The sequence below is a fragment of the Cornus florida genome, unplaced genomic scaffold, assembly GCF_030987335.1.
Source record: "Cornus florida cultivar Cherokee Brave unplaced genomic scaffold, ASM3098733v1 CherokeeBrave_3.0.0_Hap2_Chr02, whole genome shotgun sequence".
NCBI lineage: Eukaryota > Viridiplantae > Streptophyta > Magnoliopsida > Cornales > Cornaceae > Cornus > Cornus florida.
In genome coordinates, this window is record NW_026775572.1 from 35406487 (window position 1) to 35467434 (window position 60948).

The window sequence follows — 60948 nt, forward strand, 5'->3', positions numbered from 1 at the left end:
TGTTGCCGGAGATGAAGCAGAAAACGCGTAGTTATGAAAAGAGAAGGCTTTGGATTTAGAAAGAGAAGGCTCTTTGGAAAGGAGAAGGCTCTGGATTTAGAAAGAGAAGGCTCTAGATTTAGAAAGAGAAGGCTCCATGCCAAAGGAGAGGGCTCTTTGTTTTAAAAGAGAAGGCTCCATACCAAAGGAGAGGGCTCTTTGTTTTAAAAGAGAAGGCTCCAAGCACAAAGAGCCTGCTCCAAAGTTTAGGAGCAGGCTCTCTCTCAAATGTAGTTTTCTGAAAAAAAAAAATTACGAATAATTTTGAGAATGTGGAAGTTGTGAATTATTTGGATTGAGTCTGGGACTTCACAGAGTGATTAAAAAGTTAATCTTGAGTGTTAATAAGACCTTTAATTGATTAAAGTTTACTTCGAAGTCAACGGGACAAACGGTATAAAATTATTAAACTTTCTACGCTACTAACGGATATGAAGGACTAAATTGCTAAATCTTGTTTTAGAAATTTAACAGATTGTAGCAAGGACTCTAAATATGATATTATACTATATTAGAGCCGCATTAAATAAATTAATGTCTTTGTGCTCATGGATTTAACCGTAGGAAGTTTAACTAATTTTGCAGGCTATTAACGAATAAGCAGTTTCAAATTGGTCAGTTTTATTTTAAAATTTTAATGGACTATAGAATGATTTTTAAATCATGTTTTGTATGCATAATAGAGTCATTTAATTATCAGACTTGTTTTATGCTTACTTTGGATTATAATTACTGAGGTATTATATTTTAATCTGCAATTATATGGATTACGGTTTTGGAATTTTAAATTTTTGAGATATTAAAACTCTGTTCTGCAATTATGTGGATAGAAGGCTTTGGATTCTCTTTGCTAAACTGTTAAATAAGGTCTTAGCAATTTACAGGGATGTTAGTTTGGATTTTGGTTGATAAATTGCTTAAATTATGTTATATCAGCTATATGGATTATGTGAATTGTATTCGGTGTACTGTATGAGGTATTGCATCATTTACGTATCATTTGCATGGTATGCACCGGTATGGGACAATGGCATACGGAGGGAAGGGTTAGATCAAAATGCTAACTCCTACCCATTCATACATACAGAATGGATTAACTAAAACAGTTAAATCTTGCATGATTTCATGTCCTGTCAACTAAAACAGTTAAATGACATACTGGATGGTTGTTATATTTCTGTATTAGAAAGGATAGGGATGTAATTAAAACATTTAAATCCTAATTATATGTTGTGTCTTGAGCGACGAACAGTTGACCGGCACAGTATTACATTTGGATGGAATTTATATATATAATTATGGTACCGCGATTTGAGCTTGAGTCTCATAGTCGACGGTTAGGGAACAAATATGTAGTAGGATACGTAGCTGGCTATGTTGGTTGAGGTATACCCTATTAGGCTTAGGTAGTCATGACCACTCAAGTGCGTTTTGTATGTTGCCTTCTACTCAGGTTGAGACCCTCATCATAGTCCAGTGAGAGTCCTGTAGTGTAAATATATATCTACGGACTATATAAGTATGGTTGAAACATCTGTGGTGTATCTGCATATCGGGTCTCTGTTTGGATTGTAGTTAGGATATAACTTGTTCATGAGCCTGACCCACTATTATTTTTTAGGTAACAGACGATTCCAGGTCGTAGAGCTTGTTCGTGCTGAGCAGAGATGATAAATCATTCTTTCGATGGTGTAGGATTTTTTCTTTATGGTTTAGCATTAGAGTTCTTCAGTTGTTATTTTCCAGTGTTGGAGTTTTATTAGGGGTCCACCAGATGGATTCCTAAGTTGTATTAGAAATAGAGCATTTGGATGTATCAGAATAATTCTTTATTTATAAAATTTTATTCTGAGGTTTCAGTTTTTGGATTATCATTCTAGTTTCTTTTCAACAGTTTTTATTTATTCATGTTTATCTTATTTGTATTCTATGTTCGTTTATTATTAATTGATTTGATATCCTCAGGTAATCAGGTGTAGGCCTGGCCAACCTGCATTCGAAAATTCGGGGGTATCACATTGCACCATAATGATAAATATATAAAGTCCGTACACTCCTAACACAAAATATCATCCAACTGGTATAGTGGTCTGATATAAGTATAACAATCCATCTAGAAACCAAAGTAGGTCATTTAATTCTTTATTGACATGACATAAATATAAGTAGGACTCAATCCTTTATGGTCAATCAAAAAGTCAATCCAAATTAGGTAGGACTCGGTGTTTGAACTAATCCATACCTAGTATGCTACCGTCCCATACCTGTACATACCATCCTCCAGCCAACACAGTTGACAACACAATAATACATACTAGTCAACCATACTCCAAAATAAGCATAAATATAGTCCAACATGTGTATGACTAAATTATGCATCCAATATAAGATTTAGAAATCCTATTCCAGTCCTTTATATTAATAAATTAAGACTACGCATTTAACTTCTCCAAACAGTACCATAATTGATGTAGTGAGTAGTAGAAATAAACATCAATTAATTCCATCTAAGCATACTTATTTTTCTAGACAAACAACTCTATACTTATAACACAGCTGAGACATGATTAACAAATTTTAAATTATGCAAAAAAACCAAATTGCAAACAATAAGCAATTTCAATTATCATCTCACTTTCCACATACAGGTTCATTGTTTAACCTTATATTATTTCATGCTTCAATATATTAATATTAACATGCTTCCCAAGAGTTTTTACATGTTTGTAACAGATATATTCTTCATTCACAGCAATTAAAAATAGTTAAAAACAACCCCTACTGACCAAACCAAACCCAAAACACGAAAAACCAAAGAAAAAGGGGATGAAGCCGCCCCCAAAATAAGGGAGCCAGCTCTCCCCTTGGTGGAGCCTGCTCCACCCTTTATGGGAGCAGGCTCTACCCTTATAGAGCTGGCTCCAACCCCTTGTGGAGCTGGCTATCCCATCCCTAGAGCCGCTCCCTCCTTTGGTGAGCCGGCTCTCCTCCTCCGAGAGCCGTAATTCCAATACTTTCATCTTCCTCGCCTCCGGCACTACTTGAAGTCTCTGTATTAGTTTTATTACATGTTTTAAGGTTCCAACTCAGTCCCAGATTAAATCCTAAACCATTAATACACAAACATAACAGGTATTGAACACAAGATTTTAAACAACAACAGCACGATTTCAGACAGAACTTTAGGAAAACTCAAAATAGATTTATTCAACAAATTATATACTGATTAAATATGCATAAAAGATGTGTTTTAACATTAGTTTAATCCCTGGAGTTATACTAGGCATGCACAAAACACGGGTTAAAGGGAAAGAGTAGAACAGAGACTTGTCTGCAGTTTCAGTTTTGAAACTCTAAACCACCGTCTCCGAGTTTTTCCGTTAAAATCCTAGACTACCGTTCTACACCTCCGGTGCTCTTAGTTCAACCCAAAAACAACCCCGTTCCTTTCTCCTTGAACCTCTTTGTTAATCTCCCAAGTTCACTCTCTGTTTCTCAATACGTGAATAGGGTTTGTTTGTAACCCTATACCGACGTATAATAATGTATTTATAGGCTTCACTCCACACAAAACCTAATTCTAATCCTACACCAACTATAAGTCAGCTACAACGTATTTCATAAAAGAAACTAAAAACCCTAATTTAATCCGTTTAACATAGTTAAATAAATAAAACAATTACGTCCATGTCAGCACATAAAAATACGACAATTAATGTAATTAAAACAAAAACCAAAATATAATTAAATACATAATTAAACAATACTTCCGTAAATAAGTCACAGGCAAAAATAAACAAATAAAACAACTAACACATAAACAAGTAAATAAATAAATAAAACAACTAAAATAACTAATTAAATACTGGGATTATCCTTTTAAAATTAGAAGTATTACATTCTTCCCCCTATCGAAAGGATTTCCGTCCTCGGAATTCGCTCTTACCTTCTTCTATGATTTCTGGAAACTGCGAGCAAATGACATCCTCCCGTTCCCAAGTAGACTCTGCCTCATTGTGATGACTCCACTAAGCACGTACCAACGAAATAACCATGTTACGAAGAATTTGATCTCGACGGTAGACAATACGACACGGTGGCTCCAAATAAGTTACATCTGGCTGCAACTCAATCTCCCCAACATCGATATGCTGATACCGATCCTCATCGCGTAAAAATTTTTGCAACATGGAAACATAAAACACGTTATGTACGCGATCCAAATTATTAGGAAGTGCCAACCGATAAGTGACAACTCCAACTCAATCTGTAATAATGAATAGATCGACAAATCACAGAGACAACTTCCCTTTTTTCCTAAAGCGCATTGCACCCTTCATTGGGGACACTTTGAGTAGAACCTGATCCCAAACCTGAAACTCCAAAGCACGAGTGTGACGATTTGCATAACTCTTCTACCTACTCTGGGCAGTACGTATGTGATCCCTAATAAGAGCAATCTTCTCAGAAGTATCCTTGATAAACTCAGGACCCAAGAATCTACTCTCGCCAACCTCCATCCAACAAACAAGAGATCGACACGGTCGGCCGTATAATGCCTCAAATGGTGTAATACCAATAGTCTTCTGGAAATTATTGTTGTACACAAACTCTACTAGTAGCAAATAATCCTCCCAGTGGCCCTTAAAATCCAGAACACACGACCGAAGCATATCCTCCATGATGTGATTAACCCTCTCAGTCTATCCATCAGTCTGAGGATGATAAGCAGTGCTAAGATGCAACTCTGTACCCAAAGCCTACTAAAAACTCTTCCAAAATCCTGATACAAAGCTCGAATCCTTGTCTGATATAATAGACAACAGAATGCCATGTAACTTCACAATCTCTGTAATGTAAAGTCTCGCCAACTGCTTTGAAAGTGAAGTCAGTGCGAATAGGCAAGAAATGAGCTGATTTAGTCAATATGTCCGTGATGACCCAAATGGAATTGTGATCCTTGAAAGAATTAGGCAATTCCTCCACAAAATCCATAGAAATGCTCTCCCATTTCCACTCTGGTATTGGCAGTGGCTGTAGAGCTCCTGGCGGCCTCTGATGATCAATCTTAACCATCTGACAGGTACTACACTACGAACAAAAAGAGCAATGTCCCTCTTCATACCTACCCACTAAAACTGTCGCTTCATATCCTGATACATCTTGTCGCTTCCTGGATGAACAGAAAACTCAGAGTGGTGAGTCTCAGTCATCACATCTTTCCTCAAATCATCAGTAGAAGGTACTACTAACCATCCCTTGTACCTTAAACCTCCATCAGCCCTAACATAGTAAAATGGGACCTCACCGGAAGCTATCTCTGCAACTTTGTCCATGCACTGCTGATTCGTGAGTTGTGCCTTCAAAACCTTGTGAATGATAGAAGGTGTAACTACTATGTAAGCCATGAAAGCATCCGACAACTCATCCATCGTCTTCAAAGCATTCCACTCAGTAGTGAATAGAGCAGAAAGACTACCAATAGGTCAGCGACTGAGTGCATCTACCACCACATTCGCTTTCCCTGGATGATACTGGATAGAGAAGTGATAGTCTTTCACAAACTCCAACCAACTGCGCTATCTCATATTTAGCTCCCACTGAGTGAATAAATACTGCAGACTCTTGTGATCACTAAATAATCTGAAGGACTCACCCAACAGATAATGCCTCCAAATATGTAAGGCAAAGACCACAGCTGCCAACTCTAAGTCATGTGTTGGATAATTAAGCTCGCGAGGCTTAAGCTTCCGAGATCCATACGAAATTGGTCGCTCCTCCTACATCAAAACACAACCAAGTCCTTACAAAGAAGCATCTGTGTAGACAAGATACTCTATCCAGCTCTGTGGGGCTGACAAAATCGATGCAAAAGTCAACTTAGTCTTCAGCACATCAAAAGCTTTCTGACAATGTTCATCCCACACAAATCGTACACCCTTCTTATTCAGATGAGTGAGTGGTCCCGCTATCTTAGAAAACCCCTGGATGAACCTACGATAGTATCCCGCCAAATCAAGGAAACTCTAAATCTCGGTAGGTGAAGTAGGCTGTCCCCACTCAACCACTGCTGAAACTTTGGTTAGATCCATCGCTATTCCTTTTTCTGACACCACGTGACCCATAAACTTCACCACCCGCTGCCAAAATTCACATTTCTTGAACTTGGCATATAACTGGTGTTCACGAAGCGTCTGTAACATAATCCGTAGATGTCTAGCATAATCGTCCTCAGGCCTAGAATATATCAAGATATCATCAATGAAAACAATGACAAACTGATCCAAATAAGCCCTAAAGACTCTGTTCATTAAATCCATAAGACTGCTGGTGCATTAGTTAACCCGAACGGCATCACACAAAACTCATAAGATTATATCTAGTGAGAAATGTTGTCCTTGGAACATCTTGCTCCCTAACCCAAAGTTGATGATATCCAGACCGCAGATCAATCTTAGAGAAACATGTAGCTCCCTTCAATTGATCAAAAAGATCATCAATCCTGGGTAACGGATACTTGTTACGAATAGTAATCTTGTTCAACTCCCTGTAATCTATACACAGGTGGAGTGAACCATCCTTCTTCTTCACAAACAACACCAGTGTTCCCCAGGGTGAAGTACTCCTACGAATAAAACCCTGGCTAAGTAATTGCTGAATCTGATCCCTCAGCTCTCATATCTCCACTGGTGCCATCCTATATGGTGCCCTAGCAATAGGCGTAGTGCCTGGAGCTAAGTCTATCACAAAGTCGATCTCGCGACTAGGCAGTAACCCTGGAATCTCTTGAAATACATCCGAGAAATCCTATACAACTAGTATATTATCCAAAGATACAGTAATCCCCTCCTCCGTTTCTTCTCCACATAGAATAAATAAGTGCTAGTGACCCCGTTAGAACGTGGCATAGAAACAACATACATATCCTGACCAGGTATGGTCAAAACAACAGACCTATCGTAATAATTAACTTGGGTATAGTAATGCGATAACCAATCCATCCCAAGTATCACGTCATATGTGTGCATATCTAGGACCAACAGATTGGCTAAAAATCTGAATCTACTAATATCTAGTGTCATAGGCCCATCACTCTCATAAAGAATAGTTGTATTACCCAACGGTGTAGAAATACCCTGAGGTCTACTGCATACCTGCGTCACCATCCCCGATAAAGTAACAAAAGAACTAGCTACAAATGAGTGTGTAGCACCCGTATCAAATAAAATATGTCCATGTAAACCATGAATAAGAAACTTACCCTCAACAGCCTGAGGTGCCTACATATCCTATGGCATGGGGTTGTACACCCTGCCATAATGTAGCTGCTGCGGTGCATGTCCCTGAGGCTACAGCGGTGCTGGTAAAGCCGAATATGTCTGTCCCTGAATTCGTGGAACCTGTGGAGCTGGTAAAGGCACTGGCGCCCTCTGCCCCTGCTGCACATGTCGTCCCTGTCCCTGTCCCTGTCTTGCTTTAGGATACTGCCTGGAAGTGTGACCATACTCTCTATAAGTATAGCAACTACCCTGGAAAGTACCAAATAGCCTCCTCTGTTGGTTAGCCTATAGTTAATCCTGTCCTGCTTATAGTCCCCCATTCTGCTGTCACTGAATAGATGCCACATCCCTGTGAACATCCTAACCACCCTTGTGTTTCTTCCAAGGCTGTTGTTCCTGGAATTTTCTCTTGTCATTCTGTCGATGTCCATTGCCATTCCCTTTCTTAGCTAACTAATTAGCAAAGTCTCTGTTACCCCGCTTCTCACCCTTGGCCTATCTAAAGTCCACGGTCAATTGATACTGCTGTAGAGCGGCGTCTACCACCTAAGCGTAGGTAGTATAAGCTGGACTACTTGTAATAGCTCTCTTGATAGACCACATCAGTCCCTTAACAAAACTGTTGCGCTTCTTCTCCTCTGTATCCACCTCCTCTGGTGCAAAAAAGAGATAAGCGTGTGAACTGCTGCTCATACTCTGCCACTGATATGTTCCCCTGCTGTAGATTAAGAAACTCAGTCTTCATAGCTGCCCTGACTATATAATAAAAGTATTTCTCTTCAAAGCGTGCACTGAACTGATCATAAGTCAATGCCATCTTCTCCTTTGTGGTGGTAACTGACTCCCACCACTGTAGTGCATTCCTAACTAGCTTGAAGGTAGTAAGCATCTACTTCTAAACCTTTGTGCATTGAACCTAGCGAAGATGTCGCTCGATGTCATGTTTCCACTAGTGAGCTGCTTTCGCATCGGTGGAGCCGGTGAACTCAGGTACAGGTGCTTGGGGAACCTGTGGATAATTCCGAAGTGCAGCTATTAGCCCTGCATCAATAGCCCAAGTAATAAAGTCATTGATATGAAGAGGATACTCTGGATCTCCTCCCTAATCCCGAGTCTACTGATCTTCTTCCTGCTCCTCATAGAACTGACCATCATCCTCCTAAAGCTGCCTGCGGGCCGCTTCCCTTCGTCGCTGATTGTTCCGTTTGGTTCTAGTGTTAACCATTTTGTCAACACAGAAAGACAGACATCAGTACGATTAAACCGAACCGTAAAGGAATACAACGAATCCTAAACTTAAGCTCTAATCAAGAGAAAACGCTACGCGAAAGTCTTAATACGAAACATCCTAGAGACACTTGAACCTGGAGTGCTCTGATACCAACTGTGATACCCCTCGGATCCGAGACACGGGTTGATCAAGCCCAAGCCCAAACCCGAGGGAATATCAAACAATTAATATTTAACAAACACAAAGTACAAATCAAAATAATAAGAAATAAATAATCCAAGGCTGAAAGAATTCTAAAACATAATCCCCAAAATAAAATTATTAAAATCCAATACTCCCAAAATAACTCCATAAATTAACAACTCGGGAATCTCTCATATGGACCCCTAAAATAAAATACCAAACTAAAAAGTAAATAACTATAATTCAAATCCAAAGCTAAATAAGAAAATAGTCCTACGTAGTCGGAGGAATGGATGTGACGACCCTGGATTTTTCAACCCAGTGTGTCATGTGATGACCCGAATTGGATCCAAAATACGAAAGCAAAAGATAGAACCATGGTCTCTAGAGATACAACACTCTTCTAAGACACCAATGTGACCCTCAACGAGGTTACGAAACCCAAAGGAAGTAAGTGCGGAAGCAACCTTTCAAAAATGGATAAGAATGAACCTAGGGAAAAAAATGTCATTCCACACTGAAATAGGTGCCACCGTGCACACAATTGGAAAGACAACGAAAAATTAATGAATTTAGACTCAAGAATCACCTGATTCGGAGTCCGGACGACAAAGATATCAAGTTCTAAAGTCGAAGGAAGGAAAACCTTATCCCGGTTCAAACCAAAAATAGACACTACCTTACTAAAACTTGAATATCTTGAGCTACAAGAATAATATGAATCTTAAATTGGTACCATTGGAAAGATTATTTTGACGCGGTCAATTTAAACTCAAAAACGGACCAATTCGGAGTTAAAACGAAGAAGATACGATAATCCGTAGTTGGAGGTGCAGTGCTGAACCAAGACACACACACACATTAACAGTGCTTCGAGCGCTCGAGCAAGGGCTTCGAGTGCTTGAACGGCACACACCCAAGGGCCAAAACTCTCTGCCCCATCTTCGAGCACTCGAGCGACATCTTCGAGCGCTCGTTCTGCTAAAAGCTTAGCAGAAATCTGAGATTGAAATGTGATTTTGAGGACTTTCTGGGCCTTTTTGGAAAAAACACAAAAAAGAAACCCCCCCCCCCCCCCTTCCAAAATCAGTTTTTCTACCCAACCATGCCAAAAGGAAACTTTATTTTTTATGTGAAAACCCCAAAATGCCCTTATACTCAGTTTAGGCTCAAAGCGGCAAAAATGTGAATTTGCACCAAACATGCATTTGACCCCAAATGCACTTCTAGGCTGAAACAAATATGTACGCAAATATAATAAGTGATTTTGAGCGCGCGGGAATGGTCTGAGGCTCCCGAAAATGGCCGGTGCAAAATCCGACCCCCCGACGGCCAAAAAGGCGAAAATCAATTTGAAATGGAAATTTTGAAAACCTAAATTAACAAATGGTTGGAAATTACCGTTTGGCCCTTGGCCACACATCATACATGACTAATGAGATCCTACAGAAGAATCAAAATGGAATTCCCACACCCGATACAAACATAGTGAGACAATAACTTAACATTTTTCAATACTTTCATAATATTCCATGAAGTCAAAAATTACATAGGATACAAATTACATGTCATTGGCCTCCGGCCTCATCTCATACATGTCAAATACATCCTAAAGAGTGTACTCATGTACATATTACATATATGGAATCAATGTACACATGTTGACATATAAGACTACAATTGGCATTCCAAGCCAACCTTCACAAAAATGGAAGTCTTCAAGTCCACAAGTCATCCAAGCATAATGGGAGTCTCAACTTTAATTCTTGTACCTGAAATATGCCCCAGTATCATAGGGGTGAGTAACATAAAGCTACTCGTATGAAATGAGCATGCATCGACCTAACGTTTAACAATTTCATCACCTTAAGGTGAAACATGTTAAAGGGGCACATGCCACCTAACGTCTATGTCAAGGTGAGACTCAGGGAGCATCCTAGCTACCTAAGATCATTACTAGCATAAAACACATCCTTTATGCAATTTCAACAACACAAGAGCATGCTACACATAGCAATAAGATATAACATGCTTACACAAAGCAACTAGATAGAAACATGTTTACACAAGCAACTAAATAGAAACATGCTTACACAAAGCAACTAAATAGAAACATGCTTACACAAAGCAACTAAATAAAAACATGTTTACACCAAGCAACTAAATAAAAACATGCTTACACCAAGCATCAATATAGGGACATATTTATACCAAGCAACAAGATATAGATTTTCAAAGTAATCAACTTAAAATCTAAAATGTGAAATCAACTAAATATAGCAATTTAGTATAATTAGAATATCTAATACCACACATCAAGACATAGATTCTCTAGACTATCAACTAGAAATCTAAAAGTGTGAAATCAACTAAATATAACAATTTAGTATAGATGTACTTAACAACATCAAATCACCAATTGCCAAAACCACAAGTCACAATATAAACATGATTGCAAACTTGGAATTGAATGCGAAAACAAGTAATGGAAGACTTGGACATCACGTCTCGAATTTCCGCCGAGAACAAAATGGTTGTTCCGGGCACTAACCCGAAGGGAAAACCACCCTAAGTGCGCACTATCTCAATTGGGGAGAACTCATACCTCCCGCACTAAAGCTGAACTTTAGCCATATCACATGTAACAACAATGTCCCAAGACTCCAAAATAACCTAAATAAGTTCATAACTTATACATATTACTACTACATAGTAACAAGTTAGCAATATGACTCTCAATTGTGCATAATAAGCATTTCATATCCATAATGCTATGAAATCACAAGCCAACAATATATTTATTTTAGAAACATGCTCTCATGAATATAATTCTAACAACAATGCTCTTTAATGCATATAACACAATCAAGTGAATACACCACAAGTCTAAATCCATGCTCTTAAAATAGAAGCAACTTCTAAAACATGATTAAATCCATGGATAAACAAGATAGAGTTTAATTACATTAAAATGATTAAACTCTCTAGATTTCAAATCATTTCCAAATTGCCTCAAATTATTATATGTTAAACAACAAAGCATGCTCATTACATAGATCAAATCAAAAGAGCAAAATGAGCAAGTCATCATCATGTAGAATTTAATTAATCTAAATTAATTAAATCTCTAATTTTCAAAAGTTATTCAATTGATTCCAAATTAATATATGTCAAGCACTAAGTCATGGTTATACCATATATCAAGTCTAAAATGGAATACAAGCAAAACACAATTTACTAGAATTTAAATCAAATTAAATCCATTTAAGATTTGAAAACTCATCTAAATCATACCAAATCAACATATATCAAAGATCAACTCATGGTCATGCCATTTACCAAGTTTAAAATGAGTTATATGCAAGCTATGATAAATCATAGTTTCTCAAATTAGCAAAAGACATGCATACAACTTATAAAAGCATCAATAGCATGCAAGAACAAACATATAACCCTATAACATCCCCTACCTCACTAGAGAAGAATCTCTCTAGAATCCAAGGCAAAATCAACACAAAATGGTAAACCCTTCAAGGGTTATGAAGAGGAGGATGAGGGGAACAAAAAGTGTTCCAAACTTCATGGTCTAAGGTGAGTGAAAGGCCCTCAAAAATCAAGGTCAAGGCTTAAGCATCAAGCTCCATCCATGGAGGCTAGGGTTTGTGATGAGAAAGAAATGACATAAGGTGAAAAATGGGTGAGTGGAGGAAATAAAAATCCTCCACTCACTATGTGTTCCTACACCATGGTCAACACACACAACTATGGTCAAATGCACAAAAACCCCTCCTTAAAACTATAATCCCAAAGTGTCCCAAAAGTAATTTGTAAGACTTAATCCCAAGCCTACACTTGTCACTCATCCAAGGCTCCATCCTAGGCTTAATCTTAAGCCTACACTTGTCACTCATCCAAGCCAACAAGTGCACCAATCCAAAGCCAACAAGTGGTTGAATCTCCACCCTCCACATGTCATCATCCAAGGCACCAAAGTGTTTCCACACACATGTCAACAAGTGGACCAATGAGAGTGTGACACTTGTCACACTTTTTGGAAATTACAAAAAGGTCCTTTTTGAAAATATCTTCCAAATTAAATTGCAAAATGGTCCCTAAGATGAAAAATAATTACTTTACAGTAATTACACAAGAACCCCAAAAGTTTAGAATATTACAAAAAGGTTATGCGTCTATACCCTTTACAAGAAAAGTAAGCACTTAGCATGCTTTTCTACAAAAGTGAAAATACACATAGTATGTAATTTAAATATCGTGGATGCATGCAAAACCGGAATCAAATCCGAACACGAAAAGTGAGGTTATGCCAACAAAGTGACAACCGAGAAAAAGACGAAAAGTGAATAGTATCACAAAAGTGAAAATGTGAAAATGACTCGATCCTCAAAAGAAGTCGTCAATCCAAGGAAAAGAGTCTCGGAAACCATCCCCGAGCACTCAAGATGACATTAAGTGATGAGAAACCGAACTCAGAAAGGAAAAGGTCAACGGAAAAAAAAAATATCAGTGAAAATCTGAGAAAGGGAAAGGAATGAAAATGTCCGAGTCATTACAATGGAAGTCTGTATCTGCTCTACACGACCATGCTCTAACCCTGGAACTGACAAGCACTTGAAAAATAAGAGAGTGGGTCAGGCCCACATGCAAGTCCTATTCTACTACGATCCATACAAAAACCTGATACGCAGATACATCCTAGATAGCTCAACAATATCTAGAGTAGTCCTTATATGTATAAGTACACACTATAGGACGCTCATTAGTCCAATAGGTCTGTCTCAGCCTGAGTAGAGATACCATAAAAATCGCACATAATGTGGTCATGTATACCTAGACCTACCAGGGAACAACACCTCTGTCCAGTTATCCATCCTAGGCGATATAAGCATCCTAACCATGGTCCTGAGACTCAAGCTCATACCATGGCACCATGTGCACTCCTAACACAAAATATCAACCATCTGGTATAGTGGCCTGATATAAGTATAACAATCCATCCAGAAACCAAAGTAGGTCATTCAATAATTTATTGACATGACATAAATATGAGTAGGACTTAATCCTTTATGGTCAATCCAAAACTCAATCCAAATTAGGTAGGACTCAATGTTTGAACTAATCCATACCTAGTATGTTACCGTTCCATACCGATACATACCATCCTCCAGCCAACACAGTTGACAACACAATAATACATACTAGTCAACCATACTCCAAAATAAGCATAAATACAGTCCAATATGTGTATGACTAAATTATGCATCCAATATAAGATTTAAAAATCCTATTCCAGTCCTTTATATTAATTAAGTAAGACTACACATTTAACTTCTCCAAACAGTACCATAATTGATGTAATAAATAGTAGAAATAAACATCAATTAATTCCATCTAAGCATACTTATTTTTTCAGATAAACAACTCTATGCTTATAACACAGCTGAGACATGATTAACAAATTTTAAATCATGCAAAGAAACCAAATTGCTTTAGAAAAATAGTAAGCAATTTCAATTATCATCTCAGTTTCCACATACAGGTTCATTGTTTAACCTTATATTATTTCATGCTTCAACATATTAATATTAACATGCTTCCCAAGAGTTTTTACATGTCTGTAACAGATATATTCTTCATTCACAGCAACTGAAAACAGTTAAAAACAACCCCTACTGACCAAACCAAACCCAGAACACAAAAAACCAAAGAAAAAGAGGATGGAGCCGCCTCCAAAACAAGGGAGCCGGCTCTACCCTTGTAGAGCCAGCTCCAACCCCTTGTGGAGCCGGCTCTCCCATCCCTAGAGCCGGCTTCCTCCTTTGGTGAGCCGGCTCTCCTCCTCAGAGAGCCATAATTCCAACACTGTTCATCTTCCTCGCCTCCGGCACTACTTAAAGTCTCTGTATTAATTTTGTTACATGTTTTAAGGTTCCAACTCAGTCCCATATTAAATCCTAAACCATTGATACACAAATATAACAGGTATTGAACACAAGATTTTAAACAACAGCAGCACGATTTCAGACATAACTTTAGGAAAAGTCAAAACAGATTTATTCAACGAAATTACATACTGATTAAACATGCATAAAAGATGTGTTTTAACATTAGTTTAATCCTTGGAGTTATACTAGGCATGCACAGAACACGGGTTAAAGGGAAAGAGTAGAACAGAGACTTGCCAGTAGTTTCAGTTTTGAAACTCTAAACCACCGTCTCTGAGTTTTTCCGTCAACGTCCTAGACTGTCATTCTACACCTCCGGTGCTCTTGGTTCAACCCAGAAATAACTCCATTCCTTCCTCCTTGAACCTCTTTGTTAATCTCCCAAGTTCACTCTCTGTTTTTCTCTGTCTCTCAATACGTGAATAGGGTTTATTTGTAACCCTATACTAACGTATAATAATGTATTTATAGGCTTCACTCCACACAAAACCTAATTCTAATCCTACACCAACTATAAGTCGGCTACAACGTATTTCATAAAAGAAACTAAAAACCCTAATTTAATCCGTTTAACACAGTTAAATAAATAAAACAATTACATCCATGTCAGCACATAAAAATACGACAATTAATGTAATTAAAACAAAAACCAAAATACAATTAAATACATAATTAAACAATACTTCCGCAAATAAGTTACAGGCAAAAATAAAAAAATAAAATACCTTAACACTTAAACAAGCAAATAAATAAATAAAACAACTAATTAAATATCAGGACTATCCTTTTAAAATTAGGGGTATTACAAACCTCCTCCTTGGTCTCCTCCTTCACATAAAATAAATAAGTGCTAGTAACCCCATTTGAACGTGGCATAGCGACTACGTACATATCATGTCTAGGTATGGTAAAAATAATAAACCTATCATAACAATTAACTTGGGCATGGTAGTGAGATAACCAATCCATCCCAAGTATCACATCATAAGTGTGCATGTCCAGGACCAATAAATTGGCTAGAAATTTGAGTCTACCAATATCTAGTATCACAGGCCCATCACTCTCATGCAAAATGGAAGTATCACCTAAAGGTGTAGAAATACCATGAGGTTTATCGCATACTCGTGTCATCATCCTAGATAATGCAGCAAATGATTTAGACACGAATGAATGAGTAGCACCCGTATCAAATAAAATACGACCCTGAGTACCATAAATAGGAAACATACCCTTAACAGCCTGAGGTGCCTGAACATCCTGTGGCATGGGATTGTACACCTTGCCATAATGCAACTGTTGCGGTGCCTGTCCCTGAGGCTATGGCGGTGCTGGTAAAGTTGCATATGTCTACCCCTGAATCTGTGGAATCTATGGAGCGGGTAAAGGTACTGGTGCCCTCTGTCCCTGCTACACATATTGTCCTTATCCCTGTCCTACTTTAAGACACTGCCTGGAAGTATGACTAAACTCTTTACAAGTATAGCAACTACCCGGGAATGTACCAAATGGCCTCCTCTGTCGATTAACCTATGGCTGACCTTATCTTCCTTGTGGTCCCCCATCCTGCTGCCTCTGAATAGGTGCCCCATTCTTGTGAGCATTAGAACCACCCTTGTGCTTCTTCCAAGACTGTTATTCCTGGAATTTGTCCTTATCATTGTGTCGGTGTCCATTGTCATTCCCTTTCTTAACTAACTGATTTACAAAGTCTCTGTCACCCCGTTTTTCATCCCTAGCCTATCTAAAGTCCACTGTCAACTGATATTGCTGTAAAGCAGCGTCTACCACCTGAGCATAAGTAGTATAGGCTGGACTACCTGTAATAGCTCGTTTAATAAACCACATAAGTCCCTTAACAAAACTATTGCATTTCTTCTCCTCTGTATCCACCTCCTCTGGAGTAAAAAGAGATAAAAGTGTGAACTGCTGCTCATACTCTGCCACTGTCATGTTCCCTTGATCCAGATTAAGGAACTCTGTCTTCATAGCTGACCTAACTGCATATGGGAAGTATTTCTTATCGAAGCAAGTACTGAACTGCTCATAGGTCAATGACGTCCTCTCTTCTACGGTGGTAACTGATTCCCACCACTGGAGTGCATCTCTGACAAGCTTGAAGTTAGCAAGCATCTGTTTTTGAACCTCTGCGCACTGAACCATGCGAAGATGTCGCTCGATATCCTTCCTCCACTAGTAAGCTGTTTTCGCATCGGTGGAGCCTGAGAACTCAGGTGGGCTCCCCTTTGTGAAAGAACTCCTAGCCTTTTCCCATGGATCAGTCTGAACCACTGGTGCTGGTATAGGTGCCTACTGAACCTGTTATTGATTCTAAAGTGTAGCGGTTACACCTACTTCTATAGCCCGAGCAATGAAGTCATTGAGATGAGGAGGATACTCTAGATCTCTTTCCTGATCCTGAGTCTGCTGAACTACCTCCTGCTCTACATTCAACTGACCATCATTATCCTAAAACCCAGGTAATTGTTGCTTTTTCTCCCTTTGCTGATGCTGTAGGAGATATTGCTGCCCACATGCCGCTCTCCTTTGCCACCTGTTTCCTTGCATATTCTGTCCTCATCTAGCATTATCCATTCTGTTAACACAGAGAAACAGAGATCAATACGATTTAAACAAACCGTAAAGGAATACAACGAATCCTAAACTTAAGCTCTAAACAAGAGAGTACGCTACGTGGAAGTCTTAATACAAAATAACCCTAGAGACACTGAACCTGGAGTGCTCTAATACCAACTGTGATACCCCTCGATTCTAGAGCCACAAATGATCAAGTCCAAGCATAGATCCAAGGGACACCAAACAATTAAGTATATAAACAAGCATGGAATGCAAAGTGAATTAAGAATAAAGAATAAAGCTGAAAGAAAACTAAATAATAACTCTTAAATAATTAATTAAATAATCTTCCAAATGACAATATCCAAAATCCCTGGTAACATTACAACTTAGGAATCCATCATGTGGACCCCTAACCATAAATAACAAAATAAAAATGAAACCAAACTAAAACATAAAAAAGACTCCTACATCGAATCAAAAGAGTGAATGGATAGTCTCTGCTCGGCACGAACCACCTCTATGGTTGGATATGACGAACACCTGAAAAATAATAGTGGGTCAGGCCCATGAATAAGTTCTAATCTACTACATTCTAAACAGAGACCCGATACACGTATACATCCTAGTTAATCCAACAATAACTATATAGTCCGTATAAATATATATACACACTAAAGGAACCTCACCAAACTATAGGGTTGTCTCAACCTGAATAGAAGGCAACATGCAAAAATGCACATATAGTGGGCATAAATGCCTAAACCTACCAGGGTACACAATTACGCTATATCTAGCTACACATCCTTGGCGATATATGTGCCCTAACCACTGATCCTGAGACTTAAGTTCATATCATGACAACATAATTATATACATAAAATTCATCCTATCCAACTATAATTAATCCTCCAAAAGTCATTCAACTTGTTCAGTTGACCTGACTTAAGTATAGGTAGGACTTAACATTCTTTTGGTTAATCCATCCCTTTACATAAAGATAGGTAAGACTTAACTGATAAGTTGATCCGTCCCTAGAATACCATCATCCCAAACTGGTGCATTCATCCACAAAATCCATAATTGATGTAAACAATATAAATAAACATAAAAAATAATCCAGCATAAAATATAATCAAAACCAGTTATATACATGGTTGTATTATACTTTCAACATCCAATTAAAAATCACTTAATATCCATTTAAGTTGCTAAAACAATATTAAGCAATTTAGTCCTCCTTTAACATTATGAAATTTGATTTAGTATCACACTGTTCAAACCCTTAGGTTCTCGAACCTAAAGCTCTGATACCAAATTTGTAACGACCCGAACCCGATGGTCCGAATCGCTAACCGGATCATCACCCGAACTCGATGTCAACTAAAGACACTACCGTTATTTCCTATGTTAATACATAATATACGTATCATCCCAAGGTTTATAATAATAATAATAATAATATTAATAATATTAATAAGAGATCATATCTACAAATTATGTCAAAATAGTCCACTAACCCATCAAAACTTATGGAGGAGCGTCGTCCACCACTTCCTTTTCGTGTCCTAAAAAATGTTAAAATAAAAGGTGAGCAAATTGCTCAGTGGGTGGTGTCTAAAACACATATCTTGTGACCCCGTGAATCCATACAAAGCATAGGAAAAGGAAAGAGGGGTCATGCTTAGTCAGAAGGGAAAACATAGCATCAATTCTAACAATAATGCATCAAATCCTCATCAAACCATGCCATGTTATGGAATGCAATGGTATGCAATGTCGCTCCCCATTTCAAAAAACAAAACCTTTATCCATCATCATTTCCAACCGTTAATGCAACCCGTCCTATGGCAACTCCATGGCGGCATGAGAGAAAGATTGGCTAACTGTCCCTGACCTATTGCAATTCCATGGCATCATTTGAGGCCAGGTAACTCAACCACGCTAGGAAAATCTCCCCAGTTTCCTCTAGGTCACACTAACGCCACAGTCCTTAGGCAACTCCTAGGCGACCGGGTTTTCTCAAACCTCTTTTAAAACCTTTTTTTCCAAAAATCATTTCTATTGTTTCATAAAACAACTTTTCCCATTTCATGCCCAATGATAATGCATGAAATGTCACATGTTATCCAATGTCAATATAAAATCATATTCATTTCATTAACATCATACTAGCAAATTTAAAATAATTTTTTTTTTTTCCATAACAAGTCATGTTCTCATTCTCATCAAATATAGCATTATAAGTAAATGGAGCATATAGATAATTCAAATAAACATTTGTATTTCATCACAATTTAATTGGACACACAACTTAGCACATATAACACATAAAATCACCTCATCATGCTTTATTATATATATTTCCAAATAACCATAAATAATATTCAAAGTCTAGTGAACAATTCTATAAATTTCTATGAAGAAAACTCACAAAGGGCAAAGAAATTGTAGCTTACAAACCCCTACCTCATGTGTGTGCAACCAAACAAGCCTTTAAGCCTAGCCAAAAACCGAAGTCCTCCAAACACTAGCAACCATGGTCTCAAATGAAAGCCCTTGTTATGAAGATCAAGACTCCCTTCTTGGCCTTTTCTCAAATCTCACTATAAACCTCTCAATTTTAAGGTTTGAAACAATAGAGGTAAATATGTATATAGATGTATAGATATATAGAGAGAGAAAAAGGAAACTAAAGGGGGAGAGAGAACTTCGGCCAAATAAGGAAGAAAGAGAATTGGGTTTGATTTTTTTCCTTTTTTTTTTTTGGCAAATGATTCCATGGCCCTAAGAGTGCCACTTGTCAAAACTTGGTAATGTCTACCTTTTTGCTAAATTACCTCAATAACCTTCATCTTTCATTGAAATTCCCTCTACATCCCATAAATATCTCAATGTATGCTTACATCCATATATGTGTGTGTGTGTGTGTGTGTGTGTAAAATCCCCATAATGCGCTTCACTTAAATGAGAAAACCGGGAGAAGTTCCCAAGCCCACAATTCACCTGACTTTCCGAAAAAATTTAAAATCAATCCCACTACCTCTAAATGACTTAAAATAATTAAAAACTAATTTCTAAAACTCTCGGCTCAAAAAATGACCGAAATAGCCATCAGGGCCAGCATGGCACGCAAAACGAGGCGCAAAGAAAATATATAAATGAAATAAAATCCGGGACATTACAAAATTGTATTAGAAAATATTTGGTACACTTTGAATCAAATCAAAAATCTTATTTTTTAATTTTAAAAAATATGAAAAAAGTTTAGAAATTCAAAAAATTCTTTACACTTTTAGAATAAAAATTATATTACTTTAGGTATAGATATATAACCAAAAAGATACATTTAACAAAATTATTTTATTTAACAAATATGAAAAACATTTAGAAATTCAAAAAATTCTTTACATTTTTAGAATAAAAAAATAAAATATTTTAGGTATAAATATATGTAACCAAAAAATACATTTCAAAAAAAAAAAAAAGTCTCACTATGATATGAATTATTACATGATTTAATGAGAACCTGAATATCTCCATACTAATGTGTTAGAATTTCAAAATTGCAACAGCCAAAAAAATTTATCATTGTGGTATGAATAATTACATGATTTAATGAGACATTTTTATGAAAAATAAAAAATAAAAAAATTAAGAAATAGAGAAAGTGCTTTACACTTTAAAATTTGAAATTAAAAAATGTTATAAAATTCTTTACAATTTTAGTTTTTTTTTTTCTTTTTCTTTTTTTTTGTTTTTTTTTAATATTGTGGATTAGGGCATGGAATTTTTTAGGAAGGAAAATGGGTTGCTTTTTAAGAAGTGGGATAAAAAATGTTTTTCTTTCTTTTTTTTGAATATTGATTCCTGTATGTGTGTATTTAGTTATTAAAATTACTTTTATTAACTCTTTATTTAAACCATTAAATAAATATTCTAATTCAAAATTGTTAAAAATGTGTAGAAATAATAAATATATATATATATACACACACACACACATATATACACACACACTCATTAATCATATGTGACTATTGGAATTCAGATATGACTCATTTAATCATATGTGGCTATTGAAATTCTAAATAGTATATAAGTATATATTATAATCTAAAGTATTTAATGAAAATTATTTAAAAATCTAAAAATGTTAAGAAATTCTCTACACTTTTAGAATAGTATATATATATATATATATATATATATATATATATATATATATAGTAACTACTATATGTTGTGGAGTGGGAGTCTAACTAAAGCAGAAAATGTGGGCTATGTTACATTTGCTCACTCTCTTTTGTAGATGTTCTTTAAATTAGACTAATTGGCATCTTATAGTGGTGAATGATTTTACTGAACCAACATTGATCTCTTTGGTGACTTGACTATACTCTCGAATGGTTAGTATAATTTAATTTTGAGACTTACTGAAATTTGTCCCAGTCCATTTGCAGAAGTTGTGTCAAGTCAAATATGAACAAACCTGAAGTAAATAGAATATTTCTTATAAAATTCAATTCTTAAAAAAGGCAGTAAACAAGTGCAGTTTAAATACATTTCTTGGCTGAAAAAACAATTAATTCAAAAACAGGTAAATGTTCATAAAACCACTATGGCATTCTCAACATTATCAAATCAATCGTAGTTGGCACCATCACTGGTCTAGTTCTCTGTAAAATACCACAAACCATACTGTCTAACAATTTTGATTACTGTATCATAAGCCAAAGTATTTCTACTTCTTAATGATATGCACTCTCATATATATTTTTCCTTCACATGTGCCAATTCTAAGCAATTCCTGTACGTGTAATAACATCTGCCGATTCTAAGCAAAGTCCTGTACATGTAATGAGCTTCAATGAAAATGAGAGATTTACTTCAGTTCTCAAATTTTTGCGGTGATTTTGACCATTCAAGGATACGCTTGAGAAGAAGTTTGGGCTACATTGGCCATGTGTGGATACGTTTGAGAAGAAGCTTGGGCTACATTGGCCATGTGTGGATACGCTTGAGACGAAGCTTGGGCTACGTTGGCCGTATGTGGATATGCTTGAGAAGAAGCTTGGGCTACGTTGGCCGTGTGTGGATACGCTTGAGAAGAAGCTTGGGATACATTGGCCGTGTGTGGTTTGACGTCTCTACTCCGCATGTAAGTCAAGAACTGGCCAGGTAGCTCTTCCAGGAGAGCCTGAACAGCAGAGATCTGCCCATCTGCAACACACAGAAAAAAAGGTTCATATAACTAAGAATGCACAGATGAGAAAACATACGGTTAATTAGTACAAAGTCTTGTAAATTGCAAGGTTTACATCAGGTTCACGAGTGTTTATCAGCTAAACAAAGCTGAGGTCATTATATGAGATTAACTCAATTCAGGCTTAAAACAACATCAAGTGTCACTGCTAAAAGCAATATAGATTTCCTAGGCATGGCATAAAAAGGCAGCAATTGATTGGAAGTCTAGTTCTACAAACTAGCTGTTATTCCTTTCAATACCAACTTGAGAGACAAATCTTGCACAGTAAATTCAACCATTAGGAAAACTATGGGTCTGTTTTCAGTTTTCCGAAAACAGTTTTTTGTTTTCTGAGAACTGAAAATCTATTCGGTTGACCATTTCTGAAAACTAGTTATACATATTAAAAAAAAAAAAGGCTCGTTCTTAGAGAAATATCTTTTATAGTTATCAGAAAACAGTTTTTTTGTTTTTTGAGAACTGTTTTTAGAAACTTGAACCAAACAAGCCCTATATTTCTCAATTCAAATCAATTAGAATCATGCAACAATCATATCTTCACCTGAGCTTCTTTAAAGTTAAACAATCAAAAAGCATCAAAGAAGGCTGGATGGGACAAGCCAAGTTTGAAGCAATGTAAATTCAGCTGAACCTGCATTTATTCATTTGAATAAGATTTAACAAAAGTACCCAACGAACATCAAAAATTCAATCTTGAGCCCCTAACAACAGCACCATTTGGAATTAATAACCAAGACCTTCTTTGAATCCACCTTCAACTTGAGCTTTCAACAACAGGCAAGCTAAAAAATACTTAAAGCATCAAAGAAGGCTGACAAGACTATTGTAGGTACCCAAACCCTAGAATATAAGAACATGTAAAGAACAATTATTTTTTAGGATTGCATGACTTTAACAAATAGGTGACTTGGCAATTTGCTATCAAATTTGCTTCCATCCATTCTGTCATGCTCAAATAGAGAAATAAAAATCTGACCGAAATGTTTTACCAACTTTAAAATTTGTAAAGCAACACAATGATGAACTCACCTTGCACATCACGCATCGGAACAAACTGTACAATGTCTCATGTAGCTATCCTTCCCGTGGAACTCTCTAATCTACGTCCACCATCAGCATCTAGGATCTGCAAGGATAACAAAAATTATGTCACATAACAATTTTAACAGGGAGGTTTGTAAAAGGATAACACCCTCAATGAAAGGATTTTTAGTGCTGTTATGCTAATAAAAGTGAATTAATTGAAGGCCAAATCTGATTAAGAAAAAAAAGGATATACTACCTCCATTTTTCCAAAATCGGCACCACCAACTCCAACAATAAGAATCGAAAGGGGTAGGTCAGATGCTCTCACCAAAGCATCTTTAGTTTCCTGAAGATCAGTAAGAACTCCATCCTACAAAAGTATGAAACTATTTTATCAAAAAAATAAAAATAAGAACGAACAAGAAAGAAGCAAATATTAGTCATTTGATTCACTACCGTTATAATCAGCAAGACAAAGTACTTGCTCTTGTTGTAGGAGAGGGACTGCCCAGCAAATTCTCAGCATTGTTGATCACCGGACCAAATAAGGTGGGTCCAGCAAGAGCAACATTGTGCTTAGCACTTGCATAAGCTGCCATTATACCTTCTACCCCTTCAACCTGTTACATGAATGGGAAATTGACCATCACATGATATAAAAGATACAAGCAACCAAGACGTACAAGGTTATTCATCAATGATGGCAGCATCTCTACCCACACACCTATCACTGGGATGAAAATATGATGTTTAAGGCAACTTACTGCACAAAAAATCTAGCTAGTCTTTCCAAACGGTCCGATATATTTTATGCATAAACCATGGTAATCCGAGAATAATGATAGAGTAGGCTAAACAACCTTCGGCACTGGCCTTTGTGGGCTAGAGGTATGTTAACTGTGTTCCTACGTGAGAAATCATAGAATGAAATGGTGCCTTATCACCAGCAATTTGAAAGGTAGCATGCCTTGCATTTAGGCACAAGATAAGGAGCGCATCAAACAATAAATTAAAAATGAGTACAACAGGATGTCTCTTCCATCCCTTGCAAGAGATTATTACCTCAAAGCCACTTGTACTGCTCAAGTTAAAACAATGAGATACTGAGCCATTACAAGTCCTTCCTCCAATACCCCAAGCAGGAAAGCGCCTATCAGAATCATAGAATTGTATGACCTCCCCAACCTATATTATAGCCTGCAAGGAGTTCAGTCATTGACTTGTGCACTCATTATATCAATCAACGATTATTTTCTACTAAATGCAAAATAAAGACTGCAGAGAACAAAACTTTCTTTGCATGACAATTAACTCGTACATCACCAACTTGGTCTACAAATAATAAAACCAACTGAAAACTCCATAATTTATATTACAGTGTCATTCATAAAATTAGCATTTAATAATCACATTGACAGGTCATTTCATTGTGAGCAACTTGTAAGAGTTGTTTATGAGTCTGCATTCCCATGGGAGAATTCAATGTCATCTGACTTAATGGTAGGTTCTTTAGTTCCAAGATAAGCTAGTAAAAATTTTAAACATTATTCTTGAAGCATAGATAATTCCAGTTTGATAACACCACAGGTGGCAACTCGAGGGTATCTGACTTAATGGGAGGCTCTTTAGCCCCAATATAAGCTAGTGAAGATTTTTAAAATTATTTGAGAAGCATAGACACTTCCAGATTTGAGAACACCACAGGGGTCACCACCTTACCTGCTGGAAAGCATTCAACCAGCCTGAAGGATCAATGTAGTGTAAAGAATCTAAAAGTCGAGGATTTCCATTTGAAGCTGGACAAAATTTAAATTTCAATTCATGAGCCAAGCAACTGTATATACAAAATTTAATTGACTGGAATCATATAGCTTTTCGGAATGTTGAAGGTTTATTACCAATAAAATCAACAGCAACCATAAAGTTAAGTTAAAAGCCACTAGTAATCTAACCGAGAAAACTGTACAGTTCCTTTGCAACAAATCCATCCACAAAAAGTTGACCCTTCAGAACCTACAGAAATATAAGCACAATGCAGGTTCAGACATGACAGACATACAACAAATGGCTAAAATCTTTATCACGTATAAAATAAATACCTTTTCATGACCATGTCGAGCAGATGGTAAGATAAAATTTGCACCAATCTTTTCTTTGTGAAGTTTTTCAAGGTCTGCCACTGATTTCTGCATTTTACTGTTACATATGAACGCATTGTCAATATAATGAGCAATGGAAGAAAAAAGAAAATTTGAAAAATAAATAAATAAAACATGCAAAAAGGCAGATGAAAGAAAACAAAAGCAGGAACTTAGCTGACAAAAGGAAAAGAAAAAATAGGAATTGAAGAGACGAATAAAATTGGACAGTTACCCAATAAGTGCATGATTGCCACTGCTATTGAAATCAAAGCACTCAATAACTTATGGGTTGTCCTGCACCAAATACAAAATTTCACCATAAAAAACCAATATATATATATATATAGCAACCTGTAGTTGTATCCATCGCATAATGCTACTTAACAAATCTGGGTCATGCCATGCGATAAAATAATTCTATCAGTCTCCAGTTACATTTCCTACGGTGACTAGGCATCCAAAATGCAAATCTTAAGAGCCTTTATGTTAAATTATCTCAAAACTTAAATTATTGGCACAAAAACATGAGACAACCACAGATATCATAAATTAAACATTTATTCTAGATCTCATCACAAGAATTGACAAACTTGCCTTGCTCCCAAATTGCTGCATTGTGAGAAATAGGGGCTTCCAAATTGGATTCAAGTTGTTATTCACGACTTCTGTCTTGCAAATTGGAACAGTAATACCACTCTCAACAATCCTAGATATTCTCAAGAAAAGATCCTGAAAGGAGTAAAGAAAAAAAAAAAAAAATCTAAGAACCAAAATTCCAAGTAACTCAAAGCTCCATATAATGATATCTGCTTTCAAATACATACACTTTTGGATTCCAAGTTGGAACAATGGAATGCCATCTCAACAGCATTCTTTGAACCGGCAGTTTCCTCGGCATGGACCGTTAAGTGTCCCAAAGTTTGTCAGACAACTGTGCCCAGTTTTATTGTGAAGACTAAGGATCAAACTTGAACTTTGTTTAGTCACTATCTGTCAAGAGTTAAAAAAGGAAAAAAGAGAAGTAAATATTTATGCATATTTCTGCATAAAAAAGGAAGAACTTTGTAAACAACTGTTTCAGATTAAGATAACTACGAGAAAATGCATCATTTAAGAAAGGGATATAGAAGCACTATTCTGAAAAGCCATCCTTCTGCTAATAAATTTATCACACAGTTTTCAATACATCACATCTTCAATTTGGGGGAAGCCACAAGTAGGTCCCACCAGAAAGAACACTCTTTTTCTGTGTTAGTTGGGACCAGAGTTGGCAATCACTCTGGTCCTCCTTCAAGTCCTCGATAGGATATGCTTTGACCGAAATCGCCTGAATCTTCCAAATATGTTTGCAACTAATAGGGACTTCCACACACTGCTCAAATTTGAATACCTTAAGTACATCAAACCAAAGTTGATCTGGACTTTTCACAAAGCATGTATCCACATTTTATGCATGTCATGGAATCCAAAAAGGGACCTGTAGAGTGCAGAAGGACATGTGCTGTGAAATATGCAGCAATGTACACATAGAAACAGTCCATGGACAAAGCTGTGTAATTTAGACTTAAATGAGGACATGCGTTCAATTCTCATATACATTTAGTTTTCACATATTTCCCACTAAATTTGAACTATCTTAGGTATGCTTATACATGTCCAAATTTTGTCACTTTGACACTGTTATTATATAGTGAAGCAGAGTGTCTGGATAATTATCGATGGCAAGTATATGTGAGTGATAGCATGACAACAATAATTCTATGGTCAATATTGTTTAATCACTTAGATAGACAGTCTCTCTATTAATTAAAACATGAAGTAGTTTTCTGAAATGTACAGTAAAGGCAACCAGTTGAATTTTTTCCAGACAACAAAATCCAATGATTTTAAAGATTTTTGCATATACTCGTACACATATTTAAACTAGGGGGGAAAAAAAAAAAAGAACACTTATTTAGACACAAACATATGCTTCAAACAATATATATCTCATGATTTATGCGATGCTAATCAACCAAAATTGTTAACTTGAACATGTGAAAGCAACTAAACAGGTCAACAAATAGCCGTAACCATATTTTTTTATTGAAATAGTGATTGCAAAATGTCATTACATAATTTCTCAAACTACACCATTTATGTAATATATAGAGCAAACTCAATGAAATATGCAGACAAAAGAGCTTGAAAAGCGTGCAACATCACTATTGAATTCAATTTGAGCCCCAATGAATACAAATAAACTCACCTCAGATAATACACAACTGGCTTCACCAAGAAATTCTTGATCTTTCAACTTCAGCATCTGCAATGTAACAAATTGGAATTTTAACTTTATCATTTGCGATCTTTTTGTTTACCTATGATGATCAAAAGCTGTTGTTAGTTAATATTTGTTGTGGGGCAAATAAATTGCAACCGAACACCTTCGAAATACATAATGTTAACTATTGGAATTTGCGTCTCAAATTACTATTCAAATTAGGTTTCTATTTTAGAGTTGTATTATGTTAGGTAATTTATTGTTTGGCAAGCCTAGGCCTCTAAGAAATTATAATCCTTGTCCAACAAGGAATTGTGGCTTTAACTCTATAAATAGATACTTAGGTTGTGGATTGAGACTTATGAGATTGAGAGAGATGTAGTCTCATGAGTGAGTTGGTGGGTAGAGGTAGTATGCGGGTTCGTAGAGTAGAAAAAATACCGGTGACACTGTTAGCGAGGAGATAGGCTCGTGGAGTGGTACATGATGAAAAGACATGTATGGGGTATTGGTACTCTAATGTTGTAATATCTCTACAAATCATAGTGGAATCTCTTCTCATCCAAAAACATAGGTTGGTTTTGGCTGAACCACGTATATCTTGTGATTGTGTGTGATTGCTTTGTTGGCTTTCATTGGATTTATGCATTTGCGCGATTCCACTGCCCTAACAAATTGGTATCAGAGCCAAATGTGAAAAAGATCTAGAAAACTACAAGAAGTCTCAACGAGTGCTACGTGTCTCAATTGCAGGTGGAGTCAATTGGCTTGATTACATGGCATGGAACTCGAGTGGTCAAGGTGGAGCCACAGAAGTATAATTTTGTAGATTGTGCATTGGACACAGTGGGAATAATCATAATTTTGTAGGAGTATCGTCAAGATTGAAGTTGCAAAAGAATTGTCCTGATCAATGCCATGGAAGCGATGATTGGCTGGATGGAATTTAAGTCAAGGTGGAGATTGTTGAAAATTGTGTCTCAAATTCCTATTCTAATTAGGTTTTTATTTTAGAGTTGTATTGTGTTAGGTAATTTCTTATTTGGCAAGCTTAGCCTCTAAGAAATTGTGTTTGTAGCTCTATAAATAGATACCTAGGTTGTGGATTGAGACTCGTGAGATTGAGAAAGATGTAGTCCCATGAGTGAGTTGATGGGTAGAGGTAGTATCAGTGTTATTAAAGGCTCAAGGTGCACCAAGGCACGAGGCACACGGGGAAGCGTGCGCCTGAGTGATGTGAGGCACACAATTGAATATTTAAATTACCGTAAAAACATTCATATCTCATAAGTCATATCAATATTCTAAAAATTAACATCAAATATAAAAAGGTAAATCCATCAACTATACAAGCATCCAACAACCATAAAACAAAGCACACAGTTGTTTTCTTGAAAAGCAAAACAAATTTTGTTTTTTCAAAAGGCAAAACAAAGCACAAAAAGAAATAAATCTATTAAAAAAAAATGTTAACAAGAAAAGAAAAAAGAAAAAAAAAAAAGAACAAACCCACGGAGACAAAAAGAAGTAGATGAATAGAAAAAAGTAGACGATAAGAGAGAGAAAGTGTTAAAGAAGAAAAGGAGAATAAACAGAGCCAAAAAAAGAAGAAAAAGACAGAGACAGAAGAGAATTAGACGAAGATAAAGAGATGTAAACAAAGATAAGAAGAGAGAGAAGAAGAAAGAACTGACGTGGCTTCATCGTTCGTCTCACAGTCTCACGCTTTCTTTATTCGGTTGGCACTTTGACTCTTGGGCTTTCCAATTTGTTTATTCTTTTGGAACAAAAGTTCCTTCTCTCGCACCAATAGACATGTGGCCTAGCGGTAACAGAACCCTACTTCCCAAAGGAAGGTCAGGGGTTCGAACCTCGGTGGAGGCATGTGTGTGTGAGTACCAACTAGGAATTAAAAAAAAAAAAAATAGTTCCTTCTCGCACACTTTGGCTTTCTTATTTGTCTATTAAGAAATAGAATAATCATTTAAAATAAAAATAAAAAAAACATCGCATGCTTGACAAACAGGATGAGACACAACCGAGGCGCACACGTAGTAAACATCATTGCTCCAGGGATGACAACAAGCATTAGACCTGCGCCTCGAGCCTAGGTGCACCTTTAATAACACTGGGTAGTATACGGATTGGTAGAGTAGGAAAAACACCAGCGACACTATTAGCGAGGAGATAGGCTCGTGGAGTGGTACATGGTGAAAAGTCATTGAAGAGTTGGGAAATGCGAATGGCCTGAGCCAGGCCAGGTGCAGTCGAACAAACCCGACCGGCTGGGTTGCTCATCATCCAAACGGTCCATAATTCAGGCCCAATTCATACATAATAAAAAATATCAAGAACAGGCCTCCGTTTAGGCCAATCCGTATAGGCGGACCACACAAAAAAGGAAGAAGGCCCATCAACCTTTAACTTAGAGACAGAATGTAGGAAATTAGAGTAAAATGTAAACTTCTATAAATAGAAGTGAGAAGGAAAGAGAGGCAGATTGTTTGGAGTGTGAGAAAATCTTTTCGTAATCTTTTCCGTTTGAAATGTTTTCTCTAATCAATATCCCCTGGTTCCCTTTCCTCCTCAGACCTAACCCCCCCCCCCCCCCCCCCCCCACCCCGGGCGGCCCTTGGATCTCTCAGAAATAGCAAAAAGGGGCACAGTAGCCTAAGTAGAGGCAAAAAGAGCCGGAGGGCAAGTGAGGCATTCAGATCAGCGACTACAGGCCTGTCATTCCTCCTTGCCCTACCGAAGGTTGGAATCGAAGTATCCTCCATTGATAGTATTGGGGCTGCTCCAACTGCAATCCTCCTTAAAGCCTCTTCGAATAAAAGAGTGGAGGCAAAAGGAATGTTATTCCAAACAAATGACTACAGAATCCTAAGCCTTGCTATGCAAATTTCGAAATCAAAGAAGCCAGAAGAAAATCCTAGATGATGGGCAAGGGAACCACAAAAATGTGGAAGGCTGTGTCTTGTAGGGAGTGAAGGTTGGAAGAGCACTCATCCCGAACTCCCGGGGGATGACAGGTAAAGGGGTCTGAGGGGACTTCCAATTACCCCCTATTATAATGGGATTTTTCTTCTAATTTTTGTCCGAATCAGAAGTGTCAGTGTAGATCTTCCGATTGGGGATGGGATAGAGATGGTACCAGTAAAAAAAAAAAGGTCAAATGCATCTAATTAAAGACTCTATTCTAGATTTAGACATATCATGAAGGATATGATCCTATAAAAGTTAGGATTTACCTTAAATGTGGCCAACCCTAAGACATTGAAGACCGAATGGAATAAAAGGATGAAGGAGGAATCTGACCACACAAAGTTGGGACGGAGTAAACAAAATTTCATCGTTTTCAAGGTCCCTCCCAGTGCTAGCACCTTTATCGTCCTAGTAAAGGCGGGTAAACGAAGGAAGCAAAAAAGTAGAGAAGATCGCCGAAAAATACAAACTCTCGCCAAAGGGAAGCTTAAAGATTGGAGTACGGGAAATATAAAGGTAATACTTATCACTGACAAGAGAGAAAAATGACCAAAGTCATTTTCAATTCATAGAAGCAGAAGGCATTCATGTGAGGAGGTCATGATTTAAAGCAATCATGACAATCCGGGAACCGAAGCACTTAACATAGCTCGCCCATACACATTCCCCCACACCGTCACGTCCAATCACAACCCTCGTCGCAGTCATTATATATTAATCTCGCCCTAATCATTATGGCAAAATTAAAGGGGCAAATGAAGAGTTGGGAAATGCGAATGGGCCTGAGCCAGCTAGGTGCAACCCAATAGACCCGACCGACTGGGCTAATCATCATCCGAAAGGTCCATAATTCAGGCCCAATTCATGCATGATCAAAAATAGCAAAAACATACCTCCGTTTGGGCGAATCCGTATAGGTAGACCACCCCACAAAGGAAGAAGGCCCATCAACCTTTAACCTAGTGACAAAATGTAAGAAATTAGGGTTAAATGTAAACTTCTATAAATAGAAGTGAGAGAAGGAAAGAGAGGCAGATTTTTTGGAGTGTGAGAATTTTTTTCCCAAATATAGAACAACATTTTCTTGCATCTTCATAGACGAGGTGTTAGTACTCTATTGTTGTATTATCTCTACGAATCATAGTGGAATGTATTCTCATCCATGGACATAGACCGGTTTTGGCTGAACCATTTATATCTTGTGTTTGTGTGTGATTTCTTTGTTGGCTTTCATTGGATTTTATGTATCCGCTGCACAAAATTTCATGTAATCACACACTCAATCTTGTTGCCTTGCTCCAAAAAAATAAATTTTAGGAATATAGTCCATCGACATTATTTGAAGTCAAAAATAAATAAATAAATGAAGGTTTACCTATGAAAGCCAATGCACAAAGCTCCTTTCATTGCGAGGTTTGGGAAGGGTCAAATGTACGCAGCCTTACCTCCACATGGAGAGGTGGTTTCCAGTTTCGAACCTGTGACCGCCCGATCACAACTAATCAAACTTACCATTGCGCTAAGGCCCACCCTCAAAGGTTTGCCTGTGAAACAAGGTCCTAAAATAGAATCGGAATCGTATATTGGAACAATTGGTAGGTCTTTAGGATCGGATTGAGAATAAAAAATAATAATCTGTGATAATAAAATTGTGTAGCTTAAGAATTATTAATAGTACAACATTTAGAAGCCTAAAACTCGTGAAAAATATAAAATATTAAAATAAATATTTTGAAAAGATAAATTTCCAAAAAGCCATCTAAAGCCAAACAAGTAGTAACTAGGAAGAAAGAGGGGGATGAGAATTAGATCGAAGGAGGTAAGATAGATAGACGGAGGGATTGAGAACAACAAAAACACACGAGGGAGAGAAGACACAAAGGGGGAGTTCACAAACTCAATGATAATATTCAATATTCAAAAATTTCCTTGTTTGTTTACAAAGAAGCCTTTTATATAGGCAAAGAATAAACAAACCCTAAAATATTAAAATATCCCCAAAAATAGAATATTGCCAAAAGCAAAAAAAATAATTAAAATAAAACCTAATTACATAATCCTTAATTTCATCTATCTTTGCCCCTTCTCTAAAAGTAGAACTTGAACACGTACGACTCATCATCCATGAAAATCATCATAGCTCATTCCCCATCACTCTTCGTAAGAATGTTGGAGTGCATAAAGTATTGCACAATTTTTAAAAAAATATTATCATAAAAACATTTTTATACAGTATTAACTATGATAGCACATACATATATTATATGTAAATGTAATATAAAAAAGTTCATGAATCATCATTTATCCATTAAGGATAATACATGGAATGAAGATATTGAATTTGAAATATATTCTATTTTGAATACTCAGTTAACTCAGTCATGAAAAGGCATTATAGAAGAAGCAACAATATAGGAAGGAGAAAAATAAAAGCACTAAGATCTGTATTAGTATGATATTGATTGGTTTTAAGCAAAATTAAGTCCCTCTCTATAAAATAGCACAACAAAATACAAACCAAAAAGAAAAAGTAAAAGAAAAAAGCACTCGTACTAGTCAAAATAACGAATTAGATAACCTAATTACTTGCTAAAGCAGTTGACTACTCAGCAATAACGCTGCAGAGTCAAAAGGAGAAGAAAATTTTTCCATGCTTGTCTTACTTAAGACATTTGAGTGAGTCATAATCTTTGTTTTATAATATTATTTGGGTCTTAAGTTCTCATAGAAACAAAAAAAATAAACCACATTTTAAGGCTCTACATTAGGATCAGTAGAATTAGGAATTTAGGAGTGCACCCATTTTTGAAATTTTTGTGGGACTGGGATTGTTTAATATTTTTGGACAATAGCATCATAGGATGTGGATCTGGTTTTAACATCCATGCTCAAAAGTTAAGCACCTCACAGTTGAAGTACCCTAACAGTAAGCAAAACTAATTATTGACGTTTCATTCAAAATGAGTGCTACTCTTATGTTTCCTATCTTTGTAATCCCTTGCTAAATGTTCTCTTGTTCACTTTAGAGCCAAATTGACAGCAGTAAGAAACTGTAAATGCTCTGAACTCTGGAATATTCAGCTAAAATAGAAAGAATTAAAAAAATCATCTCCATATATTTTCCCGGTTCTAAATTTCTTGCACCTCACAGCTACCACACGTGTAAGACGTAAAGTCACAACTTAACAAGAAGGGACAATGTCACTGTGGATGACCTTATTAATGTCACAACTTCTTCCATTTTTAATAAGTTCCATTTAGTTATACAAAATCTTGATGGAGAAAGCTTGTTGTGACTGAGATGTTGCCGAAGTCTACTACTCCGACCAGTCACCGGGGTCATCAACTCCGGTGAAATCCTCTGTCACTTTTTTTCGGTTTCTCTTTCTCTGTTGGGTTTGTCGTCGTGGGTTTTCTGTTTTCATCGCTTTTTACTATGCGATCGTTTTTGGAAGTTGCTAGGTTGCCTCATCTGTTTCAAGGTGGGATTGCAAGATCTGCAAACACGTATAGAGGGCCTTCGATCTTTCTGGATGATGACTCAATTGGAAGATGAAAAGAGGACCTTCGTTCATGTTAGGTGGGCAAGGTTGATAAAGAAGTGGGCGATAGGGATCAAATTGCGGCTTAGGCGTCTTGTGTTTGGAAGGTCTCCTCCAGAGTTGCGGTTTCTCCCTTGCCGGACTCCTTGCTGTTGTTTCGTTTTCCCTCTCCGGCTGAAGCCTCTCGGGTGCTCAAATAGGAACGTCGTGATTGGGGGACAGCTACGTTATGGGTTGATAATTGAAGCTTCAGGGTAGGGTGTTCTGAGGTGTTCAAAGGATAGGGGCTGAAGATTGTGACTTTTTTGGTCTCCCTCTTCATCTCTGGAGTCATACTTTGTTCGTGACGGTCAAGGATTTGTGTGGGGGGTTTATCTGGGTGGAGGCCAACGAAGCCTTGGACGTTGAAAGGGTTCGTATCACTGTTTCGGATGGCAGGGTTTTCCGCTCTTTTGTTTTCATACACGACGATTGGCTTTGTTATAAGGTGGCTGTGTGGAAAGAGAAGCCTCTGGTTCTGGTGCCGACGACGGAAAGTTTAGAAGGAGGGGATGGTTCGCACTTGCTCAAGGAGATCGAATGGTTGAGGTGGGAATCTATGGAAAAGAAGGGATTGATTGAGCTTCAGAGATGGAAAGAATGGAGGGATGACCTATGGATTCGTAATTCGGAATGTTTTTGACGGATTTTCACCTAAAAAAGGAAAAATGTTTCGTCAGGTGTGTCTGATCGTCGCCGGCACGAGGGTTTCCGAGATTCTCAGAGGGGTTGAGCTTTCACCGAGGCTGACCGTTTAGCGTTCTTGTAGATGTGGGATCGGGGAAGACAACGTGGTGGCCTTCACACATTTCAAACGCGTAGAGTGTTTCATGCGTGTGGAAGGACGAGCCTTGTTGGCCATACACGTGCGCGGCACACAAGCATCGGTCGTTATAAGTGGAATACAGCTGGTTCCCACTTAAGTTCAAATGCTTGGGCTTCGAAGGATTTGGTGCACTCTTGTGGTGATGGGCTTTATGTTGGGCCAAAGGTTATGACTTCGGGAGTAAGTGTCCCTTCATCGTGTGGGCCTTTGATTGGTAATATTAGTACGAGGGCTTTACCTTTGGATTAGGACTATGCTTCAATTGGTCCAATTGAAGGTACAGCGGCCGAGCTGAATGATTCTGTTGCTTTTGGGCCTGTTGATCTAGGTCATGGATTGAAGGGTGGATCGGGTTCTTTTAATGCCGTTTCTGGCCAATGTTAGGCAATTGTTTTGGGCTCTTAGCTAATGTTGTGGATGGTAATGATGTTTCTTCGTCCAACGTGATTTTTGAAGGCTCCAGAGAAGGACGAAGATCTAAGGGGTGTGTTTAGGGTCACCGTCTGAAGAAGAAGGTGTTTCTCCCTTCTTTTTGTAGAAGATGGTCAAGGAAGGAGAAGCAAAAGTGGGTCCCGAGTTCGCAGGATGTTTCTGATCCGGGTATGTCAGTCTCTTCTCATGGTCTCTCTCCTCTTCACTCTTCTTCTCCCTCTTACTCTCATCCTTGTGGAGTGTCTCGACGGTGTTTAGGGTTGAAAAAGGGAGTGGTGGAGTCGGTTTCAAAATGTTTGTCCCCAGTTTTTGAGGGAGAGCCAGAGTTTGATTGTCAATCTGATGGCAGTGCTTTCCAGCTTGGCTGCTCTCGGCTTTGTGATTTTAGAAGCGAGGGAGTCACTATTTTTGTGGGAAGGGATGTGAAAATTAAACTTGATGATGTGTCAGCCAACATTTTTTTGAAGGAATTGCGGGAGCATCTGGCCTTGAAGGGCATTCAATGTAATTCAAGGATTTCTATGAGTGATAAGGACGCTGTGAAGCCACTGAATTGTTATTCCCCTTCCTCTTCCAATGGGTGGGAGGGAGATGCAATTTCCTCTTTTGATAGGGATTTGGGCATGGTTCAGTGGGAAGGGGGTGAGTTTAATTTTGGCTTGTTTGAACCTTTAGCTGTTTTGGGGCCGGAAAGGGAGTGTTTGGAGGCATCTGCTGTTGCTTTGGGTATGAGAGGCCAGAAGAGGAATGGTTGAGAGAGAAGGGTGGTGAGTTAGGTTCTCTTTTGGGTGTGTCTTTTGTAGGTAGGATGGATGAGGCGATGCGGTTGTTTAATGAAGTTGTTGATGCTCAGCTTGTGGATAGGGTGGCTTGTAGGGCTGGTTTTTAGGCTAAGGTGTGGGAGAGGAAGGTGAGGAGTCCCAATGATGTCTTTACTTATGAAATGAGGAACAGGGGATCCTGGGAGAGGGACGGTGGAAGGAGTGGGAGTGCTTTTTCATTTGTTTCCTTATGAAGCTACGAATTTTATCATGGAACGTCTGAGGTCTCAATGACTCAAAGAAGAGAAAAGTTGTAAAGTCAGTTATTCGGAAAAAGGGTGGTCATGTTGTGTGTTTTCAAAAAACTAAGATTACATCAATGACGGACTTAATTGTGCGAAGCTTGTTTGGGGGGGGGGGGGGGGAAGAGATTTGTGGAGTGGATTGCTCTGGATGCGATTGGCTCTATAAGTGATGTTCTTATCATGTGGGATAACCGTTAATTTTCTTTAGTGGACTCTCAAGTGGGGTTTTTTTTTCTGCTTCCTGTGTGCTCTCTTTGTTAGAGGATGGTTTTCGTTGGGTTTTCTCTAGTGTTTATGGCTCTTCAGAAGACAGTGTGTGTCATTTGTTTTGGGAGGAGTTAGGAGAGGTGCGAAGGCGATGGGAGCTGCCTTGGTGTATAGGGGACTTCAATGTTGCTCGTTCTCCTTTCGAGAGGTCAACGGGGGGAAGATGGACGTTTGATATGGAGTCTTTTTCGGAGTTCATTGATGTGTCGAGGTTGATTGATTTACCTTTGGTAGGTGGTCCCTTTACTTGGTCTAGTGGTCGTTCTCCTCCTACTCTCTCTTTTCTTGACAGATTCCTTGTGTCGAGCGATTGGGAGGAGAAGTTTTTGGATGTTGTTCAGGCCACCTTGGCTTGCCCTTTATTTGACCATGTTCCGTTGATGTTGGATTGTGGTGGGTTGCGTAGTAGAAGATCCCCTTTCAGATTTGAGAATATGTGGCTTCGAGCTGAGGAATTTCTGGAGCGTGTTCGATCCTAGTCACTCTCTTGCATGTAAGTTGCATTTATTGAAGAACGATCTTAAAGTTTGGAACAAAGAGGTTTTCAATAATCTTGTATGGCGGAAGAATAGGGTTTTTTCAGAGATTGCTGATCTTGATCAGATGGAGGGTCAGGGTCTTTTGCCAGACTCCTTGAAACTTAGGAGGGTGAAGTGTCACGCGGAGTTTGCTGAGATTGCTATCATGGTGTGGAGGCAAAAGTCTAGAGCTTTTTAGCTCAAGAAAGGGGATAATAACACAAAAAAATTCCATAGACTTGCCAATGCTCATAGAAGGGCAATCACATTAGGAGAATCCGAGTGGATGGGGAGGTGTTTTGTAAGGAGGAGGAGATTTGCAAGGGTATTGCATATTACTACTCGATGTTGTTCATAAAAACTGCTGGTTGGAGACCTTTGCTCACAGGGCTTCAGTTTGATTCTTTATCAGGTGGGGAGAGCTCTGTTCTGGAGGAGCCGTTTTCTGAAGAGGAAGTTTTGTCTGTGCTGAAGAACTGTAACGGGGATAAATCCCTAAGGCCTGATGGTTTTTCCATGAGATTTCTTTCGGAGTGCTGGGAGGGGGTTCGTGAGGAGGTGATGAGCACCTTTCATGCTTTCCATGCTCAGGGCTCTTTTGAAAAGAGCTTGAACACCATGTTTATTGCTCTCATTCCCAAAAAGGGGGGGACTTTGGATGTTAGGAATTTTCGTCGTATTAGCTTGGTGGGGTGTCTTTACAAGTTGATTGCTAAAGTCCTGGCCTCTAGGTCAAGGAAGGTCTTGGATGGTGTCATCTCTGATTCTTATAATGTGTATGTAGGAGGTCGACAGATTTTGGATTCAGTTCTTATTGCTAGCGAATGTGTGGATTCCAAATTGAGTAGTGGGAGTCCGGGTGTTTTGTGCAAACTGGACATCGAGAAGGCGTGAGCTGGAGTTTTCTCCTCTATCTGATGGAAAAGATGGGTTTTGGGGAGCGTTAGAGGAGATGGATCATGTTTTGTATTTCCTGTGCTCGTTTTTCAGTTCTTGTGAATGGAGCTCCGACCGGTTTTTTCTCTAGTTCGAGGGGGTTGAAACAAAGGGGATCCTATTTCTCCGTTCTTGCTCTTCTTTGTGATGGAGGCCCTTAGTATATTGTTTAAGAGGGCGGTTGATTTGGGTTTTTTTAGAGGCTTTAGGGTGGGCAGGGACACTGCCAGCCAGTTGGAGATTTTGCACTTGATGTTTGCTGATGACACTTTAATGCTCTGTGATGCTGATGCGACTCTGTTGGGATATCTGAGATGTGTTTTGGTTTGTTCCAAGTTGTCTATGGGTTAAAGGTGAATGTTGGTAAGAATGTTCTTGTGCCGGTTGAGGATGTCCCAGAGATTGAGAGGTTTGCCCAGATTCTTGGTTGTCGCACTGGCTCCTTTCTTATTTCTTACTTAGGGTTGCCCCTGGGTGCTCCTTCGAGATGTGTGGGGAGTTGGGATCCTGTTGTGGATAGATTTGAACGAAGGCTGGCAGGTTGGAAGAAGCAGTATCTCTCTAAGGGGGGTCGGGTCACTTTGATTAAGAATACCCTTTCTTGCCTCTCCACTTATTTCATCTCTCTTTTTCTGATTCCTTCCTCTGTGGCAGAAAGGATTGAGAGGTTGCAGCGCAATTTTCTTTGGGGGTGTGGGGGGGAGAGGGGAGGAGTTCAAGTTTCACTTGGTTCGTTGGGAACAAGTGTGTTATCCTATTTGGAGGGGTGGTTTGAGGATTAGGAGGTTGGTGCCTTTCAATAAGGCCCTCCTTGGGAAATGGCTGTAAAGGTTTGAGGTGGAGAGATGGTGGCTCTGGAGGAGGGTTATTGCACATAAATTTGGGGAGAGCAATGGAGGGTGGAGTTCTCTTATGGTGCGTGGTCCTAGGGATGTGGGGGTTTAGACTGCCATTCGGAAGGGGTGGGACGATTTCTGCAAGTATGTTCATTTTCGAATCAAGGATGGTAAGAGGATCAGATTTTGGGAGGATCTTTGGTGTGGGGAGCTTCCTCTTGCGCTTGCTTTCCACGGCTTTTCAGGATTGCCTCTCATAGGCAGGCCAAGGTGATTGACTGTTATCATCTTGATAACGGCAGATTGACTTGGGATGTTTAGTTTAGGAGGCACTTCCAAGATTGGGAGATTGAGGAGGTCACCCGATTTTTGGAGTTGTTGTACCGTCAGACGATTTCAGTTGGGGATACTGATTGTTGGCTTTGGATTCCTAACCCTTAAAGTCATTTTGAGGTGAGCTCCTTCTTCAAGTGTCTTACGATTGGTGCTGGAGGTTTTTTCCCTTGAAAGTCCATTTGGCGATTTTTTTCCCTAGTTGTTACTCACACACACTTGTCTTTTCTGATACTTGAACCCCTGACCTCCCTTTAGGAAGTAAGAGGTTGATACCAAGGCTTCTCTTAAGGTAGCCTTCTTCACTTGGACTTCTGTCTTGAGTAGGATTTTGACTCAGGATAATCTAAGAAGGAGGAATCAGGTGATGGTTAATAGATGTTATTTGTGCTTGCGAGATGCGGAGACCGTTGATCACCTTCTTCTTCATTGCAGCATGGCTAGGAACTGTTGGGTTTTGATGATTGGGCTGTTTGGGATCCCTTGGGTTATGCCTGGATCCTTTAGAGGGTTGATTGAGACTTGGAGAGGATTTTCAGTGGGGGCTCTCATTTGGGACGGATGGAGGGCGATGACTCTGTGCATTTGGTGGTGTATTTGGCTTAAGAGAAATTGGAGATATTTCGATGGAAAGGAAAAGCCTATCTCTATGCTTAAGTTCTCTATTATTTCCACTCTTTTTTGTTGGGTTTCAGGGAGAGACTTTCGATCTGTAGAGGAGTTGGTTGTTTTTCTGGCCTCTTTGAAGACTTGAGGCGCTTTTGGCCTTGTTTTGTCCTTGGGTTTCGTTTCCCCTTTGAGCGGTTTCTTTAATAAAATTTACTTATCAAAAAAAAAAAAAAGATATTGGAACTCAAAAAGACGTAAAGTACATTCCACAGCAAGGCAAACAAGTTGAATTCTGGCACCCATAACTTTGTGTAAGCCACTTAAAAAACCACCAAATTGGCAAAAACAACAGATCTATAGTTATGTACTATATAAATTTCACTATCGGTAAGTAGCACATACAATAGCATCTCATACAATCTAGTATTATGACGAGAAAGTGAAATCATTATGTATCTTCACCGGTAAATTGTGGTACTTTGTATCTACATCATACACACGAAAGCTGAAAAAACAAAATGGGTTATCATGTGAAATAAATTCGTAAGGCAAAGAAAGGTCTACCAGATATAGTGAACAAGACAAATCCACACAAGGATAAGGAGAAATATGGCAAACATACATCAGAGGCTGAACAATCTCAAACTGATAAGCAACGTTAATTTTTCCAATCCAAGCAGGATCCAAACTGTTCATTATCACTTCTGTACAACCAAGTTCCTCTAAGGTTCCATCTCTTTTCTTTTGATATACTACTGCCATAGGATCACTCTGCAATGAAAAGACAAAATTCAAGGTCAAACCTTATTGTGACAATTTTGGTAGAATTCCTTAGTACATATCAGAGAGTATATATTTATCCATCAAGCCAGGTGGCCTTTGGTCTCCTGATGAATTAATTATATAAAAAAATATTCATGAATTGGGAATTGGGAATTCCTCCACATAGGCCGTTGGAAATGAAGGGCATAAATCAAAACTTGTGGATCAAATATTTGATTTTGGCGACTCCTTTTCCCACATTTCCTGAGAGTTGGGAATGGTTATTCACAAATGTAATATGGTCCATTTAGTACACATAGAAATGTCTACAGAGAGAGCAGAATGGAGTCAGCACTCAACCGACCAACCACAGCATTGTATTAAATCCCTTTACAAGTGGTTGTTCAGGAGTGTTCTCAACTAACACCTGAATAGTTGCTGCTCAGGCCATTGATGTAAAAGAATATGTTGAAGACTCGATAGCCCATTCTAGATGTAGGACAAAACCTTAAGTAAGGAGAACTAGGGCTACCTACAATCAAATAATGGTGGGCTAGGATTTTTAAATATAGGATTTTTGGATGAGCTGGTAAGATCAATGGTTAGAAATGGAATAAGGATTAATTTGGCTGTGGTTTAAGGCTAATTCGGGTTTGAGTTGTTTGATATAAAAAATAAAAAAAGAAGAGCTTCTCAGTAATTGGGTAGCAGCAAAAATAAAGGTTTAGGAACAGAAAGTTGGGTAATAGGATTAGGATTACATGATAAAGCACAAAGGTTTTGGCAATTAGATTAGGGTGACTAAAGGGCTGGTTGTGGGTATCTACTATGCATAGTAGTGTTGGAAATTGAAGTTAAGAAGAAAAAGAAGGTTATACTTTGAAATTTGAATCTCACTGAGGCTTTCAGCAGCCCCACTGAAGAGTGAGAGAATCTCACCATTGAAGGATCTGTGGAGGAATTTTGTTGATCGAGACTTTCCTAATTCTACAGTTCTTGTCTTTGAAAAATCATAGTCAACGCAAGCACCCCTGTTTACAAAATATCTGATTTTGTTTTTTAAAATTACGCTTAATTTGGAAAAATTACTGAAGTACCCATGTTTATGAAATATCTTATTTTTCCGCCTACACAAGGAAAAACTTAATCTATTTTTTCCCACTTCATAGTCCCCCCCTGCCCCGGCGCGGCTACCCGCGTTTGAAGGAACTCGACTTCTACAAGTTAGTTTCTTCTTTATAATTGAAGGGTGACAATGTATCTTAAACACTTAATGTATACTTATTCTTTCTTAAATAAGAATAATGATAATTTTTCTTTCTTTCTTTCTTACATATATATTTTTTGTAACATTGCTTGAATACAAATTTCTGTTTGGAATTGCTGGAAAGCAAATCAGTTGGTATGGTCAAAACCATTCCTTTCCCTCAGTGTCAAAAAATACACAATGGTGGAAGCATTCGTCAGTTGGTTACTTTAGGGTGTACACATTATTGCTTTGTCCATGGACTCATTATTTCTAGTTATTATTTTTCTTTGCAATATCCATTTATCATCATCGCAATTTACTTCAAGATTGTTGAATGTTTCATCCCCTTGGAACTTTTATCTTAATGGTTTTCTGGCTTCTAACAGTGGTTGATGAGTTTCTACGACACTCAAATACTACTTATGTTGTTTCTGGCCGCAGTTTCTTTGATACGAGCTGTTTTCTTTGGGTTTCATGTTTTAACCTGTGTCTCAAAAATATTACCACGAATGAGGTCGATTTCACTTATCCTTCGTTATTTTAAAAATTAATTTATTCCTCGCGAGTCTTTTAAATTTTTTTGAAGAGCACATATATAGTGAACTTGCGATAGATTAGTAGTCATTCTTTTCTGCATTGAAATCCATTTGATCGTTTCCCTTTTTCTTTATCTGGTGGTTCTTAAACTACTCTGTGGTCATGTAACTGCTTGTACATCAAGTCAGTACTGAACTCTAAAATTTAATACTCGCTTTCTGAAACTACAGACTATGAAGTGGGAAGACTACTTTAGCTGGCAGAGGAAGGTAAATGAGACGACGGCCACGGAGAGCAAATGGAAGGGCTGCTGTAGGAGATCCCACCTGGAGGATGTGGATCCTGGCACAATCTTAATGAGATCATCATTTTCACAAATGAAATCAATATGGGGCTAAGAGTAGCTGTCCGCGTGTTTGACAGGGATTTCGTCTGAACATCAAGTGCTCTCGGTAACCTGTTCTCATGATCCTTAGTCTTGCATGGCTGGCCAGACATTCAAGGACGGCAGATGGTGTTAAAATCTGAAGCCTTTAACTTGTATACTCCTCATCTTTGAGGTAATTTGTGACCAGGACCGTGCTGCTGCCTGAAAATGAACCCATATTTCCTGCTCCAGTTTTAGTCCTTGTGCAAAGATTGTAGAGTAGTAGTCATTTTGATGTATGTATATATAAATATATATGCTCACATATAACAGTAACTATATATGTTGTGGAGGCAGAAAATGTGTGCTAACACTCTTTTGTAGATGTTCTTTAAGACTATTTGGCATCTTATATAGTGGTGAATGATTTAACCGAGCCAACATTGATCTCTTTGGTGTCTTGACTATACTCTCGAATGGTTAGTACTCCGAATAATTTAATATTAAGACTTACTGAAATTTGTCCCTGTCCATTTTCAGAAGTCGTAATTAATTCAAAAACAGGTAAATGTTCATAAAACCGCATTCTCAATATTATCAAACCAATCATAGTTGGCACCAACCATACTGTTTAATAATTTTGATTAGTGTTTCATAAGCCAAAGTATTTCTACTTAATGATATGCACTCCTATATATATTTTTCCTTCACATCTGCCAATTCTAAGCAATTCCTGTATGTGTAATAACATCTGCCGATTCTAAGCAAGTCATGTACATGTAATGATATTAGCGTAGCTTCAACGAAATTGAGAGATTTTACTTCAGTTTTCAAATTTTTGCGGTGATATTGGCCATGTGTGGATACGCTTGAGAAGAAGTTTGGGCTACATTGGCCATGAAGCTTGGGCTACGTCGGTCGTGTGTGGATACGCTTGAAAAGAAGCTTGGGCTACATTGGCCGTGTGTGGATACGCTTGAGAAGAAGCTTGGGATACATTGGCCGTGTGTGGTTTCATGTCTCTATTCCGCATGTAAGTCAAGAATTGGCCAGGTAGCTCTTCCAAGAGAGCCTGAACAGCGGAGATCTGCCCACCTGCACCACAGAAAAAAGTTCTTTTTACAGTGAAATAGAAAAGCAGAAGATGAAAACTACAATGAAACATCATGACAAGGATAGTCACGCATATAACCAAGAATGCACTATGGTTAATAAGTACAGAGTCTTGTAAATTGCAAGGTTTACATCAGGTTCAGGAGTGTTTATCAGCAGAACAAAGCTGAGGTCATTATATGAGATTAGAACTCTATTCAGGCGACGACAACACCAAGTGTCACTGCTAAAAGCAACTATAGATCTCCTAGTCATGGCATAAAAAGGCAGCAACATACTATTGATTGGAAGTCTAGTTCTATGATCTAGCTGTTATTCCTTTCAATAACAACTTGGGATACAAATCTTGCACAGTACATTCAACCATTGGGAAACCTATGGGTCTGTTTTCAGTTTTCCGAAAACACTTTTTTGTTTTCTGAGAACTGAAAATCTATTCGGTTGACCATTTCTGAAAACTAGTTAAAAAAAAAAAGGCCCGTTCTTAGAGAAATGTCTTTTATAGTCATCTGAAAACAGTATTTTGTTTTCTGAGTTTTTGAGAATTGTTTTTAGAAACCTGAACCAAACAAGCCGTATATTTCTCAATTCAAATCAATTAGAATCATGCAACGATCATATCTTCACGTGAGCTTCTTTAAAGTTAAACAAGCAAAAAGCACAAAGCATCAAAGAAGGCCGGCTGGGACAAGCCAAGCTTGAAGCAATGTAAGTTCAGCTGAACCTGCTCCTAAAGTAATAAATGCATTTATTCATTTGAATAAGATTTAACAAAAGTACCCAACGAACATCAAAAATTCAATCTTGAGCCCCTAACAACAGCACCATTTGGAATTAATAACCAAGAGCTTCTTTGAATCCAACTTCAACTTGAGCTTTCATTAACAGGCAAGCTAAAAAAAACTTAAAGCATCAAAGAAGGCCGACAAGACCATTGTAGGTACCCAAACCCTAGAATATAAGAACATGTAAAGAACAATTATTTTTTACGATTGCATATGAGACTTTAACAAATAGGTGACTTGGAAATTTGCTATCAAATTTGCTTCCATCATTCTGTCATGCCCAAACGGAGAAAAAAAAAATCTGACCGAAATGTTTTACCATCTTTAAAATTTGTAAAGCAACACAATGATGAACTCACCTTGCACATCACGCATCGGAACAAACTGTACAATGTCTCGTGTAGCTATCCTTCCCGTGGAACTCTCTAATCTACGTCCGCCATCAGCATCTAGGATCTGCAAGGATAACAAAAATTATGCCACATACCAATTTTAACAGGGAGGTTTGTAAAAGGATAACACTCTCAATGAAAGGATTTTTAGTGCTGTTATGCTAATAAAAGTGAATTAATTGAAGACCAAATCTGATTAAGAAAAAAAAGGATATACTACCTCCATTTTTCCAAAATCGGCACCACCAACTCCAACAATAAGAATCGAAAGGGGTAGGTCAGATGCTCTCACCAAAGCATCTTTAGTTTCCTGAAGATCAGTAAGGACTCCATCCTACAAAAGTATGAAACAATTTATCACAAAAATAAAAATAAGAAACAACAAGAAAGAAGCAAATATTGGTCGTTTGATTCACTACCGTTATAATCAGCAAGACAAAGTACTTGCTCTTGTTGTAGGAGAGGGACTGCCCAGCAAATTCTGCAGCATTGTTGATCACCGGACCAAATAAGGTGGGTCCAGCAAGAGCAACATTGTGCAGAGCACTTGCATAAGCTGCCATTATACCTTCTACCCCTTCAACCTGTAACATGAATGGGAAATTGACCATCACATGATATAAAAGATGAAAGCAACCAAGACGTACAAGGTTATTCATCAATGATGGCAGCATCTCTACCCACACACCTATCACTGGGATGAAAATATGATGTTTAAGGCAGCTTACTGCACAAAAAATCTAGCTAGTCTTTCCAAACGGTCCGATATATTTTATGCATAAACCATGGTAATCCGAGAATAATGATAGGGTAGGCTAAACAGCCTTCAGCTCTGGCCTTTGTGGGCTAGAGGTATGTTAACTGTGTTCCTACGTGATAAATCATAGAATGAAATGGTGCCTTATTACCAGCAATTTGAAAGGAAGCATGCCTTGCGTTTAAGCACAAGACAAGGAGCTTATCAAACAATAATTAAAATTGAGTACAACAGGATGTCTCTTCGATCCCTTGCAACATATTATTACCTCAAAGCCACTTGTACTGCTCAAGTTAAAACAATGAGATACCGAGCCATCACAAGTCCTTCCTCCAAAGCCCCAAGCAGGAAAGCGCCTATCAGAATCATAGAATTGTATGACCTCCCCAACCTCCATTATAGCCTGCAAGGAGTAGAGTCATTGACTTGTGCACTCATTCAATCAATCAACGATTATTTTCTACTAAATGCAAAATGAAGACTGCAGAGAACAAAACTTTCTTTGCATGACAATTAACTCATACATCACCAACTTGGTCTACAAATAATAAAACCAACTGAAAACTGTATAATTTATATTACAGTGTCATTCATAAAATTAGAATTTTATAATCACATCGACAGGTCATTTCATTGTGAGCAACTTATAAGAGTTGTTTATGAGTCTGCATTCCAATGGGAGAATTCAATGGCATCTGACTTAATGGTAGGTTCTCTAGTTCCAAGATAAGCTAGTAAAATTTTTAAACATTATTCTTGAAGCATAGATAATTCCAGTTTGATAACACCACAGGTGGCAACTCGAGGGTATCTGACTTAATGGGAGGCTCTTTAGCCCCAATATAAGCTAGTGAAGATTTTTAAAATTATTTGAGAAGCATAGACACTTCCAGATTTGAGAACACCACAGGTCGCACCACCTTACCTGCTGGTAAGCATTCAACCGGCCTGAAGGATCAATGTAGTGCAAAGAATCTAAACTTCGAGGATTTCCATTTGAAGCTGGACAAAATTTAAATTTCCATTAATGAGCCAAGCAACTGTATAAACAAAATAAAATCGACTGGAATCGTATAGCTTTTCAGAATGTTGAAGGCTTGTTACCAGTAAAATCAACAGCAACCATAAAGTTAAGTTCAAAGCCACTAGAAATGTAATCAAGAAAACTGTACAGTTCCTTTGCAACAAATCCATCCACAAAAAGTTGACCCTTCAGAACCTACAGAAATATAAGCACAATGCAGGTTCAGACATGACAGACATACAACAAATGGCTAAAATCTTTATCACGTATAAAATAAATACCTTTTCATGACCATGTCGAGCAGATGGTAAGATAAAATTTGCACCAATCTTTTCTTTGTGAAGTTTTTCAAGGTCTGCCATTGATTTCTGCATTTTACTATTACATATGAACGCAGTGTCAATATAATGAGCAATAGAAGAAAAAAGAAAATTTGAAAAATAAATAAATAAAACATGCAAAAAGGCAGATTAAAGAAAACAAAAGCAGGAACTTAACTGACAAAAGGAAAAGAAAAAAAGGAATTGACGAGACGAATAAAATTGGACAGTCACCCAATAAGTGCATGATTGCCATTGCTATTGAAATCAAAGCACTCGATAACTAATGGGTTGTCCTGCACCAAATAAAAAATTTCTCCGTAAAAAACCAATATATATATAGCAACCTGTAGTTGTATCCATCACAGAATGCTACTTAACAAATCTGGGTCATGCCATGCGATAAAATAATTCTATCATTCTTCAGTTACATTTCCAACAGTGATTAGGCATCCAAAATGCAAATCTTAAGAGCCTTTATGTTAAATTATCTCAAAACTTAAATTATTGGCACAAAAACATGAGACAACCACAGATATCATAAATGAAACATTTATTCTAGATCTAATCACAAGAATTGACAAACTTGCCTTGCTCCCAAATTGCTGCATTGTGAGGCATAGGGGCTTCCAAATTGGATTCAAGTTGTTATTCACAACTTCTGTCTTGCAAATTGGAACAGTAATACCACTCTCAACAATCCTAGATATTCTCAAGAAAGGATCCTGAAAGGAGTAAAGAAAAAAAAAATCTAAGAACCAAAATTCCAAGTAACTCAAAGCTCCATATAGATATCTGATTTCAAATACATACACTTTTGGAAATTAGGTCCTTGTTTTCCAAGTTGGAACAATGACATGCCATCTCAACAGCATTCTTTGAACCGACAGTTTCCTCGGCATGGACCGTTAGTGTCCCAAAGTTTGTCAGACCACTGTGCCCAGTTTTATTGTGAAGACTAAGGGTCAAACTCGAACTTTGTTTAGTCACTATCTGTCATGAGTTAAAAAAGGAAAAAGAGAAGTAAATATTTATGCATATTTCTGCAAAAAAAAAAAGGAAGAAATTTGTAAGCAACTGTTTCAGATTAAGATAACTACGAGAAAATGCATCATTTAAGAAAGAGATATAGAAGCACAATTCTGAAAAGCCATCCTTCAGCGAAGAAATTTATCGCACAGTTTTCAATACATGCACATGTTCAACTTGGGGGAAAGCCACAAGTGGGTCCCATCAGAAAGAACACTCTTTTTCTGTGTTAGTTGGGACCAGAGTTGGCAATCACTCTGGTTGGTCCGCCTTCAAGTCCTCAATAGGATATGCTTTGACCGAAATCGCCTGAATCTTCCAAGTATGCTTGCAACTAATAGGGACTTCCACACACTGCTCAAATTAAATTCCTTAAGTACATCAAACCAAAGTTGATCTGGACTTTCACAAAGCATGTATCCACATTTTAATGCATGTCATGGGATCCAAAAAGGGGCCTGTAAAATGCAGTGAGACATGTGCTGTGAAATGAGGACACGAGTTCAATTCTCATATACATTTAGTTTTCACATATTTCCCACTAAATTTGAACTATCTTAGGTATGCTTATACATGTCCAAATTTTGTCACTTCGACACTGTTATTATATAGTGAAGCAGAGTGTCTGGATAATTATCGATGGCAAGTATATGTGAGTGATAGCATGACAACAATAATTCTATGGTTAATATTGTTTAATCACTTAGATAGACAGCTTCTCTATTAATTAAAACATGAAGTAGTTTTCTGAAATGTACAGTAAAGGAAACCAGTTGAACTTTTTCCAACCAACAAAATCCAATCATTTTCAAGACTTTTGCTTATACTCGTACACATATTTAAACTAGGAAAAAAAAAATGAACACATATTTAGACACAAACACATGCTTCAAACAATATATATCTCATTATTTATGAGATGCTAATCAACCAAAATTGTTAACTTGAACATGTGAAAGCAACTAAACAGGTCAACAAATAACCGTAACCATATTTTTTTATTGAAATAGTGATTGCAAAATATCATCACATAATTTTTCAAACTGCACCATTTATGTAATATACAAAGCAAACTCAATGAAATATGCAGACAAAAGAGCTTGAAAAGCGTGCAACATCACTATTGAATTCGATTTGGGCCCCAGTTAATACAAATAAACTTACCTCAGATAATACACAATTGGCTTCAGCAAGAAATTCTTGATCTTTCAACTTCAGCATCTGCAATGTAACAAAATGGAATTTTAACTTTATCATTTGCAATCTTTTTGTTTACCTATGATGATCAAAAGCTGCTATTAGTTAATATTTGTTGTAGGGCAAATAAATTGCAACCGAACACCTTCGAAATACATAATGTCAACTATTGGAAATTGTGTCTCAAATTACTATTCTAATTAGGTTTCTATTTTAGAGTTGTATTCTGTTAGGTAATTTATTGTTTGGCAAGGCTGGGCCTTTAAGAAATTGTAATCCTTGTCCAACAAGGAATTGTGGCTTTAACTCCATAAATAGATACCTAAGTTGTGGATTGAGACTTGTGAGATTGAGAGAGATGTAGTGTCATGGAGTGAGTTGATGGGTAAAGGTAGTATGCAGGTTCGTAGAGTAGAAAAAAAACCGGTGACACTGTTAGCGAAGAGATAGGCTCGTGGAGGTGTTGGTACTCTATTGTTGTAATATCTCTACGAATCATAATGGAATCTCTTCTCATTCATAGACGTAGGCCGATTTTGGCTAAACCATGTCTATCTTGTGTTTGTGTGTGATTGCTTTGTTGGCTTTCATTGGATTTATGTATCCGCGCGATTCCAATGCCCCAACAAATTTGTATTAGACCCAAAGGTGAAGGAGATCTAGAAAACACAAGAAGTCTCAACAAGTGCTACAATGGGTCTCAATTGCAGGTGGAGTCAATTGGCTTGATTACATGGCATGGAGCTCTAGTGGTCAAGGTGGAGCCTTGAAGGTTCTTAACTAATCGAGCAACGTACAGTGGGAATAATCAGAATTTTGCAGGAGTATCGTCAAGATTGAAGCTGCAAAAGAATTGTCCTGATCAATGCCATGGAAGCGATGATTGGCAGGATGGAATTTGAGTCAAGGTGGAGATTGTTGGAAATTGTGTCTCAAATTCCTATTCTAATTAGGTTTCTATTTTAGAGTTGTATTCTTTTAGGGAATTTCTTGTTTGGCAAGCTTGGGCTTCTAAGAAATTGTAATCCTTGTCAAATAAAGAATTGTGTTTGTAACTCTATAAATAGATACCCAGGTTGTGGATTGAGTCTTATGAGATTGAGAGAGATGTAGTCTCATGAGTGAGTTGATGGGTAAAGTTAGTATCAGTGTTATTAAAGGCTCAAGGCGCTAGAAGTCCTTTGGAGCCTAGGCGCGAGGCATACGGCGAAGCGTGCACCTGAGTGATGTGAGGCGCACAATTGAATATTTAAACTACCATGAAAACATTTATCTCATAAGTCATATCAATATTCTAAAAATTAATGTCAAATATAAAAAGGTAAATTCATCAACTATACAAGCATCCAACAACCATAAAACAGTGCACACATTTGTTTTCTTGAAAGGCAAAACAAATTTTGTTTTTTCGAAAGGCAAAACAAAGCACAAAAAGAAATAAATCTGTTAACAAAAAAAAAATGTTAACAAGAAAAGAAAAGAAAAGAACAAAGCCATAGAGACAGAAAGAAGTAGAAGAATAGAGAGAAGTAGACGAGAAGAGAGAGAAAGTGTTAAAGATGAAAAGGAGAAAAAACAGAGCCAAAAAAAGAAGAAAAAGATAGAGACAAAAGAGAATTAGACGAAGAGAGAGATGTAAACAAATATGAGAAGAGATGAGTGGAGGAGAATAGAGGGGAGAGAGAAGAAGAAAAAACTGACGTGGCTTCGTCGTTCGTCTCACAGTCTCACTCTTTCTCTGTTCAGTTGACACTTTGACTCTTGGGCTTTCCAATTTGTTTATTCTTTTAAACAAAAGTTCCTTCTCTCGCACACTTCGGCTTTCTTATTTGTTAATTAAGTTGCCAAAAGTACCCTCTTTGGCTTAAGAAATAGAATAATCATTTTTTAAAAACAAAACATAAGTGAAGCGCGCCTAACAAACAAGACGAGGCGCAACCGAGGCGCGCGCCTAGTACACATCATTGTGCCTGGGATAACAATAGGCGCTAGACCTGCACCTCGAGCCTAGGCGCGCTTTAAGAACACTGGGTAATATGCGGGTTGGTAGAGTAGGAAAAGCACCAGCGACACTGTTAGCGAGGAGATAGGCTTGTGGCTCGTGGAGTGGTACATAGTGAAAAGACATGCACAAAGTGTTAGTACTCTATTGTTGTATTATCTCTACGAATCATAGTGGAATCTCTTCTCATCCATGGACGTAGGCCGGTTTTGGCTGAACCATGTATATCTTGTGTTTGTGTGTGATTGCTTTGTTGGCTTTCATTGGATTTTATGTATCCACGCGGTTCCACTGCCCAAACGTTCATGTAATCACACACTCAATCTTGTTGCCTTGTTCGAAATTAAATAAATTTTAGGAATATAGTCCACCGACATTATTCGAAGTCAAAAATAAATAAATAAAGGTTTGCCTGTGAAAGCCAGTGCACGAAGCTCCTGCCATTGCGAGGTTTGGGGAGGGTCAGATATACGTAGCCTTACCTCCGCATGGAGAGGTGGTTTCCAGTTTTGAACCTGTGACCTCCAGATCACAATTAAGCAAACTTACCGTTGCGCCAAGGCCCACCCTCAAAGGTTTGCCTGTGAAGCAAGGTCGTAAAATCAAATCGGAATCGTATATTGGAACAATTGGTAGGTCTTTAGGATCGGATTGAGAATAAATAATAATAATCTGTGATAATAAAATTGTGTAGCTTAAGAATTCTTAAAAGTACAACATTTAGAAGCCTAAAACTCATGAAAAATATAAAAATATAAAAATAATTATTTTGAAAAGATAAATTTCCAAAAAGCCATCTAAAGCAGGATAAGTAGTAACCAGGAAGAAAGAAGGGGGTGAGAATCAGAAAATGAGACAAAGCGAGACAAATGAGGTGAGAAGACACATGAATGGGGATGAGAATCTGATCGAAGGAGGTAAGAAAGATAGACTAAGGGATTGAGAACAACAAAAACACACGAGGGAGAGAAGACACTTCCTTGTTTGTTTACAAAGAAGCCTTTTATATAGGCAAAGTATAAACAAACCCTAAAATATTAAAATACTAAAATATCCCAAAAAATAGAGCATTGCCAAAAGCAAACAAAAATAATTAAAATAAAACCTAATTACATAATCCTTAATTTCATCTATCTTTACCCCTTCTCCAAAAGTAGAACTTGAACACGTGCGACTCATCATCCATGAAAATCATCATAGCGCGTTCCCCATCACTCTCTATAAGAATGTTGGAGCGCATAAAGTATTGCACAATTTTAAAAAATATTATCATATTAACATTTTTATACAGCATTAACTATGATAGCACATACATATATTATATGTAAATGTAATATAAAAAAAGTTCATGAATCATCATTTATCCGCCAAGGATCATATATGGAATGAAGATATTGAATTTAAAATATATTCTATTTAAAATACTCAGTTCACTCAGTCATAAAAAGGCATTATAGAAGATGCAACAATATAGGAAGGAGAAAAATAAAAGCACTAAGATCTGTATTAGTATGATATTGATTGGTTTAAAGCAAAATTAAGTCCCTCTCTGTAAAATAGCACAACAAAATAACAAACCAAAAAGAAAAAGTAAAAGAAAAAAGCACTCATACTAGTCAAAATAAGGAATAACCTAATTACCTGCTAAAGCAGTTGACTACTCAGCAATAACGTTGCAGAGTCAAAAGGAGAAGAAAATTTTGCCATGCTTGTCTTACTTAGGACATTTGAGTGAGTCTTAATCTTAGTTTTATAATATTATTTGGGTCTCAAGTTCTCAAAGAAACAAAAAAATAAACCACATTTTAAGGCTCTACAGTAGGATCAGTAGAATTAGGAATTTAAGAGTGCACCCATTTTTGGATTTTTTGTGGGACTGGGATCATTTAATATTATTGGACCATGGCATCATAGGATGTGGATCTGGTTTTAACATCCATGCTCAAAAGTTAAGCACCTCACAGTTGAAGTACCCTAACAGTTAGCAAAACTAATTATTGACGTTGCATTCAGAATGAGTGCTACTCTTATGTTTCCTATCTAAATGAAACCCTTGCTAAATGTTCTCTTGTTCACTTCAGAGCCAAATTGACAGCAGCAACAAACTGTAAATGCTCTGAACTCTGGAATATTCAGCAAAAATAGAAAGAATTAAAAAAAAAAAACATCTCCATATATTTTCCTGGCTCTAAATTTCTTGCACGTTACAGCTACCACACGTGTAAGACGTAAAGTACATTCCACAACAAGGCAAACAAGTTGAATTCTGGCACCCATAACTTTGTGTAAGCCACTTAAAAAACCACCAAATTGGCAAAAACAACAGATATATAGTTATGTACCATATAAATTTCACTATCAGTAAGTAGCACATACAATAGCATCTCATACAATCTAGTATGATGATGAGAAAGTAAAATCATTATGTACCTTCACCGGTAAATTGTGGTACTTTGTATCTACATCATACACACGAAAGCTGAAAAAACAAAATGGGTAAGCATGTGAAATAAATTCTTAAGGCCAAGAAAGGTCTACCAGATAAAGTGAACAAGACAAATCCACACAAGGATAAGGAGAAATATGACAAGCATACATCAGAGGCTGAACAATCTCAAACTGATAAGCAACATTAATTTTTCCAATCCAAGCAGGATCCAAATTGTTCATTATCACTTCTGTACGACCAAGTTCCTCTAAGGTTCCATCTCTTTTCTTTTGATATACTACTGCCATAGGATCACTCTGCAATGAAAATATAAAATTCAAGGTCAAACCTTATTGTGAGAGTTTTGGTAGAGTTCCTTGGTACATATCAGAGAGTATATATTTATCCATCAAGCCAGGTGGCCTTTGGTCTCCAGCTTGGTCTTTGATGAATTAATTATATAAAAAAATATTCATGAATTGAGAATTGGGAATTCCTCCTCATAGGCCATTGGAAATGAAGGGCATAAATCAAAATTTGTGGATCAAATATTTGATTTTGGCGACTCAAGAACTGTTTTCCCACATTTCCTGAGAGTTGGGAATGGTTATTCACAAATGTAATATGGTCCATTTAGTACACATAGAAATGTCTACAGAGAGCAGAATGGAGTCAGCACCTAACCGACCAACCACAATTGTATTAAATCCCTTTACAAGTGATGGGGAATTCTATTATGATATCTTTTTGTATGGGATTTGCTTTCCTATAATATAATAACAAATTTGTAGATACATTATCACAAACTGATATGAATATGGTGGAATGATAATGGGCTTATTCAACAATTCTCAAATTGAAATTCACAGTACCAACATTCAAATTCAAAATGATATGCATAATTATCATTTACTATAAGTTTGCAATGAATGAATAATGAACCATTTAGCGTATTAATTTATTTTGCATCTCTCTGCCCCCCTCATGTTCTTGTGTAATGGAAATTGTAACTGCCAATCATCCTGGTAATATTCTCCAAGGAATGGCAATTTGCAGCACTAAACAAGTACCCCACTTGACACCGCCCTGTCCTTATTAATAACAGGACAGTATGCCAGAGACCTGTATAGGGTCAAGGATAGAACATGAACATTAGACCACATAGGGTATGGGATGGATTGGGTGATTGTGCTTGCCCCTTTTATGATTAATATATTATTTACTAAAAAATTTAATAATACCAAAAAGGCCATAACTTCTACTGCCAAGTTATCATGGAAACTGCTAAGATAGTATATGAATCATGGTCCACATAAGGAGCCAATAAAATTCTTTGTGGTACTGTTGATAGCTCATTAAAAATCAGGAAAATGCGATTAGAACTAAAGTGCATAACAGCAACTTCCATTATAAACAACATGAGGTCATTTTCGTTACTTATTGAATCTAATTGAAGTGAAAAAAGCAGCACATACTGTAATTCTTTATGGTTGTAAAACTAGATGAAAATGATTATGAATTTTTTTTTTCTTAGAAGTAAAAATGATTATGTTTTTATGAACCCCAAGTCCCCTCCATGCTCCCTTTTCTTCTCCCCCATCACTCCTCGGGGCATTTCATTCCTCACACGCCTCATCATGTTTTGTCTTAGATTGGAGATGAGCCAGAGAGGTCACGTCATCTCAAATTTGCCCCATTGCCATCCCAATGTTGCCTTTTGAAATAAATTTATCATAATTGAGTGAAATAGTTAGCATTTAGGAATTGCAAAGCGGATCAGGTGTAGTTTGTTATAGCTGAATCATCGTCATATATTGATCATAGGTTAGTATATCTAATGCTGAATTTTCCTCAAATCGTAAATTATTTTTAAACTATTACTTCCTTTTCTCAATTTCTTAAGCATTTCACTAAAAGCTCTATTTTTAAAATGTCTCCTCTCCAAAATTTTAAAACCTATAGCAATTTGCAACATACAAAATATAGGAAACGGTGTTGATGACTAGGATTCAAAACATAGAATAAGGCATTATAAAATACGTGCACTTCAAGCGTAGGCTCTTCAAGCATAGGCTCTTAGATTCAATATGGGCAGTTGAAAGTGTCATAGCAAGGTGTTTCTACTCTTATGAGTTATTGATTACCCTTTTTAAGGACATCTACCTACATTTTCTTAATTCCTGTAACATCTCTGTGTCTAGTGTAGACAATTCTTTTTGGTACAAAAATTTGTCACCCGAAAAACCAGATTCTCAAAGCCGGTCAATATACATAATAGTCACTGAAAATTAAACAGCAGAACCAATGAATAATTGCTGAGGCAGTCCTTCCCAGGCATCAACATAGAGACAAAGCATACTGAGACACAAACACTATGACAGACTGGTACAACATAAAGAAAGATGGATCCACAACAATATAATATTCAAATATAGCACCATTCCAAAAGTTCTGAGGGACAATAAAAATCAATATGAACCTTTCACAATGAAAATATAGTTATCACATCCTAAGATTTTAAACTACGTATTTAAGAACGTACCTTTGAAATGATGTCGCGGTCACGTAATTTTGAAGCAGCTAAAGATAACTGCATTTCATTATTGAAACACATTATTGCATCATGTACAATGAAATCAAATAGACAGTATATGAAAGACATGATAAGAAAATAGGTAAGCTTCAGACAAGGAAACTCAACCGTGGCCCTAATTGACTAAACGTATAGCAATACAATTACCTTAGATAAAGAAAAAGAAAATAAAGGAAACGAAAAAAAGAAGACTACTATGCTGCAATTTGGTCCATTGGCATTTCATTTCGGCAGTGGTATTGTTACTCCAGAAGTTGCGTAGAACTCCACTCTTATTCGGTGAAGAGATAAATTCATGGTCCACAACTTACAAAATATATTTTTTTCTCAGGTGATAGACAGTTGAAATATTCTGTCCAATCCAAACACAAAAATACGCTTTTTATTGTAAATCTCGTGTTGGATATGATGCCAAAAAAAAAACATCTTTCCTCTTGACCCAACAATACAAGTTGCAAAATGCTGTTTAGGCACAGCCGCTCAGTATACAATCTTATTTTCAACCATTAACATATCTCATTCGTATGGTTTGCACTGCTGAATGTACATCCATATCACATACAACACTATTTGGATCCAACATTAGAGGACAAAATCTTATAGAAAGAACATACTTGGCCTACTTGATGACCAAATCAGATGTTTAAAGTGTATAAGAGTCTTAAAAACATTCAAAAACATATTTTAACCATTCCTCAGGGTCAAATTGAATAGTAGAATACAAGTAAGGATCCAGTTGACCAAGATATGCATGAAGGGGCTAAAAGTTACAATTTCATTTCTTTTTCTTTTCTTTTTTGCCAACTTGATGGAATCTCAATCATTATTTAATTTTTCTTAATTTCAGGACAAATGAGATTCTAAATTCTGGAATCAACAACTTTCTCCTATACTTAAAGATTCAAAACACATATAGTGGAACAAGTCTTGCTTTGACTCATTTTGGGAGGCAACAGACAAGGTCATGTTTTGGTCAATTAACTTTAAAATAATGACCAGTGGTGGAATAAGTCAACCCTCTGAACCTTCTTGCTCCCCAGTGCCCTGGAAAGCCCTGTGCAATTGAGAGGATTTTTCTCCCAAATAAATACCAACATACTAGTGTGATAATATCAATAGATAGATCTTGGCAGAGATCGTCACTTGTCAAAGTCATTGAGTTTTAAGAATCAAACATTTTACATCCATGTAATTCACTATCTTTAGCACTTTTTTAGTTTTTAGTTTTCTTTCTATAAATCCAAGAACTTCTCCCATTCTAATCAGAAAAGAAAGGTGGCAAAGCACACCCAATAACAACAATTCCACTGAACATTGCCCGGCATCTCTATCCATCTCCCGTAAACAGTTCATTTCTCTCAATCCAGACAGATCTATGAAAAGATTGGCTACATGATTCATATTCATGTCCTGCATAATTCTCTCTACTGTTACATATGAATCAAACTGCACCCGCGCACAGTCCGAGAGACACACTAAACTAAAAAGAAGGGCGAATTGGGTAAAATCCCATCAAATTCCTCCAATTTTCATGGGATTTGAGGACACTGTATTTTGGGATTTCAAATAGCATGAAATCCAATTTCATTTTTACTTCCTTTGATTCTTCCATTTTGCATTCTAAATCCCAACATTCCAAACACAATGTAAAAAAGAAAGAACACGTGAGTTAAAGTTGACCAAACATCACCAAACAGTCTAGTGGTACTTCTTACCATTCCAAAATAGAAGGTGTAGGGTTCAAGATCATGCCAAGGTAAAAAATAAATAAATAAATAAATAAAACCTCAATCCTCTGCTGTATTTTTCCAGTGGTGCTGTAGTGATGCTATAGGGTTTTTTCACCACCATTACATCTGTTTTCAACACATCTAATACTATGTAATGGTGTTGAAAAACAGATGTGTAAAAAAACATATGTAAAGGTGTTTGAAAAGCGTTTTGAATATTAAAAGGAGGGAGAGAAAACTAGGGTTTGTGGTGAGGATGATATAAAGGCAGTGTGACAAGTGTAACATTGAAACCCAGTTCCGTAAATAAGTGTGTGTGTGTATATATACCTCGATCTGTGTAAAGAGGGCACCAAGGCCCTTTGTTCTAAAGAAGTAGTCAACAGCGTCATTGTGTCCTCCGGCTCCACCGCCAACATCGTTCGTCCGTAGGGGCCTCTGTTGGGCCGCTCCTCCCACTGCTTGTTGCCCTCCTCGTTGGTCCGAAAAGCACCCTCCCATCTCTCTCTCTCTCTCTCTCTCTCTCTCTCTCCCTCTCTCTCCCCTCCCTCTTTCTCTCCCTACAATATACACACTCTCCTCTGTCAAACTCCAAATTTCGAAAACCAGCAATTCCAAATCTCCTCTCTCTTCTGGTTCCCCAATTTAAAGAGAGAGCTGTTTACTTGGAACTGACGACTACCTTCTCTCTCTACAAGTTTTTTTACACAATAAAAATCTCTCTACAAGTTTATTTACACAATAAAAAGAAGCGAGCGCGTTTTGGGTGGAAAAATTTTGGTAACTTTCCAAGTTTCTCTCTCCTTTCTAATCAAATATATATATATATATATATATATGAATTTACTTCCTTGAGTCTTCAAAAAAAAATACTGTAATAATCATGACTTGTGGGTTTTTAAAAATAAAAAATAATGTTGGTAAATAATTACACAATAAAGGAAGCCCTGCCACGTGTTATGCAACTTGTTTAATTTTTCTTGATAAGCACTCTTTTCTTATCAAATTGTAGAAAAAAGAGAGTGCATTTGGCATACCATCTCCAACTTGGTTTAAATCTGATTTGTGATAATAGATTTACACAAAAAAAATTATATTATTTAGTTTTAATTCTCTGAATTTGTAAATTGATACTTGATATTTAAAATTTATTTATTATCTGTGTTAAATCGTTTGAAAACTGTAACATTCTTGAAATATGAAAAATTTACCAAAATTTAAAAAGGGTATCTTTTTGAGATTAGGAAAATTCACCATACTTTAATGGTCATTCTCTCTCTCATCGTTTCCAAAAAAAATATTGTTCCCTCTCTCTCTCTTCTTTCTCATTCCCATATTGGGGGAATATTTCGCGCCAGAAATAAATATTCTTTCCCCCCTATTTTTGTTATTACTTCTCTTGTTGAATATAGCTCGTAACCTTTCAAGGAATGGAATCACTTGAGAAAAAAAAAAAAAAAATTATAACTCGGTGGACTAAATTATGCAGAGAGTATGATATATAGTTGCTTTAGTTAAATTTTGATTCCAGAATCAAGATTTCATTCATTTTTGGCGTGAAATATTTCTCAATTGTGGGAATGAGCAAGAGGAGAGATTGAGCGATCTTTTTATGAGGGAGAGAGAATGATGTTAATGTCGTTATAGTATGGTGAATTTTTCTTATCTCAAAACGTTACTGTTTTCAAACTTTAATAATTTTTTCTTTATCTCAAAAGAGTGCAATTTTTTAACTTTTTTTAAATTAGTTGATATGATTTAACACAAATACTAGATAGATTTTAAATGTCACGTGTCAATCGGTAATGAATTCAACTTACGATAACTTAAAGATCCAAGTCCCTCTGCACCGTATTGAGATAAGAAAATTTTCATAAAGTTTGAAAAATGTACCGTTTTAAAATAAGAAAAATTCACCATACTTTTTGAAAAATGTACCATTTTAAAATAAGAAAAATTCACCATACTTTTTGAAAAATGTACCATTTTAAAATAAGAAAAATTCATCATACTTTAACGACGTTAATAATGTAGTTTTCTGTCCATCATCTTTTCCAAAAAAGATCGCTCATTCTTTCTCCTCTTGCTCATTCCCACGATTGGGGAATATTTCGTGCCAAAAATGAATGTTCCTTCCCATGATTTTTAGCGCTTAGAAGCTCTAGTTCACTCTCTTTTTCTTTTTTCACTCTGATCTGGTTCACTCTCTTTTTCTGAAATTTAAATTGTAAAATTCCTCTCTTTTTAAAAATTTAAAGTGCAAAATCCATTACAGAAGGCTTAAATATTCCCCCAATCGTGGGAA

At 37.2% G+C, this 60948-nt stretch overlaps 1 protein-coding gene and 1 pseudogene across 1 annotated transcript; both read right to left on the minus strand.

The window, feature by feature from the left end:
- Positions 1-22194: 22194 nt before the first annotated feature.
- Positions 22195-43404, minus strand: LOC132296033 (protein BONZAI 3-like; annotated as a pseudogene).
- Positions 43405-43842: 438 nt separating this feature from the next.
- Positions 43843-59358, minus strand: LOC132294677 (protein BONZAI 3-like). The gene is made up of 16 exons (XM_059792620.1): positions 58974-59358; positions 56863-56910; positions 54489-54637; positions 54323-54371; positions 49858-49914; positions 48478-48657; positions 48255-48389; positions 47899-47960; positions 47626-47722; positions 47425-47539; positions 47246-47322; positions 46589-46723; positions 45983-46147; positions 45784-45897; positions 45531-45627; positions 43843-44368 (listed from the first exon to the last, which is right to left on the minus strand). The coding sequence occupies exons 1-16, from the start codon at positions 59142-59144 to the stop codon at positions 44160-44162; spliced, it is 1860 nt and encodes a 619-aa protein (XP_059648603.1). The 5' UTR covers positions 59145-59358; the 3' UTR covers positions 43843-44159.
- Positions 59359-60948: the final 1590 nt, after the last annotated feature.

Coding starts and splice junctions, on each gene's coding strand:
- LOC132294677 (XM_059792620.1), bottom strand. CDS start 59,144: ATGGGAGGGTGCTTTTCGGACCAACGAGGAGGGCAACAAGCAGTGGGA. Junction 54,638..56,862: donor ACCGCGACATCATTTCAAAG/GTACGTTCTTAA, acceptor TTTTCATTGCAG/AGTGATCCTATGGCAGTAGT. Junction 48,658..49,857: donor CCAATTGTGTATTATCTGAG/GTAAGTTTATTT, acceptor AACTCATGACAG/ATAGTGACTAAACAAAGTTC.